Raw genomic sequence first — 72089 nt, 5'->3', positions numbered from 1 at the left:
AATTTGATGGACTTTGTAACCTTAAAGGCCCAAGAACCAAAGTACAAATGCCAATGAAGTCCCTGCTCAGCCCTGGTCCTTTCATTGTGGAAGAGACAAAAAAGTGAGAAAAATGAAAATGTCTGCATTATTCATAGGGGTCTGAATACTTGCTAAATACAGCGACTAAGTCGCTAAGGTTGCAACACTGAAAGTTAGTGAGGGAATATGTCTCCAGCTTCAGCAATTTTTGCAATTCATTCCAGTCATTGTCAGCAGAGAACTGGAAGGAAAGGTGGCCAAAGGAGGTGTTGGCTTTGGGGATGACCAGTGAGATATACCTGCTGGAGCACATGCTACGAGTGGGTGTTGTTATCGTGACCAGTGAGCTGAGATAAGGCGGAGCTTTACCTAGCATAGACTAAAAAGATGACCTGGAGCCAGTGGGTCTGGCGACGAATATGTAGCGAGGGCCAGCCGACTAGAGCATACAGGTCATAGTGGCTATATCAATACAATTGACCTTTTCTTTACACTGTTCTAATGAAAGTACATTTCCATAATATCATCTAGCTTCCATAAACGTGGAACAATGTGCTTCAGTTTACAAAAACAGATGACCTAGCACATCTATTTCCTTCTTAAAATGTCAACATTCTGGAAAGTAGAGTTGTGCAAAAGCTAATTTCACAACTAAATATACTCATCAGAGAATTAACTTCAGACCGCATGCATTTCAAGTATTAGCTCTTCTGTAGAGAGACATCCCCATACTATATAATAGCAAGGTTGCCATTTTGAGAACACTTTTTTTCCTTTAAAGTGATCCAGTGAAAGAACCTTTCCATAGTTAACAGCTATCTTTCAGTAAGGCACGGATCGGATTTGAACACGTGATCTTCGGTTTACAAGACCGACACCTTACCGCTTGGCCACCATGCCACTGTATGCTGCAAGACATTGATCAACATTCTGGAAAGTAGTAGTTGTGTAATGTGAATTTGGCACATAAGTGCTTGGCATGAAGCCAAGCATTCAGCAGGCAACATTTTCACAAAAACAAGAAAAGCATTCAAATAAAATAATTTACCTTTGAAGAACTTCGGATGTTTTCAATGCGGAGACTCTCAGTTAGATAGCAAATGTTCAGTTTTTCCAAAAAGATTATTTGTGTAGGAGAAATCGCTCCGTTTTGTTCATCACGTTTGGCTAAGAAAAAACCCCGAAAATTCAGTCATTACAACGGCGAACTTTTTTCCAAATTAACTCCATAATATCGACAGAAACATGGCAAACGTTGTTTAGAATCAATCCTCAAGGTGTTTTTCACATATCTATTCGATGATAAATCACTCTTGGCAGTTTGGTTTCTCCTCTGAACAAAATGGGAAAATGCACGCACCTGGAGATTACGCAATAGTTTCGATGGAGGACACCGAGCGGACACCTGGTAAATGTAGTCTCTTATGGTCAATTTTCCAATGATATGCCTACAAATATGTCACAATGCTGCAGACGCCTTGGGGAAACGACAGAAAGTGTAGGCTCATTCCTTGCGCATTCACAGCCATATAAGGAGACATTGGAACACGCATTCAAAATCTGGCTCACTTCCTGTATGAAATTCCATCTTTGTTTCGCCTGTAGCATTAGTTCTGTGGCACTCACAGACAATATATTTGCAGTTTTGGAAACGTCAGAGTGTTTTCTTTCCAAAGCTGTCAATTATATGCATAGTCGAGCATTTTTTCGTGACAAAATATCTTGTTTAAAACGGGAACGTTTTTCATCCAAAAATACTGCCCCCAGAGGTTCAAGAGGCGAGCTACCGCCTGACCCAGCCCCTGCCTCTCGGCGCCCCCTCGATGCTCTTAACTGAGTGTCCCGCGGGGTCCGAAGCATTTACTTTGAAAAAATTAGAGTGTTCAAAGCAGGCCCGGTCTCCTGAATACCGCAGCTAGGAATAATGGAATAGGCCTCCGGTTCTACTTTGTGGGTTTTTCTCCTGAACTGGGATCATGATTAAGAGGGACGGCCGGGGGCATTCGTATTGTGCCGCTAGAGGTGAAATTCTTGGACCGGCGCAAGACGGAGGAAAGCGAAAGCATTTGCCAAGAATGTTTTCATTAATCAAGAACGAAAGTCGGAGGTTTGAAGACGATCAGATACCGTCGTAGTTCCGACCATAAACGATGCCAACTAGCGATCCGGTGGCGTTATTCCCATGACCCGCCGGGCAGCGTCCGGGAAACCAAAGTCTTTGGGTTACGGGGGGAGTATGGTTGCAAAGCTGAAACTTAAAGGAATTGACGGAAGGGCTCCACCAGGAGTGGAGCCTGCGGCTTAATTTGACTCAACACGGGAAACCTCACCCGGCCCGGACACGGAAAGGATTGACAGATTGATAGTTCTTTCTCGATTCTGTGGGTGGTGGTGCATGGCCGTTCTTAGTTGGTGGAGCGACTTGTCTGGTAAATTCCGATAACGAATGAGACTCCGGCATGCTAACTAGTTATGCGGCCCCGAGTGGTTGGCGTCCAACTTCTTAGAGGGACAAGTGGCGTTCAGCCACACAAGATTGAGCAATAACAGGTCTGTGATGCCCTTAGATGTCCGGGGCTGCACGCGCGCAACACTGAGCGGATCAGCGTGTGTCTACCCTTCGCCGAGAGGTGTGGGTAACCCGATGAACCCCACTCGTGATTGGGATTGGGGATTGCAATTATTTCCCATGAACGAGGAATTCCCAGTAAGCGCGAGTCATAAGCTCGCGTTGATTAAGTCCCTGCCCTTTGTACACACCGCCCGTCACTACTACCGATTGGATGGTTTAGTGAGGTCCTTGGATCGGCCCCGCTGAGGTCGGTCACGGCCCTGGCGGAGCGCCGAGAAGACGATCAAACTTGACTATCAAGAGGAAGTAAAAGTCGTAACAAGGTTTCTGTAGGTGAACCTGCGGAAGGATCATTAACGGGTTGCCAGCCGCCGGCATGGGGCTGAGCTCCGAAAATCCAGCTCTGCTGCGGGTTGGGTAGGGTAGGGGGCTCACTCCTCCCGCCTCTCCCTTCTCCCGGTGCGGGTGTCATCGGTCCTCGCCCGCTTCTCCGCATTCTCCTTTGCCTGGGATGTGCCCGACTGGCTCCATCCCCTTTCCCCATTTGCCACGGTTGCATGACTCACCTATGGGCGGGTGGAGAGGCCGCTACCGAAGGGGACTGGGGGTGTTCGGTGAACCGGGACTTCCCAAAATGGTCTAACATATTATAAGCGTCTTGAGTGTCGCCTAGGAACCCAGTCAACTTCTCTGCACCCCGGAGTAAGTGGGGGTTTAATGTCTGCGCGGCTTCACCGGCGCTTCGGTGACGACGCAGCGTAGCTCCCGGAAGCCTCCCTATTCTTTAACCTTTGTCTTTGAACTATGGCCTGGCACTCTGGCGAAGTGTTGGTGGGGGAAAGAAGGGTAACCTCCCAATCTCTGCCTTGCCACTGGCCTCTGCGTGCAATGAAAAACAAGAGTACAACTCTTAGCGGTGGATCACTCGGCTCGTGCTGCGAGAACTAATGTGAATTGCAGGGCACATTGATCATTGACACTTCGAATGCATTTTGCGGCCCCAGGTTCCGCCTTTGACAAACTATATACTGAGGAGTTTCAAACTAAAGCCTCACATATGGCTGGTGGGATCCTTCAGTCAGGGTTGATTGGCATTGTAAATACCAGCCTTGATGGTAGAAGTGCAGACATTTGTGCAGAGTCCAGTAATGATGGTGATGATAGAGATGTCAAAATCCTTCAGAAGAGTGGAACTCCACCTTTGTTCACCTCTTCTCTGCACACCAATTCTGCAGCATCCAACATCATCATAAGCATCACTAAAGACCTTAATAGCTTCACCCAGATGACTAAAATGTCTGATGCTTCAGTGTCTGGGCAGTTAGAGAGATCCCCTGTCAGCTTCAACCTTTCCTGTCAGTGTTCACAATGGTGCCAATGTGAAAGGAAAGATAATTTGGCCAGGCACTGTTAACCTGTTCAACAATGTGTTCACCAAGGTCAAGGACTTTTTTGCCCAGCAACAACCGGTCCTCCTAGACAATGTGGTTGAGGCCCCCAAACATTCCAAATCCATATGCAGAACAGCTACTTCTACAAAAATGACTTACAGTGAACATGAAGGCAGCCAGACCAGCATGGTAAATTATTCCAAAGCCTTAATTAGTCAGACTCTGATGACAATCCAGAGGATAGTGTCTATGTCAGAGAGGTTGAGCACCTCAGAGAAAGGCCTCTTGACTCATTCCATCGTGGGCTCCATGTTGGAGGATGTTGACATGGTGAGAACTGATAGACACAAGATACATCGGCTATCCTCCTCAAAGTCCTCCCTGTCCATCACCTCTGCCATGACCAGAGGGTCCCAGAGTGATTTTACAAATTCTCTTCCAGGCACTCCAGTGTTGGAGCGAACCATTGAGGAGAGAGATAATGTGTATATGAGGATGTAGGAGCCCGTCCCGATTCATGACGCGAGTATCCAGGTGCATGTTGCTTAACCAACTAATCCAACCTTGCCTTACATTATTTATATATGCATATATGCATAAGTGTTTCGTTCTGCGTTGTGTACTTTAAATTAGGACGCTGCCACAACTGGAGGTCTGCTAGTTGAATAATGTTTTATTTGCCCCGCACACAAAGAGACAACACACATTATGTTAACCCTTGGCGAAGTCCTAGCTCTCAGGCACCTGCGCAAGCACATGGACACTCACTCAAACACTGTCCCCAAGTCCTCACAAGTTACAATAGATACCCTAGTTAGCGAGCTTTGTGAACCTTGATAACATAAATCTTTATATTATCCACATTCTAACAAACTTATGCATAACAGTACATTGTGTAACATTACCACGGTTTTATATTGAACAATTTCGGAGCCAAGGACAACATACCTTTCAAGCCGAAGGGCAGGCAAAAAAGAACAATAAGGGGGTACGGAAATACATTTAACCCGCGATTGTCAGAGATTCTGTCATGCATAGGTGTATAGGTGGCAGGGAAGTCAGGCGCAGGAGAGTCAAACGGAGTGTAAATGGAGTCTTTTAATAAAGTTCACGGAGTGTGCTCCGTAACACTAAAATGTACATAAACAAACAAACAAACATGGGTACGAGGACCCGACGCGCACCTATACAACATCAAACTATACTGACAATAAAACAATCTCTGACAAAGACATGAGGGGAAACAGAGGGTTAAATACACAACAGGTAATGAATGGGATTGAAAACAGGTGTTTGGGAAGACAAGACAAAACCAATGGAAAATGAAAAAAGGATCAATGATGGCAAGAAGACCGGTGACGTCGAACGCCGAGCACCGCCCGAACAAGGAGAGGCAACGACTTCGGTAGAAGTCGTGACAGCGATGGGCCAAACCAAAATATACAAAACTTTTACAGTCACATGTATGTACAATATTGATATGAAAAAGTGTTTGTACACTTTAGCTATGCAGCTGTAATTACATTGTAAAAAATACACTGAATTATTAGTATTATTATCAAATTATTAACATCCCCTCTTGACCTGGCCGATTTGAATTGGTCCTTGTGTGCAATTTGGTGCATAATCTAGGGGAACAACATCACACTGCTACACCTATACAAATCTATCGACCACATCCATTTAAAGCAATGATTGTCAATTGAAAATGTGGTTGTTGTGTTATCCTGTTGTGCGCCTTGAATGTCAGTCCTCTTAAACACATTATTACAATATTTCCAAGCTCTGAATTGACACAAGGAACACCTTTGCAAAGATATTCGGTTAAAAATAAGAGTATGAATGACAATAAACATATGACTTGTAATTGTATGCATAATAGTGTAGTAAACAGTATCGCTCAGCGTGGGAACTTTTGAGGTTTGGAAAGTATTCGTTATACAGTGCCTTGCGAAAGTATTCGGCCCCCTTGAACTTTGCGACCTTTTGCCACATTTCAGGCTTCAAACATAAAGATATAAAACTGTATTTTTTGTGAAGAATCAACAACAAGGGGGGCACAATCATGAAGTGGAACGACATTTATTGGATATTTCAAACTTTTTTAACAAATCAAAAACTGAAAAATTGGGCGTGCAAAATTATTCAGCCCCCTTAAGTTATTACTTTCTAGCGCCACCTTTTGCTGCGATTACAGCTGTAAAGTCGCTTGGGGTATGTCTCTATCAGTTTTGCACATCGAGAGACTGACATTTTTTCCCATTCCTCCTTGCAAAACAGCTCGAGCTCAGGGAGGTTGGATGGAGAGCATTTGTGAACAGCAGTTTTCAGTTCTTTCCACAGATTCTCGATTGGATTCAGGTCTGGACTTTGACTTGGCCATTCTAACACCTGGATATGTTTATTTTTGAACCATTCCATTGTAGATTTTACTTTATGTTTTGGATCATTATCTTGTTGGAAGACAAATCTCCGTCACCAGTCTCAGGTCTTTTGCAGACTCCATCAGGTTCTTCCAGAATGGTCCTGTATTTGGCTCCATCCATCTTCCCATCAATTTTAACCATCTTCCCTGTCCCTGCTGAAGAAAAGCAGGCCCAAACCATGATGCTGCCACCACCATGTTTGACAGTGGGGATGGTGTGTGTTCAGGGTGATGAGCTGTGTTGCTTTTACGGCAAACATAACGTTTTGAATTGTTGCCAAAAAGTTCAATTTTGGTTTCATCTGACCAGAGCACCTTCTTCCACATGTTTGGTGTGTCTCCCAGGTGGCTTGTGGCAAACTTTAAAACGACACTTTTTATGGATATCTTTAAGAAATGGCTTTCTTCTTGCCACTCTTCCATAAAGGCCAGATTTGTGCAATATACGACTGATTGTTGTCCTATGGACAGAGTCTCCCACCTCAGCTGTAGATCTCTGCAGTTCATCCAGAGTGATCATGGGCCTCTTGGCTGCATCTCTGATCAGTCTTCTCCTTGTATGAGCTGAAAGTTTAGAGGGACGGCCAGGTCTTGGTAGATTTGCAGTGGTCTGATACTCCTTCCATTTCAATTTTATCGCTTGCACAGTGCTCCTTGGGATGTTTAAAGCTTGGGAAATCTTTTTGTATCCAAATCCGGCTTTAAACTTCTTCACAACAGTATCTCGGACCTGCCTGGATCATTCAGAGATCCTCACTGAACTTCTGGAGAGAGTTTGCTGCACTGAAAGTAAAGGGGCTGAATAATTTTGCACGCCCAATTTTTCAGTTTTTGATTTGTTAAAAAAGTTTGAAATATCCAATAAATGTCGTTCCACTTCATGATTGTGTCCCACTTGTTGTTGATTCTTCACAAAAAAATACAGTTTTATATTTTTATGTTTGAAGCCTGAAATGTGGCAAAAGGTCGCAAAGTTCAAGGGGGCCGAATAGTTTCGCAAGGCACTGTAAGTCTCCATGACACGTATCACTTCATGTCTTGTTGGTGATAGTAAAACCGGCACCCGACTACGGCCCTCTATCCATGGAGGCCGTCCTGAGTGCTTTATGGACGGTTTAAGATATTCTGATGAATGCGGATTGTTGTGCAACTGGTGATTTGAAATAGGCACCTGGTAACCCAAAAATAAAAATATGGTTCTAAATGCATTTACCGGTCATTCTAATATATGGAAGTACCCTACTACGGCCCTTGTTACGAATCCCTTTTGGCCCAACAGGCTGGGGGGGGATGGTAATGAGACCCGTAACATAACTCATGCAAATTATAATTGTGACAAAGTAAAAGTGAGAACAAAATAACCAGGACAACTGAAATCTACTGTCAAACTCAAGGTTTATTTGAAAACACACGGTAATGGGGGGGGGGGGGGGGGGGGGGGGCAGGAAAAGGGGCTGAGCTGGACCCAAGGAAAGAAACAGTAAGTATTCAAAAAAAAACTAAGCTCGACTAGCCTACTTTAACAACAGCTAACTAACTATCCAAAAATACAGTGGGTGGTCCGCCCAGTTCTAACTAGTGTATTTAACAAAGTCTACCTACGGGTAGTGTATGCCCATGGGCGACTTGTCTTGGTTTCCCCTTTTCCCACCAGCAATCAACCACCATAACCAAAACAATACTCACAGGTGATGACAAAGTGCTCTGGAGGTGCTCAAACAAAAGAGAGGTTAATACACAACGAGAGAGTGAAACACAGAGACCTACAGACATAGCATTTACAGAGAGATTGAGCTCCAGAGCAAACAACTGACAGGGTTTTTAAACCAAGGGAAAGGAACTGTGATAAGGTAGGAAAACAGGAGAAGGTGTGTCTTCTGATTGATGATTGATTGGTGACTGATTGGGGAGTGATGATTTTCACTTGTGAGGGTAGCCCTCTATCCATGGGGGCCGTCCTGAGTGCTTTATGGACGGTATAAAATATTTTGATGGATGCTGATGAGGATATACCTAATTCTGCAAAAATATCCTCCGTGTACAACGTAGAACACCAAATAATGCATGCAGAGCAGAATTAGGCCGATACCCACTAATTATAAAAATCCAGAAAAGAGCCGTTAAATTCTATAACCACCTAAAAGGAAGCGATTCCCAAACCTTCCACAACAAAGCCATCCCCTACAGAGAGATGAACCTGGAGAAGAGTCCCCTAAGCAAGCTGGTCCTGGGGCTCTGTTCACAAACACAAACACACCCTACAGAGCCCCAGGACAGCAGCACAATTAGACCCAACCAAATCATGAGAAAACAAAAAGATAATTACTTGACACATTGGAAAGAATTAACAAAAAAACAGAGCAAAATAGAATGCTATTTGGCCCTACACAGAGAGTACACAGCGGCAGAATACCTGACCACTGTGACTGACCCAAAATTAAGGAAAGCTTTGACTATGTACAGACTCAGTGAGCATAGCCTTGCTATTGAGAAAGGCCGCCGTAGGCAGACATGGCTCTCAAGAGAAGACAGGTTATGTGCTCACTGCCCACAAAATGAGGTGGAAACCGAGCTGCACTTCCTAACCTCCTGCCCAATGTATGACCATATTAGAGAGACATATATTTCCCTCAGATTATACAGATCCACAAAGAATTCGAAAACAAATCCAATTTTGAAAAACTCCCATATCTACTGGGTGAAATTCCACAGTGTGCCATCACAGCAGCAAGATTTGTGACCTGTTGCCACGAGAAAAGGGCAACCAGTGAAGAACACACACCATTGTAAATACAACCCATATTTATGCTTATTTATTTTATCTTGTGTCCTTTACCATTTGTAAATTGTTAAAACACTGTATATATATAATATGACATTTGTAATGTCTTTATTGTTTTGAAACTTTATGTGTAATGTTTACTGTTAATTTGTATTGTTTATTTCACTTTATACATTCTCTTTATATATTATCTACCTCACTTGCTTTGGCAATGTTAACACATTTCCCATGCCAATAAAGCCCTTGAATTGAATTGAATTGAATAGACAGACAGACAGACAGACAGACAGACAGACAGACCATTTCATAAAGTTATCCATTTAGAGAGAGTGTGTGTAAATTCTAGTCCTAGAATGAAACCTGACACAAATGAATCACCCTGACAAGCCTCTGACCTTTAACAGAACAATGACGTAAGGAACGACTTTGGATGGGCAATCTAGGGCAGGTAGGATCAGAACTTTATTTGAAGAATGTGACGTCAGAATAATAGAAGAGAAAATGATTTATTTCAGCTTGATTTGTTTAATCACTTACCCAGTGGGTCAGAAGTTTACTATCAAACAGTCATGAAATCATAAATAAATTAATGTCTACACTAAATTATGTGAATTTGATGGACTTTATAACCTTAAAGGCCCAAGAACCAAACGACAAATGCCAATGAAGTCCCTGCTCAGCCCTGGTCCTTTCATTCTGTAAATTCTGGTTCCTAAGCCTTTTAACTATTTTCAAATGATAGAGTTGTTATGAACTTGAGTGAAGACCCAAAAGCGGTTTTAACAGAAAACAGAGTTCTTTAATGAAAAAACAGGAATGGCATAAATCCTCTTCCAACGTTGTCAGCGGAACAAAAAGAACGTTAGTATAGTGCAGGTTGCACCTGCCAGGCAGACTCCGACAGGACAGGACAAGGTGGAAGCAAACGAGACGACAGCTTGCTTCTGGCATCAAAAAACACAAACAAGAATCAGACACTGAAAGTAGCAGGAACAGAGAAAGAAATAGAGACCTAATCAGAGGGGGAAGAGAGAACAGGTGTGAAAGAGTGAATGAGCTAGTTAGAGGAGATGTAGAACAGCTGAAGAATGAGAGACAGAGAAGGTAACCTAAAAATACCAGCAGAGAGAGAGAGTGAAGAGAAAGGACAGGAACAGACATAACAAGACACGACAGTACCCCCCCCCCACTCACCGAGCGCCTCCTGGCGCACTCGAGGAGGAAACCTGGCGGCAACGGAGGAAATCATCGATCAGCGAACGGTCCAGCACGTCCCGAGAGGGAACCCAACTCCTCTCCTCAGGACCGTACCCCTCCCAATCCACTAGGTACTGATGACCACGGCCCCGAGGGCGCATGTCCAAAATCTTACGAACCCTGTAGATGGGTGCGCCCTCGACAAGGATGGGGGGAGGGACGAGCGGGGGCGCGAAGAACGGGCTTAACACAGGAGACATGGAAGACCGGGTGAACGCGACGAAGATAGCGCGGGAGAAGAAGTCGCACTGCGACAGGATTAATGACCTGAGAAATACGGAACGGACCAATGAACCGCGGGGCCAACTTGCGAGAAGCTGTCTTAAGGGGAAGGTTCTGAGTGGAGAGCCATACTCTCTGACCGCAACAATATCTAGGACTCTTGGTCCTACGCTATTAGCGGCCCTCACAGTCTGCGCCCTATTACGGCAAAGTGCCGACCTGACCCCCTTCCAGGTGCGCTCGCAACGCTGGACAAAAGCCTGAGCGGAGGGGACGCAGGACTCGGCGAGCTGAGATGAGAACAGCGGAGGCTGGTACCCGAGGCTACTCTGAAAAGGGGATAGACCGGTAGCTGACGAGGGAAGCGAGTTGTGGGCGTACTCTGCCCAGGGGAGCTGTTCTGACCAAGACGCAGGGTTACGAAAAGAAAGACTGCGTAAATGCGACCAACAGTCTGATTGGCCCGTTCGGCTTGACCGTTAGACTGGGGATGAAAGCCGGACGAGAGACTGACGGAAGCCCCAATCAAACGGCAAAACTCCCTCCAAAATTGAGACGTGAACTGCGGGCCTCTGTCGGAAACGACGTCAGACGGAAGGCCATGAATTCGGAAAACATTCTCGATAATGATCTGAGCCGTCTCCTTAGCAGAAGGGAGCTTATCGAGAGGAATGAAATGAGCCGCCTTAGAGAATCTATCGACAACCGTAAGAATAACTGTCTTCCCCGCTGATGAAGGCAGTCCGGTGATAAAATCTAAAGCGATGTGAGACCACGGTCGAGAGGGAATGGGAAGCGGTCTGAGACGGCCGGCAGGAGGAGAGTTCCCAGATTTAGTCTGCGCGCAGACCGAACAAGCGGCGACAAATCGACGCGCGTCACGTTCCCGAGTGGGCCACCAGAAACGCTGGCGAATGGAAGCGAGCGTACCCGAACGCCGGGGTGGCCGGCTAACTTGGCAGAGTGGGCCCACTGAAGAACGGCCGGGCGAGTAGGAACGGGAACGAACAGAAGGTTCCTAGGACAAGCTCGCGGCGACGGAGTGTGAGCGAGTGCTTGCTTTACCTGCCTCTCAATTCCCCAGACAGTCAACCCGACAACACGCCCCTCAGGGAGAATCCCATCGGGGTCGGTGGAGACCTCAGAAGAACTGAAGAGACGAGATAAAGCATCAGGCTTGGTGTTTTTGAGCCCGGACGATAAGAAATAACAAACTCGAAACGAGCGAAAAACAGAGCCCAACGAGCCTGACGCGCATTAAGTCGTTTGGCTGAACGGATGTACTCAAGGTTCCTATGGTCAGTCCAAACGACAAAAGGAACGGTCGCCCCCTCCAACCACTGTCGCCATTCGCCTAGGGCTAAGCGGATGGCGAGCAGTTCGCGATTACCAACATCATAGTTACGTTCTGACGGCGATAAGCGATGAGAGAAAACGCGCAAGGATGGACCTTGCCGTCAGAGAGAGAGCGCTGAGAAAGAATGGCTCCCACGCCCACCTCTGACGCGTCAACCTCAACAACAAACTGTCTAGAGATGTCAGGTGTAACAAGAATAGGAGCGGATGTAAAACGATTCTTAAGAAGATCAAAAGCTCCCTGGGCGGAAACGGACCACTTAAAGCACGTCTTAACAGAAGTAAGGGCTGTGAGAGGAGCTGCCACCTGACCGAAATTACGGATGAAACGACGGTAGAAATTAGCGAAGCCCAGAAAGCGCTGCAGCTCGACGCGTGACTTAGGAACGGGCCAATCAATGACAGCCTGGACCTTAGCGGGATCCATCTTAATGCCCTCAGCGGAAATAACGGAACCGAGAAAAGGGACAGAGGTGGCATGAAAAGTGCACTTCTCAGCCTTCACATAAAGACAGTTCTCCAAAAGGCGCTGGAGGACGCGTCGCACGTGCTGAACATGAATCGAGAGAGACGGTGAAAAAATCAGGATATCGTCCATGTAAACGAAAACAAAAATGTTCAGCATGTCTCTCAGGACGTCGTTAACTAGTGCCTGAAAGACAGCTGGAGCGTTAACGAGGCCGAAAGGAAGAACCCGGTATTCAAAGTGCCCTAACGGAGTGTTAAACGCCGTCTTCCACTCGTCCCCCTCCCTGATGCGCACGAGATGGTAGGCATTACGAAGGTCCAATTTGGTGAAAAACCTGGCTCCCTGCAGGATCTCGAAGGCTGAAGACATAAGAGGAAGCGGATAACGATTCTTAACTGTTATGTCATTCAGCCCTCGATAATCCACGCATGGGCGCAGGGACCCGTCCTTCTTCTGAACAAAAAAAAACCCCGCTCCGGCGGGGGAGGAGGAGGAGACTATGGTACCGGCGTCGAGCGAAACCGACAAATAATCCTCGAGAGCCTTACGTTCGGGAGCCGACAGAGAGTATAATCTACCCCGGGGGAGTAGTTCCCGGAAGGAGATCAATACTACAGTCATACGACCGGTGTGGAGGGAGAGAAGTGGCCTTGGAACGACTGAACACCGTGCGCAGATCGTGATACTCCTCCGGCACCCCTGTCAAATCGCCAGGCTCCTCCTGTGAAGAAGAGACAGAGGAAACAGGAGGGATAGCAGACATTAAACAGGTTACATGACAAGAAACATTCCAGGATAGGATAGTATTACTAGACCAATTAATAGAAGGGTTATGGCGCACTAGCCAGGGATGACCCAAAACAACAGGTGTAAAAGGTGAACGAAAATTAAAAAAGAAATGGTTTCGCTATGATTACCAGAGACAGTGAGGGTTAAAGGCAGCGTCTCACGCTGAATCTTGGGGAGAGAACTACCATCTAAAGCGAACAAGGCCCTGGGCTCCCTAACTGTCTGAGAGGAATGTCATGTTCCCGAGCCCAGGTCTCGTCCATAAAACAGCCCTCCGCCCCAGAGTCTATCAAGGCACTGCAGGAAGCAGATGAACCGGGCCAGCGGAGATGGACCGGAAAGGTAGTGCGTGATCCAGAAGGAGAGGCCTGAGTAGTTGCGCTCACCAGTAGCCCTCCTCTTACTGATGAGCTCTGGCTTTTACTGGACATGAGGTGACAAAATGACCAGCGGAGCCGCAGTAGAGACAGAGGCGATTGGTGATTCTCCGTTCCCTCTCCTTGGCCGAGATGCGAATACCCCCAGCTGCATAGGCTCAGCATCCGAGCCGGCGGAGGAGGGTGGCAGTGATGCGGCAGGTGGCAGTGATGTGGAGAGGGGAGCAACGGAGAACGTGAGCTCCTTTCCACGAGCTCGGCGACGAAGATCAAACCGTCGCTCTATGCGAATAGCGAGAGCTATTAAGGAGTCCAGACTGGAAGGAACCTCCCGGGAGAGGATCTCATCCTTAACCTCGACGAGGAGACCCTCCAGAAAACGAGCGAGCAAAGCCGGCTCGTTCCAGTCACTAGAGGCAGCGAGAGTGCGAAACTCAATAGAATAATCCGTTATGGATCGATTCCCCTGACATAGGGAAGACAGGGCCCTGGAAGCCTCCTCGCCAAAAACAGAACGGTCAAAAACCCGTATCATCTCCTCCTTAAAGTCCTGATACTGGTTAATACACTCAGCCCTCGCCTCCCAGACTGCCGTGCCCCACTCACGCGCCCGTCCGGCAAGGAGAGAAATGACGTAGGCGATGCGGGCTGCGCTCCTGGAGTAAGTGTTGGGCTGGAGAGAGAACACCACATCACACTGAGTGAGGAATGAGCGGCACTCAGTGGGCTCCCCAGAGTAACACGGCGGGTTGTTGATCCTGGGCTCCGGAGACTCGGAAACCCTGGAAGTGGGCGGTGGATCGAGGTGGAGCTGGTGAACCCGTCTTGTGAGGTCGGAGACTTGGACGGCCAGGGTCTCAACGGCATGTTGAGCAGCAGACAATTCCTCCTCGTGTCTGCCTAGCATCGCTCCCTGGATCTCGACGGCGGAGTGAAAAGGGTCCGGAGCCGCTGGGTCCATTCGTGGTCTGATTCTTCTGTTATGAACTTGAGTGAAGACCCAAAAGCGGTTTTAACAGAAAACAGAGTTCTTTAATGAAAAAACAGGAATGGCATAAATCCTCTTCCAACGTTGTCAGCGGAACAAAAAGAACGTTAGTATAGTGCAGGTTGCACCTGCCAGGCAGACTCCGACAGGACAGGACAAGGTGGAAGCAAACGAGACGACAGCTTGCTTCTGGCATCAAAAAACACAAACAAGAATCAGACACTGAAAGTAGCAGGAACAGAGAAAGAAATAGAGACCTAATCAGAGGGGGAAGAGAGAACAGGTGTGAAAGAGTGAATGAGCTAGTTAGAGGAGATGTAGAACAGCTGAAGAATGAGAGACAGAGAAGGTAACCTAAAAAGACCAGCAGAGAGAGAGAGTGAAGAGAAAGGACAGGAACAGACATAACAAGACATGACAAGAGTGGCTATTTAACACAACTTTAAAACCAGTTTTTTTTGTACCTACCGATTTGCAAGGGTTACACTGACCTAAGACAGGACATTTGCATTTAGTCTTCAGAATTCACCTGTACATGCCGCTTGCATAGATTGCCCATCCAAGGTGGGTGCCTAGGTCATTGTTCTGTTGAGGTCAGAGGATCATCAGGGTAAAGAATTTCACACCACTGAGTTGTAGTTTTACAAGCTATTTGCATGCCTGGAGAGTTTCTCCCAAGCTGAATTTGTATTAATCTTAACAAATGGCATAATGGGTAATTTCAACGCAATCGTGTTATTATTTACTTTTAGGGTTTAACAAGGCAGCTCACCTGTGACCTGTGACTTGACATTAGATGCGACGACTTCGATTACCCTGCAGACGATATTTTTGTTCTTCCCGCCAATACAATCCACTGACAACGACCGACGAGTTGTGTGTTCCGAGATGCTTTTTGTTATTTGCCTGTTTGTGGACCGGCCCGCCTGTGAAATTGCGTGAGTCTTGCAATTCTCTTTCAGCCTCAACTAGCTGTTTTTGCAGAACATTAAAAATACGATAGTTATTCACTCCTCATATTAACTCGGTGTCATTTACATTACCTTAAGTAATTTATTTTTCAACTGGATTTTACAAAGGTGCATGACATGCAAGCGCTAAAAAGTTGTCAGGAGTGGGTTTCAAACCATGCCTATAGGGGAGTCTGCGACCTGAATGACTTAATGGTTATTTTCAATGCAATCGTGTTTTTTTCTATTTCTTTTAGGGTTTAACAAGGTTTCTCACCTATTACCCGTGGCTTGACTTTAGATGTGGCCAGTTCGATTACCCTGCAGACTTTAAGAGTGTCTTCAGAATATGGCCATTTTGACCAAAAAAGTGTCTGGAGCTATCCGTCAGGGTAAGAGTGACAACAGGTTTCCACATGTCAAAATGGGGGAAATCTTAACAAATGGCTTAATGGTTATTCATGAGAATCGTGTTGTTGTATTGTTGAGTGTATCATGGGATCTCACCTGAAATCTGTGGCTTGACACAAACCTGTCACCTATGCTACTGTGGCCTATAGAGCTAGAAGGCTGGATAACCAGGTGTGTAAAGGTGTGAGGTGGGATAGAGAGGTGGGTTAGATGGCCTGCAGTCCTATCCCCAAAGGGGCAACTAATCCCTATGTACTTGTGGAGATCTGAAAGGATGTGATTGGTATAAGAAACACGACAAAACTTCCACCTCAGTAGGGGTCAAAAATACCAATTTTTGTTGTCGGCAGGATTCGAACCTGCGCAGGAGGATCGCTAATGGATTTCTAGTCCAGCGCCTTAACCACTCGGCCACGACAACGTCGACGGAAGTAAAAAGGCTTGTTAGGAGTGATTGGGCCAACAGGCATAGCGTACAGAAAGTGATAATTTAACAGCTGAAAGATAATGCAGTAACTCATTATAATGCAATAACATGAAACATGATAACTTTCATACACGCAATCAACCACGTCCGTACAAAACTAACACAGTCACACAGGTGAAAGTTGCCCATAACACAGTAATCATAATTTTTCCATCTTCCAAACACACTGTCAACCCAATAAGCCAGAGAAGTATCCACCCCTGAGTTAATTTCCAACTCGTGAACTAGGGTGTGTAAACCACACAAGGCCTTGGTCACTGATCCATCCCAACTGTATATCCCGGAGTCAAATTACCTTCACTCCCACCCTCTTCAGCCAGCAAACATCCAAGACTATGCTATTCTGTCAAGTCAGTCATTACATCTCTAATATAATTGGTGAAGCGCTGTGGATTTTTAATAGATATAATTGATCCAATCCACATTCTCATTGAGAGTGGACCACCAAAAAATACTTGAATACTAATCCTACCAGGATCTAATTTATAGCTTTGATCTCATCTGTCACCCTTGGAACCACAATGTTATTAATACAAACCCTATCATCAAAAGACCCAGTCGGAGTACTTCTTTTCTCCCGTTTAGTCAACAACATGTCATGGTGTTGAATGAGTGTAAAAGACATTCTCAAATGTACCAGTACACATACCTCTGTTCAATTAGCCAGTAATACTCATGTCATTCTCCCACACAATCAACAGATGTGAGCCCTGGGCCTCCTTATCTTACTGAAATCCCCAGATCTCAACCAGCCTGCCAAATCACTCATTGATCGCATCAGAAGTAACATTATCTGTCCTATTGCAGTACTGATTTTGCCCCACATATTTCTCAGGAGTACTATACTGAATCAAACAATAAACAGTCTCCCGTTGCCTCTGTGAAAGGAGGAAGCTCAGATTTCAGAGGAACATGTGGATATAAATAGTGCAAATCCATACAACTTATTATCTGGCTTTCCTGCTTCCATGAATAGCTTTACCATACAGGCAGTTCCCCTTAGGTGAATAATTCAATTTCTGAACTATCCACACCGGCTCTTGGCTCTGGACGACTCCACAGTCAGTGTCTGCTTTGTCAGGGACTCTGCTTGTATTCTGCTGACTATAGAGCAATCAGCTGCTCTAACTTTTTCTACCTGGAATGCACTAGGTTATCAACTGAAACCCTTACTTTCACTACACTCCATCTCCTTCCATGCTGGGTATGTAGATATGTAGCCTTCTCACATGATGTGAGCTATAACATGTTTCCATGAACTACACAGAGACTTGCATAGATGTCTTCCATAATAGCTACTCTTAGTCCTGAACTGCCAAGGAGTCAGAGACACCACTTGGTCTACATAGAATTCCACTGAGACATCCCTCCCTATCCTACTCACACTTCCTGTTTATCCAGATCAAGTGATCTCTTATGCTTGGTTAATACTAATTTCTCCTTGTTTAACTATGTCAATATTACCCTCTGGCCTTCTCGGGTTCATGGTGTAGTAATAAGATCTCCAACCATACAGCATAGGATGGACAGCTCACCTATAAAGCCCACCCTCTTCCAGAAAACACATCATTAGCAAGAGTCAGACACATTTTCACTTCTATGAACAAGAACAGTGAGGAAAGGACAGGTAAGGTGTTTTTCATTCGAGAGATGGCCCCCAGAATTCTGTTAGTTCCAGTTCTCCTCCCGACAGTGTCAATGTGTCCTACCCTCCCGCAGTGTGATATGAATCCGGGTAGTTCTTTCTGCTAGCTGTCACCAGAAGTCCTTGGTATGGTCCCCCCAACAGGCCTCAGGGACTGGATTGAGTGACTTCACCTGTAATTCACATGTAGTGCATAAAATCTTGGACATACAGGTTTGGTTAACAAACAGTTTCTCATTTGTTCTGATTATATCTTTCCCATATACCTACTTGTTAGCTAATGAAAAAATGTTTATCAGTTAATTATCCCGTAGGTCACAACCTATCCTAGAACACAATTTACCCATCCCCCTTTGTTACCTGGCTCTGCCCAGGTAACAACCTTGCCTACTCTTAAACAATGACTTAGGTAAGATTAGTAAATTATCCTTATGTCTGACATCTTCATGTCGGAGCCCCTTAAATTTTCCACATGTCCAATTCTCCCTTGGGTGTCCATTCCTGTCAATCCTGTACCAATTGCCTGTCAAGTTTCTTATCTACTTTTAAGAAGTATCTGTGCTACTTATATATTTTCTTAAATATATATATTTACCAATTTAAACCGTAACCCTTTTCTCTCATATCTCTCAAATACCACTAAGCTTCTAACTGTTTGACTTTATCTAAAATCATTGACTTTAGAAAAAACATGTCTATGAGTGGCAATCTCTGAAGTCCTTACATTTCCTTCATTGATCTATCTTAATCCTTACAATAATCCTAAATCACCACAGATGTCCTATATTCCTGTCAAATTTAATACTATTTAAAAGACTTCCTAATAGTCAAACAAAGTCAAAACAAATGCTAATCATATCAAAATCCTGCCTACACTAACAAGCTCTTTCCTTCAGGGACCCTCAGTATTCTATCTGATAATAACACGAATTTAATATATGTTGCAAAGTGTGGAATACCTTATCTACAGTAATTTATCACCCCTATGAACTGAAACATATTTTTTTATGTAATTCCCTGCCCTATTGGCTTAATATATCTCCTATCCAAACCTCAATGTGTCTTATCTTCCCCTATTTATTCTCAATGATAAATAGGATTTTTTTCTCTGTTATAATACCAATTCAATAATAGCCCATTCAAAAACGTCATAGCTAATGTTGTAAAACATAATCCTGAACCACTTTCTCATTTGTGGTTCAAACAATAATTATAATCCCAAACTAAAACTCCATTATAATTAATTTACCTTAAAACTAGTAACTCAATATGACCACATTCATTATACAAATGACTCTCCCCTGAGGCTGATCAGACCTCAAAAGATAGTCACGATAAGGTCAATAGGTCATACCATATTAGACATAAAGAACCCTTTATCCTTAAAATAAAAATAATCACCTGTGTGATTAAAACCCATAAAATAAAAACTCATAAGGTTCCATATGTGAGCGTCCTCTTTAAAATACCTTTGTACTAAAACAAATAGTTCTAACAATTGTTTTATGTGTGTATATTTGCAGACCTTTTTCAATTTGGTTGTTTATGGCCGCTCTCTCCCCCACTCTCCCCAAAATTATAATCCCAGGAGGCTTCTAAAAGTGAGACACAACACGCCTAACTAGCCTTCACTATGCTACTTCGATTCAGAAACTCAATATTTGAACTATAACTAAAACCTAATGATAATTCCCCTTTGACTCAAATCATTAATCATAAGTTTTAAACATCGTCTACGTATATGATTACTTAAATGAACATGCTATCCTTAGATACAATTAACCCAATAACATTATTATCCAATGTATTACTTTTTCCCTCTGCCGCAAATGTCGTACATTTCTCAGTGTAAGAAATCCGTAATTTAATTCCAGATATTTAATAAAAATGTCAACGTATTTTCCCTTGGCTCCTTCAACTCACATATTTTAGATAACTTCCATCCGTCCCAGTATAAAAAATCCTACTTAAACACACCAGAACAAATGCTTAATTAAGTTAAATCAACTCCTAGATTAACCAATCATCAGTAACCAAATAAACAAACCACTTTTATCAGCAAAAAAACAAACTATACAAAAACTCACTACTATAACGCTTCAGATGACAAAATTACTCAGAAACTCACGTTTACATCTCGATAAAACAAAACATCATCTGCGTGTTCCTCAAGAAAAAATGACTTGCCCCTGTTACAGATGTCTACGTATCAGGGGAAAAGCTCAAATAACCAAATTCAACCGAGCTCGTTTTCCGAAACATGTGCAATTATGTTTTAATATAGAGGTTGCTTTTCAACATTAATACCCTAACATTGTTCCACATAATGGAAACAGTGCTCAAATTCACTGGTGTTACATAAACAATCAGACCAGGAATCAATAACCATCAGAATCCATTATCACGATGTTTTCCGATTCAGACATTCAATCTCCCTTTCTCATAGCCTAATACAGTCCAAATAAACACCACAAATCAATGATGCCCACCTAGCGAATCAGCTGCTAGTTTTTAGCATCTTTCCTGACAACTCACATACTCCTTTTATAAATGTATTTGGACATTTTTAACACCTTCTGAAAAGTGACTCAAAACAATGATGCACGCATTTTCCTTCTAAAAGACACGAGCCATTTTCTCCGTTACCCCCAGTCACGACATCATTTCCGTGGCGACAAAAGTGCCTCGCGAGTGATGTCATCAACAAGTGCTCAACCTCGACTCAATTCGCAACGATTTTCAATGAATCGATAAACCAAACCTAATTTATCACATCTGTTGAATCCTGAATTATAGTTTACAACATCAATCAACATCAACACCTCCCAATTCGCTAATTTTATAAGAACATTTCGATGGGCACAAATCTATCGTAATTGTTTCTCCGTTATTATTATTCAGAATTCATTTGATTTAAGTTACTTTCTCGTCTTTGATTTAACATTTTAATTATGACTCTATTCCCAATATATTATTCCCAACAGATAATTTAGTGAACAGACATCGTCTTGCATCAAAATTCGCTTCGTTCTTATTTTAAGTTGAAAGAATTAGTCTTTCAATTTGAACCAAACAAACTATTTAAAACGTTCAGTTTATATCTTATACCAATACTAGTGTCTATAACTTTCTCTGCAAAACAATTCGTTTAAGTACAACCAAAAATACAGAAATACAGATTTTCTTTTTTTTTAGTTAACGCCACAGCTGGGAACTGAACCCTGAACTGTGGTTCGTAAGACTGCTACGCTCACCACTATATCACCAATGGTATGGAACTGATTGAGATTCTCCGCAAATAGACCCATTTTACAGTTATCTGTATTTGTTACTCCGGCATCTGGACAACAGAAAATAGCCCCAATTTAAACGCCCAAAGTTTTCCCTCAGTTAGGATTCTCATTAATCTCGCTTTCTTTGTATCTGATCCTTATTTTTCTTTACCCAATTGTCGCCTCTGACCTTCCCCTCAGTTAAATTACAATATTGGTGGTGACGTCTTTTGCCTGGAGTGTTACACTCCCGTTCGAAATGTCCAATTTCGTTACAATTAAAACTTTTTCTCTTTTTCTTTTGACTCGCCTTATCCACTTTTCTCAATACTGTCCTAATCAATTCCTCTGTATTCACGCCATCCGCTCCCAGGTCATAAACTGGGGGGGCGGGGGGGCTCAGCACGAAGCGGTAATTTTGCTTTCCCCTGAGTCACCACCACCTCATCATCGAGATTATCCCTGTAAGCTGGTCTATTAGAGAAGGGTATAGGTTTTGATAATTTTTTCCAGCTATGGGAGCAGAGGGCAGAATATTTTGGCTCTTTTCGTCTCTTTTTCCACTCTCTTCCTAGGCCCTAGCTACGTTTAAACCTAGTTTACACTGCTTCTTCACATCTTTGTCACAATCCTTGTATATTTGTCTTATCAGAAATTCTAACTTTTCGACATCTAGGCGTCCGTCAAAACCATACCTTTTTTCCCATTTAGGACAGAAATCTACATTCCTTCGATCTTTTTGTTTCATACAACAGTAATCTTCCGTCTCTTCAGAAAGCAGTTTAGAGGGATTACTATATGAAAAACCACGGTGGAGTGCACACGCCACCTGTTGGATTTTTGAAGTGTTACAACTGGCAATTGCCATATGGCATTTGCAAAACATTTTGCATGAATCAACGCCGATTTGGGTGGTATTGTCCATCGTGTACAGTGCCTTGCGAAAGTATTCGGCCCCCTTGAACTTTGCAACCTTTTGACACATTCAGGCCTTTAAACATAAAGATATAAAACTGTATTTTTTTGTGAAGAATCAACAACAAGTGGGACACAATCATGAAGTGGAAAGACATTTATTGGATATTTCAAACTTTTTTAACAAATCAAAAACTGAAAAATTGGGCATGCAAAATTATTCAGCCCCTTTACTTTCAGTGCAGCAAACTCTCTCCAGAAGTTCAGTGAGGATCTCTGAATGATCCAATGTTGACCTAAATGACTAATGATGATAAATACAATCCACCTGTGTGTAATCAAGTCTCCGTATAAATGCACCTGCACTGTGATAGTCTCAGAGGTCCGTTAAAAGTGCAGAGAGCATCATGAAGAACAAGGAACACACCAGGCAGGTCCGAGATACTGTTGTGAAGAAGTTTAAAGCCGGATTTGGATACAAAAAGATTTCCCAAGCTTTAAACATCCCAAGGAGCACTGTGCAAGCGATAATATTGAAATGGAAGGAGTATCAGACCACTGCAAATCTACCAAGACCTGGCCGTCCCTCTAAACTTTCAGCTCATACAAGGAGAAGACTGATCAGAGATGCAGCCAAGAGGCCCATGATCATTCTGGATGAACTGCAGAGATCTACAGCTGAGGTGGGTCCATAGGACAACAAATCAGTCGTATATTGCACAAATCTGGCCTTTATGGAAGAGTGGCAAGAAGAAAGCCATTTCTTAAAGATATCCATAAAAAGTGTTGTTTAAAGTTTGCCACAAGCCACCTGGGAGACACACCAAACATGTGGAAGAAGGTGCTCTGGTCAGATGAAACCAAAATTGAACTTTTTGGCAACAATGCAAAACGTTATGTTTGGCGTAAAAACAACACAGCTCATCACCCTGACCACACCATACCCACTGTCAAACATGGTGGTGGCAGCATCATGGTTTGGGCCTGCTTTTCTTCAGCAGGGACAGGGAAGATGGTTAAAATTGATGGGAAGATGGATGGAGCCAAATACAGGACCATTTTGGAAGAAAACCTGATGGAGTCTGCAAAAGACCTGAGACTGGGACGGAGATTTGTCTTCCAACAAGACAATGATCCAAAACATAAAGCAAAATCTACAATGAACTGGTTCAAAAATAAACATAACCAGGTGTTAGAATGGCCAAGTCAAAGTCCAGACCTGAATCTAATCGAGAATCTGTGGAAAGAACTGAAAACTGCTGTTCACAAATGCTCTCCATCCAACCTCACTGAGCTCGAGCTGTTTTGCAAGTAGGAATGGGAAAAAATTCAGTCTCTCGATGTGCAAAACTGATAGAGACATACCCAAAGCGACTTACAGCTGTAATCGCAGCAAAAGGTGGCGCTACAAAGTATTAACTTAAAGGGGCTGAATAATTTTGCACGCCCAATTTTCCAGTTTTTGATTTGTTAAAGAAGTTTGAAATATCCAATAAATGTCGTTCCACTTCATGATTGTGTCCCACTTGTTGTTGATTTGTGAAGACAAAAAAATACAGTTTTATATCTTTCTGTTTGAAGCCTGAAATGTGGCAAAAGGTCGCAAAGTTCAAGGGGGCCGAATACTTTCGCAAGGCACTGTAAATGGTTTGTACTATGCCAATGTTTTCCCATTCATTTTTGTCCATTTCAGGGGGGTAATTCCCTTACATGTGTTATTTTAGACAACAGTACAACCATCAAGTTTAATTGTCAGATCATATCTTGCGACCTAGAACTATCATCTCTGTTTTGTCCGAGTTTAAAATTAAAAAATGTGCCTCCATCCACATCCTTATGTCTGAAACACAGGTTTCCAGGGTCGGCAATTTTTTTGGCATCACTATGTTTCATCTATGTTTCATTTAAATCTGTGTGTTGTCTGCATAGCAGTGAAAGTTGACATTGTGTTTCCGAATGACATCACCAAGAGGTAAAATATATAATGAAAACAATAGTGATCTTAAAACGGAACCTTGAGGAACACCAAAACCTACCAATGATTTGTCAGAGAACAAACCATCCACTGATGGTGTCAAAAGTGGCCTCGATGGCACCATCGTGCGCCATCGTGTATAAATGTATTTTGTCCCCCTACACAAAACGCTATCACGACACGCAGGTTAAAATATCAAAACAAACTCTGAACCAATGACATTAATTTTGGGACAGGTCGAAAAGCATTAAACTTTTATGACAATTTAGCTAGCTAGCTTGCTGTTGCTAGCTAATTTGTCCTGGCATATAAACATTAGGTTTTTATTTTGCCTGAAATGCACAAGGTCCTCTACTCCGACAATTAATCCACACATAAAAACTGTAAACCGAATCATTTCTATTCATCTCTCCTCCTTCCAGGCATTTTCATCTTTTAACTTTAACTTTCATAGTATTAACACAATAACGAACAAACCTTGGTTTGACTCCATTAAAATGTAATTTACCAACTTCACGAGTGCAGTCTCTGTACTTTGAGGGGGTCTAACACTTTTGTATACATTATTTGTCTTCAGGAAGGCAGTGAGTTCTGCACAACAGCTTTTTCAAACAATTTTGAGAGGAACGGGAGATTCGATACAGGCTGATATAGGGTCCGGTAGACAGCTGGAAGGTTAAGAGGCCATTGTTATTTTTGTGAATGTGATGAGAGGTGAAAAAACTTGTGTCTCAATTGATCCTAGGTCCTGGCAGTTCTGTGCAGACTCAGGACAACTTTGTTTGAGAAATACGAATATTCAAAGAGGAGTCCATCATTTTATTTCTAATGATAATTATCTCTTTGTCGAAGAAGTATCTTTGCGACAGTATAAAAACAACATTTTTGATTGTTTTTATTCTCCTTAATTAGGTTGGAAAAGCAGCAGCGATGTTGTACGTTGCTGTCTTCCGAACTTGACAGAAGACTTCCAATTTGTTGGAATGCCACTTCCGATCCAATTTTCTGGAAGCTTGCTTCAGGGCTCATGTATTTTCTGTATACCAGGGAGCAAATTTCCGTTGACAATTTTTTGGGGTTTTCAGAGGTGCAACTGCATCCAGGGTATTATGGATTCCCATCGTGCCATCATGATGCACAAAACAACCATTTGATGCAATGTCAGTATGATAACATATTCTTGTAATTTCTCTCACAGCCCTTGGGAAGGTGGAGGTAGTCTGAAAGGGACTTTAGGATGGGTTGTCTGAGATAGTGCGGCTTTTGATAATCCTTGCTTGGGGACTGAGCAGATTATTGGTTGCTATTGCAGACGTTAAAGATGGTGGTCCGATAGTCCAGGAGGAAAAACCTTTAGATCCACAGTATTTATTCCACTGGACAAAACTAGATCCAGAGTATGATTGTGGCAATAAGTAGGTCCAGAAAGAGGTTGGACAAAACCTACTGAGTATCAACAAAAATGGCTTCGAAAATCACTTTTCCATGTGTAAAGTCACCAAAAAGTAGGATATTACCTGCCATGACTACGAGGTCCAATAGGAATTCAGTAAGAGACGCTGTATATGGCCTAGGAGGCTGATTATGGCCCAGGAGGCCTGTAAACAGTAGCTATAAAAAGTGATTGAGCAGGCTGTATAGATTGTATGACTAGAAGCTCAAAAGACAAAAACACAGTCTTTTTGTTTGTAAATTGATATTTGCGTTCCTAAATGTTAGCAACACCTCCACCTTTGTGGGATGTGAGGGAGATATGGTCACTAGTAAACCAGGAAGAGAGGCCTCATTTAACCCAGTATAGTCATCAGTCTTGAGCCATGTTCCCGTCAGGTTATGATTAGTGATTAGTTCATTGACTATGACTGCCTTGGAAGTGAAGAATCTAACATTAAGTGGTCCTCTTTTGATATGTGAAATATTTTCAAATTCTCTTTCAATAATGACAGGAATGGAGTTCTTTATTCCAGTGAGATTGTTAAAGCGAACACCGCCATGTTCAGTTTTGCCCGACCTAGAACAAGGAACAGAAACTGTCTCAATGGGGAAAGCTGAGCTGTTCTATCCATTTTATGGGCTCTTAACCAACCATGCTACAGTATTTCGTTTTTTCGCATTGTTTGTAACTTATTTTGTACATAATGTTGCTGCTACCGACTCTTATGACCAGAAAGATTTTCTGTGGACATGAGAACAGCGATTACTCACCTTGAACTGGACAAATTATTTTCCTGTAATTTGTCGGACAAGAGGGATTAACTCCAAACACCTGAACAGGCCCTCATGCCCGTCATACGCAGGAGACAGAGACTGAGGTTTCGCGGAAGGAGATCAGGGTTCCTGGTGATGATTCGGCGACGAGTGGCTAATCTGCCTTTGCCATCGGTACTATTGGCCAACGTACAATCGCTGGAAAAAGGGGATGAACTACAAGTATGTATATCCTACCAACGAGACATTAAAAACTGTAATATCCTGAGTTTCAGCGAGTTTTATCTGAATGACGACATGAAAAAGTTACAGCTGGTGGGTTATACACTGTATTGGCAGGATAGAACAGCAGCCTCTGGTAAGACAACGGGTGGCGGTCTATGTATATTTGTAAACAACAGCTGGTGCATGATATCTAAGGAAGTCTCAAGGTTTTGCTTGCCTGAGGTAGAGTATCTCATGATAAGCTTTAGACCACACGATCAACCTAGAGAGTTTTCATCTGTATTCTTCGTAGCTGTTTCGTTACCACCACAAACCGATGCAGGCACTAAGACCACACTCAATGAGCTTTATATGGCCATAAACAAACAGGAAAATGATCATCCAGAGGCTGCGCTCCTAGTGGCTGGGGACTTTAATGCAAGGAAACTTAAATCAGTTTTACCTCATTTCTACCAGCATGTTAAACGTGCATCTAGAGGGAAAAAAACTACACCACCTTTACTCCACATACAGAGATGTGTACAAAGCTCTCCCTCGCCCTCCATTTGGCAAATCTGACCACACTTCTATCCTCCTGATTCCTGCTTATAAGCAAAAATTAAAGCAGGAAGCACCAATGACTCTGTCAATAAAAAGTGGTCAGATGAAGCAGATGCTAAGCTACAGGACTGTTTTTCTAGCACAGACTGAAATATGTTCTGGGATTCTTCCTATGGCATTGAGGAGTACATCACATCAGTCACTGGCTTCATCAATACGTGTATCGAGGACGTCATCCCCACAGTGACTGTACGTCACCAGAAGCCATGAATTGCAGGCAACATCCGCACTGAGCTAAAGGGTACAGCTGCCGCTTTCAAGTAGAGGGAATCTAACCCAGAAGGGCAGTGCTCGGCGTTCGACGTCACCGGTCTTCTAGCCATCATTGATCCATTTTTAATTTTCCATTGGTTTTGTCTTGTCTTCCCACACACCTGTTTTCAATCCCATTCATTACCTGTTGTGTATTTAACCCTCTGTTTCCCCTCATGTCTTTGTCAGAGATTGTTTTATTGTCAGTGTAGTTTGATTGTTGTATAGGTGCGCGTCGGGTCCTCGTACCCATGTTTGTTTGTTTGTGTACATTTTAGTGTGATGGAGCATACTACGTGGACTTTATTAAAAGACTCCATTTTACACTCCTTTTGACTCTCCTGCGCCTGACTTCCCTGCCACCTATACACCTATGCCTGACATAGAGGCAAATAGCACTGAAACTTGCTTGAGAGCATCAGCTGTTTTGGATGACTGTGTGATCACGCTCTCCATTGCTGATGTGAGTAAGATCTTTCAACAGGTTAACATTCACAAGGACGCAGGGCCAGACGGATTACCAGGACGTGTACTTCGAACACGCACTGAACAACTGGCATGTGTCTTCACTGACATTTTCAACCTCTCCCTGTCTGAGTCTGTAATACCAACATGTTTCAGGCAGACCAACATGTGCCCAAGAACACCAAGGTAACCTGCCTAAATGACTACCGACCCATAGCACTCACGTCTGTAGCCATGAAGTGCTTTGAAAGGCTGGTCATGGCTCACATCAACACCATTATCCCAGAAACCCTAGACCAGGCCTGGGAAATTCTAGTTCTCGGGGGCGTGATTGGTGTCACACTTTTTCCCCATCTATAGCAGATTTTAAACTAATTGCATTTTTAACTGAAGATCATGATAAGTCGATTATTGGAGTCAGGTGTGTTAGATTGGGCTGGGACAAAAGTATGACACCAATCAGGCCCCCGAGGACAGGAGTTGTCCAGGCCTGCCCTAGACCCACTTCAATTTACATACCGCCCCAACAGATCCACAGATTATGCAATCTCTATTGATCTCCACACTGCCCTTTCAAAAATGGACAAAGGGAACACCTGAGAAAATGTGAGAATGCTATTCATTGACTACAGCTCAGCGTTCAACACCATAGTTTCCTCAAAGATCATCACAAAGCTAAGGACTCTGGGACTAAACACTTCCCTCTGCGATTGGATCCAGGACTTCCTGATGGGCCGCCCCCAGGTGGTAAGGGTAGGTAACACCACATCCGCCATGCTGGGTCCCCTCAGAGGTGTGTTTTCAGTCCCCTCCTGTACTCCCTGACTGCACGGCCAGGCACGACACCAACACCATCATTAAGTTTGCCGATGACAAAACAGTGGTAGGCCTGATCACCGACAATGATGAGACAGCCTATAGGGAGGAGGTCATAGACCTGGCGATGTGGTGCCAGGACAACAACCTTTCCCTCAACGTGATCAAAACAAATGGTGATTGTGGACTACAGGAAAAGGAGGACCAAGCACGCCCACATTCTCATCGACGGAGCTGAAGAGCTAGTCGCAGGTTGAGAGCTTCAAGTTCCTTGGCGTCCACATCAAAACAAACTAACATGGTCCAAGCACACCAAGACAGTCGTGAAGAGGGCACAACAAAACCTATTCCACCTCAGGAGACTGAAAAGATTTGGCATGGGTCCTCAGATCCTCAAACGTTTCTAGAGCTGCACCATCGAGAGCATCCTGACAGGTTGCATCACTGCCTGGTATGGCAACTGCTCAGCCTCCGTCCGCAAGGCACTACAGACGGTAGTGCACACTGCCCAGTAGATCACTGGGGCCAAGCTTCCTGCCATCCAGGACCTCTATTCCAGGCGGTGCCAGGAAGGCCCTAAAAAGTGTGACCCGATTCAGGAAACTAAGCTGTATGTCGCAAGTCATGACATCACAGGAGAGCGTTTTGAACGTAAAAAATATTTTTTTTATCAAATTGCGTTTTTTGAAGGCTGCTGTCTATATGAGCTCCTCAGTATGTGTTGGTAATAAAATCAAATCTAATTGTATTATTCACATGCGGCGAATACAACAGGTGTAGACCTTAGAATGAAATGCTTACTTACGAGCTATTAACCAACAATGCAATTTAAAAATATGCAGATAAGAATAAGAAATAATACTATTAATCATGTCGAACACGGCTTTGAAAAAAATGTATTGTGTACTGGAGCTGCATAAGTGTTGCTCTACACTTTCTAGAGGATCAAGTTTTGAAATCAGTGGAATTAGAGTATGATAGCTAATCCTGTCTCCGGATTACATTTATGGCAACCATGGTATGGCGTTCATGACAGGGAGACTCATCCATCATGCAAGGGTAAGATTGTCTAGTGTTAGCTAGCTACATTTTCAGATATTACATGTTTCTAATTTTGACAGAAAGTGATTTCATTTCAAGCAAGTGTACTGTTAGCTAGCTAGATAACGTGAGCTGGCTGGCTCCCTAGCTGACATTATTATTTGTTTCCCAGAGCCATTTGCTTTTCGAGTTAGAGCCTAATGTTAGGCATTGTTGGCACTTTGATCATTGTTGTTTTACTAGCGAACGTTAGCTGGCTGGCTCGTTATCTAACGTTATGTGATGTGTGTGATCTTCAATGTTCTTTACCTAGCTAAGTTCATTGTTTAGCTAGCTACCTATATGTCTTAAGCTAAAGTGTACTGTTAGCTAGCTAGCTAACATTAGCTGGCTGGCTACCTAGCGAACATTACTATTCGTTTCCCAGAGCTGTTTGCTTTTCTAATTAGAGCCTAATGTTAGGTATTGTTGGCACATTGTTCATTGTTGTTTAACTAGCTAACGTTAGCTGGCTGGCTCGTTAGCTAACGTTACGTGACGTGTGTACAACACCCCTTGAATATGGTTGGTGTCAGTAAACATCTGAAAAAAGACGTAATTGTTGCCAGCAGAGCTGATTAGGCTGTTTTCTTGTTATCCAAAGGTAAACAAATCATTGGTCAGAGCATCAAGTGTGCACTCCAAGAGCGAAATGAGATGGGTGGGGCTAAAGCTTAAGAGGGTGTGCGATGCTGAATAGTTGTAGACAAAGAAGAGCTCTTCACTCGATACCAAAACATTCAAATGCGATTTTCTCAAAAGTGAGTTACAGGTTGTCAAGTTTCAAAGCAAAATTACTTTCCATACTGTTCCTCAAATGCAGTGTATGATATACCATTTTGTAGCTCTGAGTCTCTACTTTTATCCAATGTAAAAAAAACACAATTTCACATTTTACTACATGAGACCGAATCCAAGTGGTGAGTCACAATTGTAAAAGACTCCAGCCACCCTAGTCATAGACTATTCTCTCTGCTACCGTACGGCAGCTTAAAAAGAAGCCTCGATACTGTAATATTTCTAAACTTTTAAAACCATGACTAGAGAGAGACAGCAAAAAGCTGCTGTTTATGTAAGTAAGTTAATGTTTAAGTTGTTATTCAGCACTGTCAACAATTTGTTCAACACTTTTATAAGCCATAAAATGCGCATTCTACCTACTTCCACTCACGTTACAACCAGCACTGCAGCTGCAGTGAATGAGTATAGAAAAGTGCTTAGATAAGCTTGCATTATTATTATTAGTGGCTTGTGTCTTTTTTAATATCAAGGAATATTTCCCTGTCTCTGTTTATAGGAGGAACAATATGATTTGGTGCATGAGGCAGAATTAATGCAGTGCAGCTTGAGTTTTGCCATCAGCTGGAAGACTGTGTCCCCTTTTCTCAACAAAGGTAGGGAGAGCAGAGGGACGGTGAGTTGGATGAGTGGCAGCCTCACCACTGCTCCCTCCCTCCCCTCAGACTGACAATCAGATGCAGACCATCAGTCCAGTAACATTTAAAAAGCTAATTATTATGTTCACTCAGCTGTGAGTTGTGAATACAACAAATTATCTATTATCAGTGTGATCATATACCTCCAATTTTGAAATATTATTTGGCAGGGCAATTTAAGCATAGGCAATATGCCATGAAAATATATTGCGCCTATAGCCTACTGCACAAACCTCATTGGTACTTAACTGTTTTTAAGGTTTTTTAAGAAATGCTTTTTTTTATCTGAATGGAAGATCTCGGCTTGCTTTAGGACTCAGAAAGTGATGTTGAGAAAAGGTTGGTGACCACTAGGCTAAGGTGTTATATCTTCCACTGGGAGGCAGTGTCAAGCTACAGTATATGCTACTGTGCTGTAACCGCATTGCCCCTCATCCCAAACACCCCTCCCCAACGTGTTTATAAAGTGATGCATTCTCTCTATATGCCAGAAAATCTTTCCAGTCTCCGCGCAACAATGATGCCAGTGTGCTCTCGTTGACTCTACACACGAATCTGCATCTTTCTGCGGACTGTCAGTGGATTGACATATACGACAGAACAATTCAATGTCAAAACGACGGGAGTGTAAATTGGAAATAATCCTCTGGACCAGATTTGCTACCATGGGCATTTTTGTGATTCTCTCCACAACTGTATAATTATTTCATAGAGATACAACTGATAAGGATGAAAATATATTGATTTGATTAATTGTAATAGTTTGAAGAACAGAGAAAAAACATGGCTTTACAAACTTCTAATGACACTTCTTTGTCAACATTCCTGGACTGTCTGCCACGCCTGCAGAGCAACTCATCCGTGCATGCATCTGGAAATATGAGCAAGGAAGTGACCAATACCACCTGTAGCAATGCGTCTGTCATCACAAAAGCCCCATCCGTGCGTCAAAAAGGTAATACTGGAAGATTCCTAAAGATTCTCTATAACAATCTCAGTTCTTTTGAGGTTTTGAAACCTTTTCCTATCATTAAATTAATTGACATGAGATTAATTCCTACATTAAATGATATGATGGGTTGCGATTGGCATCGTTTGTCACAGCAGCATAGGATTTAATTAAGTGAGAAATGCAGGTTGTTCACACCACATTGAACAATAGGGTAACTTGGAGGAAATGTATATTCACCTTAAGGGAAATTTATATTTTCTGACGGAAAAAAAGTTATGTTTGGTAAGATTTAGATATATTGCAAAATGCCCCCTGAAGATTAGTGTGTTAATTGACTCTTAAAAGCTAAAGTCTAGGTATCTTATTTTAATTAAATAAATCAAATTTTGGAAAACAAAATGACATTGCATATGTAAACTACATCATGTTGCTTCCCTAGAGATTACCACTTCCTCCCGATTTGGGGCATGCCTTGCACAAACTCAGGTGCTCTGCCTTGCTAGCACAGGTGACACCCTCCTGAAGTGTTTTAACAGTCAGCACCACACAAATCTAGTTATTCACTTACGCAAGTGGGGTAACTAGCACAAAAAACTGTTTATATACAGTACCAGTCAAAAGCTTGGACACGCCTACTCATTCAAGGGATTTCCAAAATGTTTACTACTTTCTACATTGTAGAATGATAGTGAATACATCAAAACTATGAAATAACACATATGTAATAACCAAAAAAGGGTTAAACAAGTAAAAATATATTTTATATGTAAGATTATTCAAAGTGGCCATCCTTTGCCTTGATGACAGCTTTGCACACTCTTTGGCATTCTCTCAACCAGATCCTTCTGGAATGCTTTTCCATCCATGCTGGTTAACTGTGCCTTGAATTCTAAAAAAAAATTGTAGACAGTGTCACCAGCAAAGCACCATCACACCTCCTCCACCTTGCTTCAGGGTGGGAACCAAACATGTGGAGATCATCCATTCACCTACTCCTTTAGTAGTTGTTTCTTTGCAGCAATTCGACCATGAAGGCCTGATTCACACAGTCTCCTCTGAACAGTTGATGTTGAGATGTGTCTTACTTGAACTCTGTGAAACATTTGTTTGGGCTGCAATTTCTGATTTCTGTGCTCTGCAGCTGAGGTAACTCTGGGTCTTCCTTCCCTGTGGCTGTCCTCATGAGAGCCAGTTGCATCATCGTGCTTGCTGGTTTTTGCAGCTTCACTTGAAGAAATGTTCTACATTGACTGACATTGATTTTAAAGTAATGATGGACTGTCATTTCTCTTCTCTCTATTTTTACCATAATATGTACTTGGTATTTTACCAAATAGGTCCATCTTCTGTATACCACCCCTACCTTGTCACAACACAACTGATTGGCTCAAACGCATTTTAAGAAAGAAAGAAATTCCACAAATTAACTTTTAACAAGGCACACTTGTTTGATTGAAATGCATTCCAGGTGACTACCTCATGAATTTGGTAGAGAGAACACCAAAAGCTTTCATTAATGCAAAGGGTGGCTACGTTGAAGAATCTCAAACTGTTTTCTATTGATACCCCAACCACATCAATCTCAACACATTCAAATTATATTATTCAATTAAATACACATTTATTCACACATGTACGGAAACAAGTGCGTGCGCACACACATACAGCCCTGACAAACCTAATGTAGACTTCATCTGCAGACTCCATGGCTAAAAGGATTTCAGCTGACTTGGCTGTCTCTGAGACAGTGTCACGAGTTCCACCAAAGTCGGCTCCTCTCCTTGTTCGGACGGCATTCGGCGGTCGACGTCACCGGCCTTCAAGCCATCGCCGCTCCATTTTTCATTTTTTAATTTATTTTGTCTTGTTCCCCGCACACATGGTTTAATTCCCTAATCACATTGTATATATATATATATATATATTCCTCTGTTCCCCCCCCATGACCTTGTGTGGAATTCAGTAAACTGAAATAAAAACATGTAACTGGTAGGCTAAACTTCTCTGATGTTTAGGCCCTGTGGCTATCACCCTGTGATGGTGTGAAGTGAACCCATGCACATGTGGAGATACTGTGTGTGGCTGTGTGAGAGCGAAGTCTTGCATCTCGCTCATCTCAATATCAGCAGTGCTGCTCATCACAAAGTAATTTAGCTGAATCTACTCTCTTCGAGTAAGAAGTGACTTGAGGAACCCTTGATATTATCAAGGAACCCCTGGAGTTCCTCAAGGAACAATTGCTATTCAATGTTTCACATTTGCACCCTCAGTTGGTTGAGGGTTTCTTGGAGGAACCTAATGGTTCAATGTAGCAACAGGTCCCTGGAAGAACCATGGAGTGGAGGCTTGGCTTATGAGGGGCGTTGCTTTAATATATATATTTTTTGTGCCACCCGTTAGAGTAAACATCATTCCTGTACATCTTTTCTGTTATACTGTCATCAAGGTTGAATACTGACAGTTTTGTAGCGTCAATGAAGCTAAGAGGTTTCTGAGTTCCTCAGGAGCCTATGAAAATCCCAAAGTTGGTTTAGTTACCACTTTATTACTGGATGTAATCAGCAATGTTAATATTATATTTTAATAATTGCATAAATATTCAAGGAATATTTTGTTGTTGCAGTGTACACATTTGAACAGAAATTACATTTACGCTAACAGGGAACCGAAAATAACTATCTTAAAGCCACATCCTCTATATTAAAACGGTTCAACATTGAACTCCTCCATCACAAAAGGTTCCGGTTTGAACCTTTACACAGGGTTTCCTGAAATACCCTTCTCAGAGGGGTTCCTCAAGAAACTTTTTTCAACTGGAAAGGTTCTGCCAGTGTGGCAACACATAATATTCTTCCAGGCAACTTTACTTCTAAGAGTGTACTTTTAACAAACCTGTTTAAAAAACTAAAACTATAATGAAACTATTATTTTTGACTCCAAAACTAACAAAAATAAAATAAAGACCATCATGAGTTATGTTCAGTTTATTTAAAAAAATGCGACACCGTCATGTATAATATCAGTCTGACAGTATTTTTGACAGTATTTCAATCTGAAGACAGTATGGTTTGAAGTGACTGAAATGCATCAGAAAGGTATTGGGAAGTTCAAAAGATCATGATGTATGATCCTGTGTAGAAAAGAACATTACTAACCACATTTCCATCCACAGTTTTAATGCAAGTATAAACTAAAATCATGACAGCTGTGATAGAAATATGAAGTTTCAGTACAATTTTATAAATGCAGACAGATAATTTGTTAATTTGAAATGGTGGGATTTTTTGTGTCTGTAAAATTAACAATGCACTATTTGGCTGTGGAAACTCCTTTATGTGTAAATATTGATATAATAACCATCATATCGAAGTAAACTTTGAGTCACGTGATGATATTGTGTGTGGTATTCCCACAACTACTTGGGAAAGCATACAGTTTATTAAGCTATTACAACTGCAACCAGAGGTTACGGTGGCAACCAGAGGTTACTGATGTAACCCTGGTTCTATGAACCAAGCACACATTTTCACTTGGGAACCAATTTTCAAATCAGGCGACTCCACATGGTGTTGCGACCCCTAATTTGATTAACCCTGATTTTAAAACCTCTTGGAGATCGGGCTACTTTTTTCAACATTCTGTTAAAAATCGCGCAACATTTCAACGTCCTGCTACTCATGCCAGGAATATAGTATATGCATATGATTAGTATGTGTGCATAGAAAACACTCTGAAGTTTCTAGAACTGGTTCAATGGTGTCTGTGACTATAGCAGAACGAGTTCCGTGGTCAAAATCGCAAGAAACCTGATCACAAAATCGACGAAGAAAAAATCCATCCGCCAGTCTCTGTATTGTCTATGGCTTGCCATAAATGATGGAACTGTGCTTGCAATTCCTACAGCTTTCACACGATGTCGCCAGTGTTGTGATTTCTAATTTCTTTGTTTTCGTCCCCTTTGTGTGTTTCAGGGGGCTGCATGCTATCAGATAATAGCTTCTCATGCTTTTGCCGAAAAGCATTTTACAAATCTGACATGTTGGCTATATTCACAACGAGCGTGGCTTTAATTGAGTACCTTGCATGTGAGTTTTAATGAAAGTTTGAGTTGTATCGAGTACAATTAGTTGGCGCTCTGGAATTTCCGCTGATTTGGTTCCTGTACAGCATCCGTAAAAGGGTAATTAAGGTAGACTCGGCGCAATGACATTGCCACAAGCAGCACCGCAGTTATTGGGAGTGTTTGAGGGGTAATGCTAAAGCAACTGACTGTAGATGAAAGTTGAGGATTGAAGTCGGAGGAGGTGCATCTGTGACAGCCGAAAGTCGGACACTAATGTGGTTTTCCAACAGCAGGGCTCAGATTAACATGGCCGTGTTGCCATTGTTTATAAAATGTTTTCTTTACAATGTCGAAATTAACATGTATCTCTTCCTCATATCACACACTCACAAACTAAAATCATAATATAATATTATACAATCACTTAGTGAGAGCCTCAAATATCACATATATTTGTATATCCATGGTTGTACATAAACACCTTGGCAAATTGGTTCCTGTTTGAGTTATGTCTTTGGTCACGTTCGCGTTAGTCAAACAAAACACCCTAATGATTTGTTGACAATAGATACTCCCACAATGCATGCAAAGGCATGCAGTATGAAGTTGGTAAAGGGCAACTGCAGAAGCTCAAAGTCCACTGCAGTCAAAACGTAACTTTGATTACAGGATTCTTGTAAAGTTCATGCAGTTGACATGTACAGTGCCTTGCGAAAGTATTTGGCCCGCTTGAACTTTGCGACCTTTTGCCACATTTCAGGCTTCAAACATAAAGATATAAAACTGTATTTTTTTGTGAAGAATCAACAACAAGTGGGACTTGTTCATGAAGTGGAACGACATTTATTGGATATTTCAAACTTTTTTAACAAATCAAAAACTGAAAAATTGGGCGTGCAAAATTATTCAGCCCCCTTAAGTTATTACTTTCTAGTGCCACCTTTTGCTGCGATTACAGCTGTAAGTCGCTTGGGGTATGTCTCTATCAGTTTTGCACATCGAGAGACTGAATTTTTTTCCCATTCCTCCTTGCAAAACAGCTCGAGCTCAGTGAGGTTGGATGGAGAGCATTTGTGAACAGCAGTTTTCAGTTCTTTCCACAGATTCTCGATTGGATTCAGGTCTGGACTTTGACTTGGCAAATTTTAACACCTGGATATGTTTATTTTTGAACAATTCCATTGTAGATTTTGCTTTATGTTTTGGATCATTGTCTTGTTGGAAGACAAATCTCCGTCCCAGTCTCAGGTCTTTTGCAGACTCCATCAGGTTTTCCTCCAGAATGGTCCTGTATTTGGCTCCATCCATCTTCCCATCAATTTTAACCATCTTCCCTGTCCCTGCTGAAGAAAAGCAGGCCCAAACCATGATGCTGCCACCACCATGTTTGACAGTGGGGATGGTGTGTTCAGGGTGATGAGCAAACATAACGTATTGAATTGTTGCCAAAAAGTTCAATTTTGGTTTCATCTGACCAGAGCACCTTCTTCCACATGTTTGGTGTGTCTCCCAGGTGGCTTGTGGCAAACTTTAAACAACACTTTTTATGGATATCTTTAAGAAATGGCTTTCTTCTTGCCACTCTTCCATAAAGGCCAGATTTGTGCAATATACGACTGATTGTTGTCCTATGGACAGAGTCTCCCACCTCAGCTGTAGATCTCTGCAGTTCATCCAGAGTGATCATGGGCCTCTTGGCTGCATCTCTGATCAGTCTTCTCCTTGTATGAGCTGAAAGTTTAGAAGGACGGCCAGGTCTTGGTAGATTTGCAGTGGTCTGATACTCCTTCCATTTCAATATTATCGCTTGCACAGTGCTCCTTGGGATGTTTAAAGCTTGGGAAATCTTTTTGTATCCAAATCCGGCTTTAAACTTCTTCACAACAGTATCTCGGACCTGCCTGGTGTGTTCCTTGTTCTTCATGATGCTCTCTGCGCTTTTAACGGACCTCTGAGACTATCACAGTGCAGGTGCATTAATACGGAGACTTGATTACACACAGGTGGATTGTATTTATCATCATTAGTCATTTAGGTCAACATGGGATCATTCAGAGATCCTCACTGAACTTCTGGAGAGAGTTTGCTGCACTGAAAGTAAAGGGGCTGAATAATTTTGCACGCCCAATTTTTCAGTTTTTGATTTGTTAAAAAAGTTTGAAATATCCAATAAATGTCGTTCCACTTCATGATTGTGTCCCACTTGTTGTTGATTCTTCACAAAAAAATACAGTTTTATATTTTTATGTTTGAAGCCTGAAATGTGGCAAAAGGTCGCAAAGTTCAAGGGGCCCGAATACTTTCGCAATGCACTGTAGGTGCAAGGGGACATTGCCCTGCGTAAGGTGCCATCTTTCGGATGGGATGTTAAACAGGTGTCCTGACTCTCTGTGGCCATTAAAAATCCCATGGCTCTTATCGTAAGAGTACAGGTGTTAACCCCAGTGTCATGGCTAAATTCCCAACCTTGTCCAATTCCATCACGGCCATGTCAGGACCCGGTTACGAACCTGGGTCTCCGGAGTGAGAAACAGTCACTTAACCAACTGAGCCACAAATAGTCAGCAGAACCCAGAAGATGAGGCAGACACAGCAGTACTTAAGACGGTGTATTTAATAAAGTAAAAAAAGGAGAAGTCCTTCAATACAAAAAATGGCAAATCCAAAAGGTGGTAGGAATAGCACAAAAAGGCCTCAAGAGATACTCAAGAACAAAAACAGAATTCCACAAGAGCATCCACCGGAATCGACAAGAATACACAGAACACTAGGGCTGGGTGCTAACATACAAACACAGAGCACAGAACTGAGGGAAACTAAGGGTTTAAATACAATCAGGGGAAAACGAGGCACAGGTGCAAATAATAATGGGGAACAAGGGAAAAAACATAAGGTCAAAAAGCACAATGGGGGCATCTAGTGACCAAAACCCGGAACAACCCTGGCCAAATCCTGACAGGCCATCTAATCATCCCCCTCATTCCTACAACTCATATATCACTCCTCACCTCTCCACCTGATAGCTGATATGTGGTGAGCGTTCTGGCACAAAAATGAATGCCGTACATCACAGAGGTGGGTGCTGCACATTGGTGGTGGATGAGGTGAGCTTACCCCTTACTGTGTAAGCTCTTTGAGTACCTCAGTTGGTAGAAAAGCGCTATATACTGTAAATCCAATCCATTTTTATTACTAATCAAGTCTGACAGTTTTCATCCCCAGGATTCAACACACTATGAAAAGCGGTGACCAATGATGGTCCCCAACTTGACAAAAGTGATCCACTCGAACGCGGCCGTTGAGATGAGCACAATACAAGACTTTGCTTTCACACAGTCACACAGAGTATCTGCACATGTGCATGGGTACGACTCACACGCTGCTACAACGTCGTAACAATGTGACCAGAACAGCTGAGAGAACTAAATAATCTAAAAATGAAATATAGATATTTTTATAAAACTAGTCAAATGCATCTGAAAACTAACTGAAACTAAACTAAATTTAAAATAAAAACTGTTGAACTAATATAAATAAAACAAATATATATATATATATATACACACAAAACTTGCTTCCATCACAATCATCGGTTTTAGCTGTCAGTGTCACTATCATTACAGTTGTCATTTTTGATATCTAAAGGCTGTCAGAAGCGATATGTTCATCTTACAGCATTTTGGTGATAGAAAGAAGCCACTCGATTGCTATTGGGAACAATGAATCAGATGCATGTCTTTACTCTAAACAGGTAACTGGGTCAGTTAGGCTCAGTTTTGAATTTTCAATCACAATGAATGAGCTTAACATGGATAAGGGAGGGCTGCGCCTCTGAGACACTTCATATGACTCCGGCCACTGATCTAATGCACAGATAAGGAGATGACATGGATTTCCATTGATTTAATTGAAAGGGAGTCATTTTCGGAGCTGACACTGTCCATCTGCATGGTTTAGAAAATAATGTGTCATGAAGCTGATATGATTCTGTCAACATTTATTCCCCCTCGGGCACCATATATGGGGGGGGGGTGAGAGAGAGGGGGAGAGAGGAGAGAGAGTAGCGTTGTACTGCACCATAATAATGCCTAGAAGACCTTGTATCAGGGGCTTTATGTATCAAGCAAGTGATACAGATGCTGCTTGCTCTCTACTGGAGGTGGCTTAGAAATGCTGGGACCAAGTGAGTTTCAGGTATCCAGTGAGCATAGATGATCATGGTTTTCGCCTGATAGATTTAATGTGATTGTGGAATTTGGTGGACAGATAACCACTTATCTGATAACTGACGAAATCCTCCTCTCAGCACATCTCCTTCATACAACAGCTCCCGGTTTCAAATTAAATCCGATCTCAAATAAAAAATAGATTTCATTTTTCACATGCTTCGTAAACAAGAGGTGTAGACTAACATTTAAAGGTTTACTTAGGGTCCCTTCCCAACCATGCGGAGAGCAAAAAAAGAGAAATAGAAAAATAATAACACAAGGAATAAATGCAAACTGAGTAACAATAACTTGGCTATATACACAAGGTACCAGTACTGAGTCAATGTGCAAGGGTACTAGGTAACTGAGGTAGATACTGTATGTTCATACTATCAAGGTACAAGGCGAGACCCAAATGCAGACTCAGGATGCAGATGGTTGGAGTCTTACAGTGTTTACTAATCCAAAGGGGTAGGCAAGAGAATGGTCGTGGACAGGCTAATACCTAAACTTGGATTACAGAAGTAGGTTGAAGTGTTTTCTCAAAGTTTATAGGCAACTTTATGAATTTTAAAAAATTACGTTGCGTTGGGAAACGTGCATTTCCATGGATTTCACGGTGTTCATAAATGGACATTTTGGGTATATATGGACCAATTTAATCGAAAAAAAGACCCAATTGTGATGTTTATGGGACATATAGGAGTGCCAACAAAGAATCTCGTCAAAGGTAATGAATGTTTTATATTTTATTTCTGCGTTTTGGGTAGCGCCGGCTACGCTATTTTCTTTGTTTACGTCCCCTTTGTGTGTATCTGGGGGCAGATAATAGCTTGTCATGCTTTCGCCAAAAAGCATTTTACAAATCTGACATGTTGGCTATATTCATAACGAGTGTGGCTTGAATTGAGTACCCTGCATGTGAATTTTAATGAAAGTTTGAGTTTTAACGAGTACAATTAGTTGGCGCTCTGGAATTTCCGCTCATTTGGTTCCTGTACAGGAACCAACTCCTGAAGAAGTTTAAACAAGAAATGTGTGGAGTGGTTGAAAAACATGTTTTAATGATTCAAACCTATGTGTATGTACATTTCCGACATCAACTGTAAGTACCTTACTTTGATTGTGTTAAATTAAAATGGCCCAAAAAAGAATAGTTTCTCAGCAAAAATGCAACGTCCTGGACTGTCTGGGAGTGGTCTGAGAGAGGGGCCTAATTGGAAGAGCCTAATAGGAGGGAAGTATAACATGAAAACTAACTTTTACAAACCTCTCTTTGTTATTGGTAAATTATCTTATACCACTTGCTGATGTCACCACGCAGTCCAAAAAAAAACAGGAAAACAAGCAGACATTTTCTTTTCAAAAAGCTTTTACACTAAAAGTGCATTATGATAATTTTCTCAATTTCACAGTATTATTCCAACCTCATAGTGTGGAAATATAAATAAAACACAGAAAATGTATATTTTTACTGCACTGGAAGTCAGGATTTGTTCCGTACATTAAATAACCATGATCTGTTTACTTTACAAATATACAATGCATTCTGAAAGTATACAGACCACCTGACTTTTTCCACATTTTATTACGTTTCAGCCTCATTCTAAAATGGATGGGAAAAAAAAGACACATAATTACAAAGCAAATGCAGGTTTATAGAAAAAAAAGTATTCAAATAAAGCAGCTTTGGTATAGATGGCAGCCTCTTGTCTTCTTGGCTTTGACGCTACAAGCTTGGCACACCTGTATGTGGGGAGTTTCTCCCATTCTTCTCTGTCAAGCTCTGTTGGTTGAATGGGGAGCGTCGCTGCACAGCTATTTTCAGGTCTGTCCAGAGAATTTAGATCGGGCTCTGAATACTTTCCGAATGCACTGTTATCGATAAGGTTTTGTTTCTATTGTTTGGATATACAGTACAGCCTAGTGTACATCATATAATAATATCTACCATTTAGCAGATGCTTTTATTCAACCTACTGCAGTGTACAGCAATGCATTTCAGTACATGTGTCCCCATCAGGAATCGAACACGTGCTTATGTCATTGCTAGCTCCACGCTCTTATCTACTGCGTTAAACAGAACAAGTGTAGATTACTTTGCATTATTTGACCTTTTAAATGTATCGAGATTCAGCTCAGTTCATTATAGAGTAGCCAGGTTTTCTTCGTGTGTTTAGCAAGCCTCATGGGTAATTTTATGCATTTTTGGCATGGTGCACAACAAGCAGACATTTTAAAAGTGCCAGCAATAAGACAGCAAAAAATGTTTGGGTTAGTCTTGGCCCCTCTAGGGTTTGCATCGCTCGAACACCAATTCACTTGAATACTGCTGGTTATTCTAACTTATCTTGTTAAAAGGTAGACTATAAAGATAGTTGTTTTTTTCTTCGGTGTGTTAAGCTACAGCACATTTTTTAATACTTCATCAATTAACTTAATTGTAAAATGTTGTTGTTGGCGGGCTGTCAGGCTGGCTGGCTGTAGATCAGTATATATTTATATAAAGTATATGCAGTACCAGTCAAAAGTTGACAAACCTATTCAATCAAAGTTTTATTTTCATTCTTACTATTTTCTACATTACAGAATAATAGTGAAGACATCAAAACTATGAAATAATGCATATGGAATCATGTAGTAACCAACATTTTTTTACAAAAATAAAAATATTTTTTTTATTTTAGATTCTTCAAAGTAGCCATCCTTTGCCTTGATGACAATTGAATATATATGGACAGAACCTGTAACCACTACTAGTGTAGGCTACCTGCTACTTTTCCCCAAGAATTTCTTATGAACAGAATTGCAAAGCGGGGCAGTATTGGTATTTCCAAGCACGAGTGGGGCATTTAGATTTGTTGTGAGCATTATGGTCGAGGAGCTTTGATTTTAGCACAGAAGTCTATTGATTGGTGAGAGAGTGTAGTGCCCATGCTGAAAGCTTTACTGGCGTGGCACCAGAGCAATGGGGAGCAGCTCGGGAGCATAAGAGCAGGTAGAGACTGATTAACTGTGGCAGCACTAACGCAGCAATTCTGTAATGGTGCAACAATTCTTCATTTCCACACACACCGGTTCTATTAACCCTGTGGCTCCCCCCATCACAGCCATAGACATTACCGCAGACCAGTCTGATAGGTTACTTGTTTATTTATTTATTCATCCCACACCTAAGGTGCAAGGAAACTAACGTCTGATTTACCTAGCTCTCTAGCCACCAATGGAGTCTCCAGATTTAACCAATGCATTTTAATTTTAAATCTTAACGGTAATGTTATGTAAGTCGGAAGTTTGTGGCTTTGTAAACAAACAGTGCATAATAATGTGATCTATGATTTCAAAGCAGTCCAGCCAAACTTTTTGTAAAGAATAAATTGATGAGTAACAAACTGTCTCCTTTGATAAAATGAATTGTGCCCTGAAAAACAGCATCCAAAGGTTTAGGAGTAGAGGCAGCTGCACTTTACTAAATTGTATTACAATAATCAAGAACAGGTATAAAGTGCATGCGGAAAGTATTTACACCCCTTCAAATTATCCACATTTTGTTACGTTACAGCCTTATTTTGAAATGGATTCAATTGTCCCCCCCGGTTCTCAACAATCTACACACAAAATCGCATAACAAAAAAGAGAAATAAGCACCTTTGGCAGCGATTACAGCCTCAAGTCTTCTTAGGTATGGCGCTACAAGCTTGGCACGCCTGTATGTGTGGAGTTTTTCCTATTCTTCTCTATAGTTCCTCTCAAGCATTGTCAGGTTGGATGGGGAGCGTCGCTGCACAGCTATTTTCAGGTCTGTCCAGAGATGTTAGATCGGGTTCAAGACCCGGCTCTGGCTGTGCCATTCAAGGACATTCATAGACTTGTCCCAAAGCCACTCCTGTGTTGTCTTGTCTGTGTGCTTAGGGACATTATCCTGTTGGAAGGTGAACCTTTGCCCCACTCTGAGGTCCTGAGCACTCTGGATACTGCTTTTTATCAAGGATCTCTCTGTACTTTGCTGCGTTCATCTTTCCCTCGATCCTGACTAGTCTCCCAGTCCCTGACACTGAAAAACATCCCCACAGCATGATTCTGCCACCCCCATGCTTCTCCGGAAGTGGCTTCCATCTGGCCACTCGACCCTATATATGTATATCTTTTTTAAAATTTAACCTTTATATATACTAGGCAAGTCAGTTAAGAACAAATTCGATTTACAATGACAAGCTACCACAGCCAAACACGGACGACGCACGGCCAATTCTGCGTCCAGCGCTCCCAATCACGGCCAGATGTGATGCAGCCTGGATTCGACCCAGGGACTGTAGTGACGTCTCTTGCACTAAGATGCAGGGCCTGCTGCCCCACACATAAAGGCCTGATTGGTGGAGTGCTGCAGAGATGGTTGTCCTTCTGGAAAGTTCTCCCATCGCCATAGAGGAATTTTGGAGCTCTGTGAGAGTGACCATCGGGTTCTTGTCCCTTCTCCAACCCTTAAATAAATAAATAAATAATTTAAAAAATAATTTAACAAGGACCTTATCTCCCGATTGCTCAGTTTGGCCCGGGCGGCCAGCTCTAGGAAGAGTCTTGGTGGTTTCAAACTTCTTCCACTTAAGAATAATGGAGGCCACTGTTTTCTTGGGGACCTTCAATGCTGCAGAAATGTTTTGGTACTTTTCCCCAGAGCTGTGCCTCGACGCAATCCTGTCTCAGAGCTCTACGAACAATTCCTTCGACCTCTTGGCTTGGTTATTCGTCTGACATCCACTGTCAACTGTGGGACCATATATAGACAAGGTTTTGCTTTTTCAAATCATGTCCAAACAATTGAATTTACCACAGGTGTAATCCAATCAAGTTATAGAAACATCCCAAGGATTATCAATGGAAACAAGATGCACCTAAGCTTTAAAAAAAAAAGATTTTCACTTTGTCATTATGGGTTATTGTGTGTAGATTGATGAGAATTTTTTAAATAACGGAACAAAATATGGAAAAAGTGAAAGGGGCTGAATACTTTCTGAATGCACTGTATAAAGGTTGATTGCACAGTCACATGCTGTCAGCTTCAAGCACAGGGTCCGTGACAGTGTAATGACTAGCATCGACTTCACTGGCATCCTTGGAGCTCTCTGTCCTTGCAGTCATAGATGCTCAGTTGCAGACCAGCAGATTGTCTAGATGTATAGAATGTAGAATATTTTCCAACTATGGTGTGTTGTGATTATGCTCCGTATAAAATTATATAATACTGATATGTTTTAATTATGTGATCATTGTCTGCTCTCTCTCTCTCTCTCTCTCTCTCTCAGAGATGGACTCGGTGCGGATCCTGCTTTACTCTCTCATCTTCCTGCTCAGCGTCTTTGGCAACCTTCTGATCATTGTGGTCCTGACGGTCAACAAGCGCATGCGCACGGTCACCAACTCCTTCCTGCTTTCGCTGGCGGTCAGTGACCTGATGATGGCTATCTTCTGCATGCCCTTCACACTCATCCCCAACATGCTGGAGGACTTCATCTTTGGAGCCGCCATGTGTAAAACGGTCACCTACTTCATGGGTAAGATTGTGGCTGTGTTCCAGACGGTCTGCAAAGCAGTTGCACTGCACAAATTCACCAATGATTGAATAGCATGTAATCTACATTGCAGTCGAGCATCAGATTGCAATATTATATTGGTGTAGTTGCTGACATGGGCAACACGTATCCAGACCTTATGAGATTTGGTGCAATAACAGCTTTGTAGACAGGCTGGATATTACTGGCCTGGAACTGTCACATAGATCTGAAAGCAATGCATTACATATTTTCAGTATTCTTACTAGATATTAGAGCATAATTAGGTTCTGGAGTCAATCATCTTTAAACAGTGGTTTGAGAAGTCTTTTCCTAGTGACATCCTGTTTTGGAGTCCTAACAACAGCCAAAGGGGAATTAACTGTAGCTCATTTATGCTGAGGTCAGGGCGGACACAATCCATCATGCCAGAGCCAGTTGGACTGTCATATGTCCGCAGGAGTGTGACTTACTGATGAGCTGGCCTTTCATCAGGCTGAGCCCAATTGACCACAATGCCTCCCTGAGTCAGAGAGAGAAAAAAGAGAAGAGAGTGAGAGTGAGAGAGAGGGGGGAGAGGGGCAGACAGAGAATGAGAGAGAGAACACGAGAGAGAGAACGTGAGAGAGAGAACGAGAGAAAGAGAGAGAGAGGAAGTTTCAAATTTCACATTTTATTTGTCATGTAAGGGATAAACATGGTATACACTGGTATACACCAAGAAAATGCTTATTTGCAGATTCCTTCCTGACAATGCAACAACAATAAGAAATAAAAAATACATAATAATATGAACATGAAGTAAATGGCTCCGTAAAATATATTTTTTAAATGTATAGTACAGGATGACACATTTTACAGTCCAACATGTGTTTTGGGGAAGGGGGGATTGGGGGGCAAGTATTTAATTGTGAATCATTTAGCAATCATAATAAGAGTCTGGTAGCAGCAGTTGTGATGTTTGTGTAGCATGAATGTGTGTTGTCGTAGAAATTCATTCTGAGAGAGACTGCCATTTCTTCAAACAATCAAGTTCAAGTTCAAATCCTCGAGCGGACAGGGCACAAATCTGTCGTTTTACCCCTGAACATGCAGTTAACCCACTGTTCCTAGGCCATCATTGAAAATAAGAATTTGTTCATAACTGACTTGCCTAGATAAATAACGGTACAATAAAATTCAAATTTTTTTAACTTGTTTTTCAACACTCCACAAATTTCTTGTTAATAAACTATTGTTTTGGCAAGTTGGTTAGGACATGTGCATGACACAAGTAATTTTCCCAACAATTGTTTACAGGCAGATTTTTACACTTATAAATCACTGTATCACAATTCCAGTGGGTCAGAAGTTTACATACACTAAGTTGACTGTGCCTTAAAACAGCTTGGAAAAATCCAGAAAATGACGTCATGAATTTAGAAGCTAATTTATGTCATTTGAGTAAATTGGAAGTGTACCTGTGGATGTATTTCAAGGCCTACCTTCAAACGCAGTGCCTCTTTGCTTGACATCATGGGAAAATCATAAGAAATTTGCCAAGACCTCAGAAAAAAATTGTAGACCTCCACAAGTCTGGTTCATCCTTGTGAGCCATTTCCAAATGCCTGAACGTACCACGTTCATCTGTACAAACAAATGTACGCAAGTATAAACACCATGGGACCACGCAGCCGTCACACCACTCAGGAAGGAGACTCGTTCTGTCTCCTAGAGATGAACGTACTTTGGTGCAAAGAGTGCAAATCAATCCCAGAACAACAGCAAAGGACCTTGTGAAGATGCTGGAGGAAACGGTACAAAAGTATCTATATCCAAGGTAAAACGAGTCTTATATCAGCATAAACTGAAAGGCCTCTCAGCAAGGAAGAGGCCACTGCTCCAAAACCTCCATTAAAAAGGCCAGACTACTGATTGAAACTGCACATGGGGACAAAGATCATACTTTTTGGAGAAATTACCTCTGGTCTGATGAAACAAAATAGAATTGTTTGGCCATGATGACCATTGTTATGTTTGAGGAGAAAGGGGAGGCTTGCAAGCCGAAGAACACCATCCCATCCATGAAGCACGTGGGTGGCAGCATCATGTTGGGGGGGTGATTTACTGCATGAGGGACTGGTGCTCATATATGTCAATCATGAGGGAGTAAAATGAAGTGGCTGTATTAAAGGAACATCTCAAGATATCAGTCAGGAAGTTAAAGCTTGGTCGCAAATGGGTCTTCCAAATGGGCAAATGGACAAGCATTCTTCCAAACTTGTGGCAAAATGGCTTAAGGACAACAACGTCAAGGTATTGGAGTGGCCATCACAAAGCCCTGACCTCATTCCCATAGAAAATGTGTGAGCAGAACTGAAAAAGTGTGCGCGAGCAAGGAGGCCTACAAACCTGACTCAGTTACACCAGCTCTGTCAGGAGGAATGGGCCAAAGTTGTCCCCAACCTATTGTGAGAAGCTTGTGGAAGGCTACCCAAAAGGTTTGACCCAAGTTAAATAATTTAAAGGCAATGTTGCCAGATACTAATTGAGTGTATGTAAACTTCTTACCCACTGTGAATGTGATGAAAGAAATAAAAACTGGCAAAATTGCCCATTAATGCCTGCACATAAAGAGTCGTACCATCAGTCCCCAATGACTGGCTAAAGGTAGATGATGTACATTATATAGATTTCCTGTATATATTGATGAAGTGTGTTGTTAACCTCTTGATGTGTAAGTTCTAAATATGAATAACGGCCCTTACAATGTGAGTTCTTCTTGCACGCGATACCATAATTCTATGTTGCATTTTGCCATTATTCTCTGCACCCCTCACTGCATCAAGACCACATTGTCCGCTTAATATTAGGCTTTACATAACCATTCAATCCCTTATCCCTTCTGCATATGGTAGTAGCAGTGAGTATCTATATTATTATTGATAAATCTCTTATTATTATAATCTATATTATGTTACTATCTGAAAGAGGCTTTGGTGTTAGCCTGTCTGAGTGCGGTGACTTTGGCATGAGTGAGGCAAGGTTGTAGATATAATGAGTTATCTATGGAGCGAGACAGGATTATCTAGATTTATATTTTGGCGTCATCTATGGGCTGAATGTTATGTGGGTGGACCAGTTATCGATCTCCTTCCAAAACATGGTTACATTTGTATTAACTTAAAGTATTACTAACTACAAACCGCCCTGAAATGGTTTTACCCGAATCTGGCAACCCCATTTAGCTTTCGCACTACAGCTAGGCTAGGCAGTAGGTTTGTATTTGAGGTGATAATCTGTGAGGTGAAAACGTTCATTTCTTTATGATTGGTTAGAAACTATAAACGACTTGTTTCGTTTTTTGTCAGCGCAACTTGTTTTTTAAACTGGCTTATGGAATGAGTTTGGCTGTGGATGTGTTCCGTGTGATGCAACCAACATCATGGCGGTGGCCCGTTCCTGTAGGTTCATGCTCTACAACATCCGCATTATGTTACCCTGCCTCACACAGGAAGAGGCGCAGGTCCTAATCCAGGCACTTGTCATCTCCCGTCTGGATTACTGCAACTGCTGTTGGCTGGGCTCCCTGCCTATGCCATTAAACCCCTACAACTCATCCAGAACGCCGCAGCCCGTCTGGTGTTCAGATTTCCCAAGTTCTCTCACGTCACCCCGCTCCTCCGCTCTCTCCACTGGCTTCCAGTTGAATGCATCCGCTACAAGACCATGGTGCTTGCCTACGGTGTGACCAGTTCCAGGCTCTGATCAGGCCCTTCAAGGGCACTGGTTCATCCACCTCTGGCCTGCTATCCCTACCACTGAGGAAGTACAGTTCCCGCTCAGCCCAGTCAAAACTGTTCGCTGGTTTTGGCCCCCAATGGTGGAACAAACTCCCTCACGACGCCAGGACAGCGGAGTCAATCACCACCTTCCGGAGACACCTGAAACCCCACCTCTTCTGGAATACCTAGGATAGGATAAGTAATCCTTCTCACCCCCCTTAATGATTTAGATGCACTATTGTAAAGTGGCTGTTCCACTGGATGTCAGAAGGTGAATTCACCAATTTGTAAGTCGCTCTGGATAAGAGCGTCTGCTAAATGACTTAAATGTAAATGTAAATGTAATGCATGGATGCTAAAGTTTGCACTTACAATAAAAGGTCAAATTGAGGAATAAAGTTGTAAAAACCTTTATTTTCCATCAGTAAGTAACATTGTTTAGATGCTTTTCAGACAACAACACCATTTAGATGTGTTTGTTATATGTAGACATTCAGTTACTTCTATTCCAATCACATATTTGCGATGGTACGCTGCAGGGACCAATCTAAAAATATCACAAATATGTGACCATACGCTTGAAAAGGTTAAGGGTCCAAGGAGCCATTTTTATCTCAATATCAAATAATTTCTGGGTAAGAATGAAGAAGTATCTTAATGTAATTGTTTCCAATTAAAATGAACAAAAATAGCTTCTTAGCAAGGAGCAATTTGTCAAGAAAGAATTTAGCTCGGACTGTCTGGTAGTGGTCTGAATTGTGAGTGGAAAACTGAATGCAGTTTTCTGTCACCTGCCGCCCCTCCGGAAACCTTTTAATCAAAGCTAAGGCTACATATGACATTCTGTGCATGTCTGTTATTTTACATACACTACATAGCTGCTGCTCACACTACGCCTCTCTCGATTCCCCATTTTCTGTAGCCTACAGTACGTCTGCCTCATATTCCTGAACATTTTAAATGAACAAAAACATGCAGCGATTTGAATGAACTTTCACAAAAATATATATCGAAGGCTATACAACCTCTGTCTGTTGTAATGGATATTGCAGTTGAACAGCAGGACACAGTCCCTTAACATCGCATTGGAGCAAAAACAATCACTGATGATGTAGGCTAATCTTATAGTTTCTGCCATATTGTAGCCTGTCTGGACTGTCTGTCTGTCTCCAGCTTAGCCAATGTTCGGAATGATGATGAAAATATAACATTAAATCGCTTGTGATTGATATGCTACCTAGTTTAGAGGAGCATCAAATTAACACATCCACGCTAGTCATCAAAAACAATGAGAATACACAAGGGCCTCTCTTGTTTAGAATGGTGACCAGCCACTCGGTAGCTATAAATTTATGAACTACAAACCAATTCAAGGCCACCCCGTGAGGGGATCTTGCAAGAATTCTACTTGGACTGCTGAAATCCGTTGTTGTGGAGAGTTGAAGACTGTTGGTTCCAGACATGATGTACGTAAGAGAATCCATTTCGATCTCTTTACCCTGATTTTGTGTAATCTGTATCTGTTGCGTTATTATTACTATCTACATTGAACAAAAATATAAACGCAACATATAAAGTGTTGGTTCCATGTTTAATGAGCTGAAATAAAAGATTCCTGAAATGTTCCATATGCACAAAAGTGTATTTCTCTAAAATGTTGTGCACAAATGTAATTTCATCAAACTCAGCAATAAAATAAGTGTCCTCTCACTGTCAACTGTATTTATTTTCAGCAAACTTAACATGTGTAACATAACAAGATTCAACAACCGAGACAAACTGTTCCACAAGTTCCACAGACATGTGACTAACAGAAATGGAATAATGTCAAAATCAGTCAAAATCAAAAGTAACAGTCAGTATCTGGTGTGGCCACCAGCTGCATTAAGTACTGCAGTGCATCTCCTCCTCATGGACTGCACCAGATTTGCCTCTTCTTGCTGTGAGATGTTACCCCACTCTTCCACCAAGGCACCTGCAAGTTGCCAGACATTTCTGAGGGGAGTGGCCCTAGCCCTCACCCTCCGATCCAACAGTTCCCAGATGTGCTCATTGGGATTGAGATCCGGGCTGACAGAACACTGACATTCCTGTCTTGCAGGAAATCATGCACAGAACTAGCAATATGGCTGGTGGATTTGTACAGGCCAGAGTCCAGAGTACAGGCCTCGGTATTAACGCTAATTTCTTCAATGATAAACGCGAATCCGACTATCACCCCTGGTGAGACAGAACCGCGACTCGTCAGTGAAAAGCACTTTTTGCCAGCGAGGGTGGGTTTGTGCCTATAGTCGACGTTGTTGCCGATGATGTCTGCTGAGGACCTGCCTTACAGCAAGCCTACAAGCTTTCAGTCCAGCCTCGCTCAGCTTATTGCGAACAGTTTCAGCACTGATGGAGCGATTGTGTGTTACTGGTGTAATTCGGGCAGTTGTTGCCATCCTGTACCTGTCCCGCAGGTGTGATGTTCAGATGTACCGATTCTGTGCAGGTGTTGTTACACCTGGTCTGCCACTGCGTAGATGATCAGCTGTTCATCCTGTCTCCCTGTAGCGCTGTCGTAGGCGTCTCACAGTACAGGCATGGCAATTTATTGCCTTGGCCACATTTGCAGTCCTCATGCCTCCTTGCAGCATGTCTAAGGCACATTCACGCAGATGAGCTGGGACCCTGGGGATCTTTCTTTTGGGGTTTTTCAGAGTCCGTAGAAAGGCCTCTTTCGTGTCTCACAGTACAGTAGTTTTCATAACTGTGACCTTAATTTCCTACCATCTGTAAGCTGTTAGTGTCTTCACGACCATTCCACAGGTGCATGTTCATTAATTGTTCATGGTTCATTGAACAAGCATGGACAACAGTGTTTAAACCCTTTACAATGAAGGACAGGATCCTGAAAAAGGGACGTTTCTTTTTTGCTGAGTTTATGTTAGTGAGGATTTCTCCTTTGCCAAGATAATCCATCCACCTGACAAGGTGTGGCATGTCAAGAAATTACATGATCATTACATAGGTGCACCTAGTGCTGGATACAATAAAAGGCCACTGTAAAATATGCGGTATTGTCACACAACACAATGCTACAGATGTCTAAAGTTTTGAGGGAGCGTGCAATTCGCATGCTGACGGCAGGAATGTCCACCAGAGCTATTGGCAGGGAATTGAATGTTAATTTCTCTACCGTAAGCCGCCTCCAATGTCGTTTTAGAGAATTTGTGACTCGTTTCAGGAAACTAGTGTCACGACTCCCACCGAAGGTGGCTCCTCTTCTTGTTCGGGCGGAGCTCGGCGGTCATCGTCACCGGTCTAACTAGCTGCCACCGATCCCCCTTTTCTTTTTCTGTTAGTTGTCTTATTGGTTGCACCTGTTCCTCTGTTTGTTTTGTGGTTGTGCCTTTTTCTTTGATTTTTTCCGGACTGTGTGGTCCTGTGTTTGGGCTGGTCTTTTGTATGGGCCTGGCTATTGGTGTGGCCGTTTTGTACCAGAATAAATATTAAGATTATCCTAAAACCTCTGACCTCTGCCTGACTCCGCCCCCACTACTCCTAGAAGACGTGACTCCATGGAGTCGGCAGGAGCAACGACCACCCCCTTCCATCTTTGAAGGAGCGCCTCCTCCATCATACGGCCATCCTCCATCGTATCGGGTCAGCGATGGACCAAATGATGGAGAGAATGGACCGATGGGAGAGGAGTGGTCTCCCTACCTCGCCTCCAGCTCTTCCTTCGACAACTCATCCCACTCCTCCAGTGACGTCCGGCCCCAGCGCACTCCATCTCGCGCCCCCGAGGGAGTACAATGGAGTGGCTGAAGGGTGCCCGGGATTTTTGCTCCAGCTCGAGCTACACCTGGCTACATTTCGACCGACACCTTCGGGTTAGGAGAGTCCTCGTCTGAGCGTCCTCGTCTCCTGCCTGACGGGCAGAGCCCTGGAGTGGGCCAACGCTGTTTGGAATAGCCCACACTCTGCCAGGGACCACTACCCAGAGTTCACCCGCCGTTTCCGGGCTGTGTTCGACCACCCTCCAGAGGGCCGAGCGGCGGGTGAATGGCTCTTCCACCTTAGGCAGGAGAAGAGGAGCGCGCAGGACTTTGCGCTGGAGTTCCAGACCTTGGCCACTGAGACCGGTGTAGTCTCCGGGAGGACGTCCGCAGGGAGCTAAGTTGTCGGGACGCCACTCTCTCCCTCGTTGAACTAATAGACATGTCGATCCGACTGGACAATCTGTCAGTTCCACATTCTGGCCCTCCAGCTTTCACAACTATGGAGTTAGGGGGGGCCGCATCGAGTGGGACCGAAGGAGGCTCCTCCTGCACCAGCTGTGGTCGGAGAGGACACACTTCCGATCGGTGCTGGAGGAGCTCGTCTGGGAGTTGAGAGGACAGGCGGAACACTTCTCGGTCACCCCAGGTTTGTGTTTGTGTTTTCTCCTCTCCAGCATAAGGCGCTAGTCGATTCAGGCCCAGCTAGGAACTTTATGGTTAAGTTTGGGATTCCGTTGGTGCCGATAGATCCACCCTTCCCCGTGCACTCCTTAGATAGTCGACCTTTAGGGTCAGGGCTGGTCAGGGAGGCCACGGTTCCATTGGACATGGTAACGCAGGGGGATCATAGGGAGCGGATTAGTCTCTTCCTTATCGATTCACCTGCGTTTCCAGTGGTGCTGGGGGTTCCCTGGCTGGATTGTCACAATCCCAGGATTTCATGGAAATGGGGCTCTCCAGGGGTGGTCAGAGGAGTGTTCAGGTAGGTGTATAGGAGTTTCCATCAGTGCCACGTCGGTGGAAAGTTCAGACCAGGTTTCGACTGTGCACATCCCCTCAGAATATGCCGATTTGGCTATCGCCTTCTGTAAGAAGAGTGCAACCAAATTACCACCTCATCGACGGGGGATTGCGCGATAAACCTCCAGGTAAACTCTACACTTCCCAGGAGTCACGTGTACCCATTGTCACAGGAGGAGATGTTGGCTATGGAGACATATGTCACTGAATCTCTGGGGCAGGGGTATATTCGGCCCTCCCGTCACCCGTCTTTCTTATTTTTTGTGAAAAAAAGGAGGGAGGTCTGCATCCGTGAATTGATTATCGAGGTCTCAATTCCATCACAGTGGGGTTTAGTTACCCGCTACCGCTCATCGCTATGGCGGTAGATTCCTTTCACTGAGCGCATTTTTTCACAAAACTGGACCTCAGGAGCACGTATAATCTGATGCGTATTCGGGGAGGAGATGAGTGGAAAACCGCATTTAAGTACCACATCTGGCCATTATGAGTACCTCATCATGCCGTATGGGTTAAAGAATGCACGCGCCGCGCATGTCTCTGGTGCACAAGGTACTTGGGCGACTGCTGGAGCATGACCTGTACGTTAAGTCTGAGAAATGTATGTTCTCCAAACAAGCCGTTTCATTCCTGGGTTATCGCATTTCCACCTCGGGGGTGGTGATGGAGTGTGACCGTGTTAAGGCCGTGCCGTCTCCGACCACGGGAAAGGAGGTGCAGCGGTTTTTAGGGTTTGCCAATTACTACCGGAGGTTTATCCGGGGTTTTGGCCAGGTGGCGGCTCCCATTACCTCACTGCTGAAAGGGGGGCCGGTGTGTTTACGGTGGTCGGCAGAGGCGGACAGAGCTTTCAATCGGTTGAAGGCGCTGTTTATCGATGCTCCCGTGTTGGCATATCCGGACCCCTTTTGGCATTCATAGTGGAGTTTGCTGGGGTTGGGGCTGTTAGAACAGCTGTGATAGATCACAGTGCTCGGGCACGCCACCAAAGCTCCACCTGCGCTTTCTTTTCGAAGAGGCACGGTCCGGCGGAGTGAAACTATGATGTGGGGGACCGGGAGTTGTTAGCTGTGGTAAAGGCCCTGAAGGTGTGGAGACACTTTCTTAAGGGGGCCCATCGGTCCTACTCCCATCATTCCAGCTTCATGGCTGGTGGCACTGGTGGTATGGGAGGTGGACGTGGACATCGAGCGGGCGTTACGGTTGGAACCTGCGCCTCCACAGTGTCCCACGGGTTGTAAGTACGTGCCGCTTGTTGTCCGTGATCAATTGATTTGGTGGGCTCATACACTACCCTCCTCGGGTTCCTGGTATTGCTAGGACAGTGCGGGGTCTTAGGGGGAAGTACTGGTGGCACACCTTAGCTAAGGACGTTAGGCTCTGCCTCCTCCTGTTCAGTGTGCGTTCAGAGTAAGGCTACTAGGCACCTGCCTAGAGGGAAGTTACAGCCCCTCCCCGTTCCACAACGGCCGTGGTCTCATCTGTCGGTGGACTTTCTTACAGATCCTCCCCCGTCTCAGGGCAACATTACTATTCTGGTCGTTGTGGATTGGTTTTCCTGCCGTCTCCTCCCGTTTCCTGGTCTCCCTACGGCCCTACAGACTGCTGAGGCCCTATTTATCCACGTCTTCCGGCACTATGGGGTGCCTGAGGACATCATTTCTGATCGGGGTCCCCAGTTCACGTACCGAGTGTGGAGGGCGTTTATGTACATATTCTTTATCCCTTTACACTTGTGTGTATAAGGTAGTAGTTTTGGAATTGTTTGTTAGATTACTCGTTGGTTATTACTGCATTATCGGAACTCGAAGCACAAGCATTTCGCTACACTCGCATTAACATCTGCTAACCATGTGTATGTGACAAATAAAATTTGATTTGATTTATGGAGCGTCTGGGGGTCTTAGGTCAGCCTGACCTCTGGTTATCACCCCGAGAGTAATGGGCAGGTGGAGAGAGTGAACCAGGAGGTGGGTAGGTTTCTGCGGTCGTATTGCCAGGACCGGCCAGGAGAATGGGGGAGGTACGTCCCATGGGCGAAGGTGGCTCAGAATTCACTCCGCCACTCCTCTACGAACATGCCACCGTTCCAATGCGTGTTGGGCTACCAGCCGGTCCTGTCACCGTGGCATCAGAGTTAGACTGATGCTCCTGTGGTGGAGGAGTGGGTGCAGCGCTCTAAGGACACCTGGAGGGCCATCCAGGAATCACTTAAGCAAGCTGGTGGACGGCAGAAGAGGACCGCTGACCGCCACCGCAGTGAGGCCCCCGTATTCGCACCGGGAGACAGGGTCTGACTCTCGACCCGAAACCTGCCCCTCCGCCTGCCCTGCTGTCAGCTGGAGCCGCAGTGTGTGGGGTCGTTTAAAACGAGGTGTGTTATCGGATTAACCCCTCGTTTCATGTTTCTCTCCTCAGGCTAGTGGTAGCTGGTCCCCTGCAGGAAGGTGAGGTTCCGGAGGTCCCTCCGCCCCCTCTGGACATCGAGGGGTCCCCGGCGTACACAGTACGTGCTGTTCTGGACTCTAGACACCGGGTGAGGGGCCTGCAGTACCTCGTGGCCTGGGAGGGGTACTGTCCGGAGGAGAGGTTCTGGGTACCGGTGGGGGACATCTTGGATCCATCACTGCTGAGGGATTTCCATCACCTCCATCCGGATCGCCCTGTGCCTCGTCCTCCGGGTTGCCATCGAGGCCGGTGTTGGCGCGCTGCGGGAGCCGCGCGTCAGGGGGTGTTACTGTCACGACTCCCACCGAAGGTGGCTCCTCTTCCTGTTCGGGCGGCACTCGGCAGTCGTCGTCACCGGTCTACTAGCTGCCACCGATCCCCTTTCATTTTCTGTTATTTTTGTCTTACTGGTTGCACCTGTTTTGTGGTTGTGCCTTTTTCTTGATTTTCTTTCCGGACTGTGTGGTCCTGTGTTTGGGCTGGTCGTTTGTATGCGCCTGGCTTTTGGCGGGACCATTTTGTACCGGAATAAATATTACGATTATCCTAAAACCTCTGCTCCCTGCGCCTGACTCCTCACCCACTAGTCCTAGAAGACAACTAGGCGTATTTCGCGCATCACTACTTCACAGGAGAGCCATTTGAACGTAAACTTTTTTTTATCAAAATGCATTTTTTTGCAGAAATCCCTTCTGGAACATTGGAACTTTAATGTGCCTTAATAACAAACTTGTATGCCATCTGTAAATGCAAATTAAAGTATTACATTTCAAGCCTAGCTGGTTTAGCCACAGAAAAAGACAGCAACTTTCTCACTAGCCATGATTGACTGAGATAAATCAAATCAAATCAAATTATTCACATACACATGGTTAGCAGATGTTAATGTGAGTGTGGAGAAATGCTTGTGCTTCTAGTTCCGACAATGCAGTAATAACCAACGAGTAATCTAACCTAACAATTCCACAACTACTACCTTATACACACAAGTGTAAAGGGATAAAGAATATGTACATAAAGATATATGAATGAGTGATGGTACAGAACGGCATAGGCAAGATACAGTAGATGGTATAGAGTACAGTATATACATATGAGATGAGTAATGTAGGGTATATAAACATAAAGTGTCTTAGTTTAAAGTGGCTAGTGATACATGTATTACATAAAGATGGCAAGATGCAGTAGATGATATAGAGTACAGTATATACATATGCATATGAGATGAGTAATGTAGAGTATTTAAACATTATAATGTATCACTAGCCAATTTAAACAATGCCACCTAATATATTAGGTGGCATTGTTTAAATTGGCTAGTGATACATTTTTACATCAATTCCCATCAATTTCCATTATTAAAGTGGCTGGAGTTGAGTCAGTATGTTGGCAGCAGCCACCCAATATTAGTGGTGGCTGATTAACGGTCTGATGGCCTTGAGATAGAAGCTGTTTTTCAGTCTCTCGGTCCCTGCTTTGATGCACCTGTACTGACCTCGCCTTCTGGATGATAGCGGGTGAACAGGCAGTGGCTCGGGTGGTTGTTGTCCTTGATGATATTTATGGCCTTCCTGTGACATCGGGTGGTGTAGGTGTCCTGGAGGGCAGGTAGTTTGCCCCCGGTGATGGGTTGTGCAGACCTCACTACCCTCTGGAGAGCTTTACGGTTGTGGGTGGAGCTGTTGCCGTACCAGGCGGTGATACAGCCCGACAGGATGCTCTCGATCATGCATCTGTAGAAGTTTGTGAGTGCTTTTGGTGACAAGCCGAATTTCTTCAGCCTCCTGAGGTTGAAGAGGCGCTACTGCGTCTTCTTCACCACGCTGTCTGTGTGGGTGGACCAATTCAGTTTGTCCGTGATGTGTACGCTGAGGAACTTGAAACTTACTACCCTCTCCACTACTGTCCCGTAAATGTGGATAAGGGAGTTCTCCCTCTGCTGTTTCCGGAAGTCCACAATAATCTCCTTTGTTTTGTTGACGTTGAGTGTGAGGTTATTTTCCTGACACCACACTACGAGGGCCCTCACCTCCTCCCTGTAGGCCGTATCGTCGTTGTTGGTAATCAAGCCTACCACTGTCGTCCGCAAACTTGATGATTGAATTGGAGGCGTGCATAGCCACGCAGTCGTGGGTGAACAGGGAGTACTGGAGAGGGGCTCAGAGCGCACCCTTGTGGGGCCCCAGAGTTGAGGATCAGTGGGGTGGAGATGTTGTTACCTACTCTCACCACCTGGGCACGGCCCGAAGTCCAGTACCCAGTTACACAGGGCGGGGTCGAGACCCAGGGTCTCGAGCTTGATGACGAGTTTGGAGGGTACTATCGTGTTAAATGCTGAGCTGTAGTCGATGAACACCATTCTCACATAGGTATTCCTCTTGTCCAGATGGGTTAGGGCAGTGTGCAGTGTGATTGTGTCGTCTGTGAACCTATTGGGGCGGTAAGCAAATTGGAGTGGGTCTAGGGTGTCAGGTAGGGTGGAGTTGATATGGTCCTTGACTAGTCTCTCAAAGCACTCCATGATGACGTAAATGAGTGCTACGGGGCGGTAGTCATTTAGCTCAGTTACCTTAACTTTCTTGGGAACAGGAACAATGGTGGCCCTCTGAAGCAGGTGGGAACAGCAGACTGGGATAAGGATTGATTGAATATGTCCGTAAACACACCAGCCAGCTGGTCTGCGCATGCTCTGAGGACGCGGCTGGGGATGCCGTCTGGGCCTGCAGCCTTGTGAGGATTAACACGTTTAAATGTTTTACTCACGTCGTTGGCACTGTATTATCCTCAAAGCGGGCAAAGAAGGTGTTTAGTTTGTCTGGAAGCAAGACGTACAGTATGTGTCCGTGACGTGTCTGGTTTTCTATTTGTAGTCCGTGATTGCCTGTAGACCCTGTCACATACGTCTCGTGTCTGAGCCATTGAATTGCGACTCCACTTTGACCCTACACTGACATTCAGCTTGTTTGATTGCCTTGTGGAGAGAATAACTACACTGTTTGTATTCGGCCGTATTCCCGGTCATCTTTCCATTGTTAATGCGGTGGTTTGCGCTTTCAGTTTTGCGCGAATGCCGCCATCTATCCACGGTTTCTCGTTAGGGTAGGTTTTAATGGTCACAGTGGGAACAACCTCTCACTTGCTCATCCTTATAAACTCACACAGTGAATCAGCGGAGACATCCATTTTATTCTCTGCTGGCCGGAACATGTCCCAGTCCACGTGATCAAAACAGTCTTGAAGCGTGGATTCTGATTGGTCAGACCAGCGTGGAATGGTTCTTGTCACGGGTACATCCTGTTTGAATTTCTGCCTATAGGAGTGGAGAAGCAAAATGGAGTCGAGGTCGGATTTGCCAAATGTAGGGCAGAGGAGGGCCTTGTATGCATGGCAGAAGTTAGAGAAGCAGTGATCCAGCTTTTTGCCAGCCCGGGTACTACAATCGATATGCTGATAGAATTTAGGTAGCCTTGTTCTCAAATTTGCTTTGTTAAAATCCCCAGCTACAATAAATGCATCCTCCGGATATATGGTTTCCAGTTTGCATGGAGTCCAGTGGAGTTCCTCGAGGGCCGTCGTGGTGTCGACTCGGGGGGGATATACATCGCAGTGACAATGACCGATGTGAATTCTCGTGGGAGATAATAGGGACGACATTTGATTTTGAGGAATTCTAGATCCGGTGAACAGAAGGACTTGTCTTCCTGTATATTGTTATTTTTGAATGAGCAGTCGTTCATGTGCAAAGTATTTATTCTCATCAGCATAGTTTCCACATGTATGTACCAGCCCACTCTCTTTCTCTCCCGCTCTCTTTATCTTGCCCCTCCCTTTCATTGTGTAACAAGCCGTCATACTGGGTTAGTCCACCATGGACTTTTCATTGAATTATTGAAGTATCAACCTATAATCTATCCTGTGTGTGTGTTTATGTAATTCTGTGTGAGTATTTAGTTAATTTAGAGATCTAACATTGAGCAGGACAGAACGACAATGGTGTGATTCCATCAGTGTGGGGCTATTTGTCTGAAATGTAATGCTCTTTGTGTCTTTACTTAATTATAAGCTAAAGAGGCTTTACCATTTCTCTTTACTTTTTTTGGTGGCCTACGAGCATCTCTCTGATGTGGCAAGCCTGCTCAAATACATAGAAGATGTTTATCACTATCAGACCTGGTAATATAGTATTTGTTTTCTTTAATTAAAATATTTTTCCTGCTTAATTGAACTTCCCTTGCTCAATGGAGACAATGTAATTGTCTCAAAATTTTAAACCCTGTCCATCAGGCACTCCAGACAGAAAACAAGTACCATTTGAACCCAGGTCTGATCACTGTTGATAGTCATTTTAATCTCTCTTATTGACCCCTACCCCTTCTCTGCATTCCTATAGGGCTCTCCGTCAGCATCTCCACCTTCAGCCTGGTCGCCATAGCAATCGAGAGGTACAGCGCCATCTGCAACCCACTGAAGTCGCGAGTGTGGCAGACTCGTTCCCATGCCTACCGGGTCATCGCCGCCATCTGGGTGTTGTCGTTGGTCATGATGGTGCCCTACCCAGTGTTCAGCCACCTCAAGTCCTTCCCCAAACCCGACCGAACTACAGGACACATGTGTCGCCTGGAATGGCCAAGCGGTGGGGTGGAACAGACGTGGTGAGTGAGTTTCTGACTGGAGACCTCTAGTGCAGTGGTCAGAACTGGTTTCTGACCGGTCCCTGAGTTTCCTGAAGCTAATTAAGTCAGTTCTCGAGTGGTATTTTCAAAGTAAGCCGTTAACAAAGGAACATAGATTGCCAGTCCATTGTACAAAAAAGTATCTTGAGTTTGTTCGGTCTGTTTTTATGTTTGATTGCTTTTATTGAATAGATTTGTTTCAAAATAAATTGTTTCTTCCCCACATTTCTGATCGGGGAAGCAATGAAGTTTTCATGCAGTTTTCATTATAATTCCACTTATATTAAATTTGCCCAAAAGTAATGCCTTCCCCCTGCAAGACTGAACAGAATCGTCATAGCCAGACATTTCGGAGCACCACAGCAACATCTAAGGCAATGCAATTATATTATTAGGCGGAGTAGTTCGCATTGACTCAGGGCTAGCGAAGCAGTTTTAGAAGGTAATTACACTCTAAAGACCAGCAGTTTATTAAACACTGGTCGACGATTAGTAATATCGTTAGAATATATCTGCATCTGCAGTTCAAGTTTAGGCTTTTTCTGTAGAAACTGTTGCTGTTAAGTTTGGGCACAGAGGACTATCATCAATTTGCCCATAAACAAACAGAGAGACTGTGGAGTAGAGCAATTAAAGGAAGATTGACATTCTCCAGGGGTTCTCCCCAGCCTTATACAGCTCTCTCCTCTCTCTCCTCCAGACCATACTTCTTATCTTTTACACTAAATAAGCTCTCTCTCTGCAGACCTTACTACTTGAATTGTAGTTGTTCACTGATTGCAGCCTGTTAAAACCTTTCCAGACTTTACTTGTTTTTCTTTTACATACAACCCTAAGACTCCTTTGGGGATCTACAGTGCATTCTGAAAGTATTCAGACATCTTGAATTTTTCCACATCTTGTTGCATTACAGCCTTATTCTAAAATGGATTAAATCATGTTTTCCCCCTCAGCATTCTACACACAATACCCCATAATAACAAAGCAAAAAACTTGTATTTTTTGTATAAATAAATCAAAACGTAAATATCACATTTACGTAAGTATTCAGACCCTTTACTCAGTACTTTGTTGAAGCACCTTTGGCAGCTATTACAGCCTCGAGTGTTCTTGGGTATGGTGCTACAAACTTGGCACACCTATATGAAGAGTTTCTCCCATTCTTCTCTTCAGATCCTCTCAAGATCTGTGATGTTGCTGCCCAGCTAAGCCACTCCTGCATTGCCTTGGTTGTGTGCTCAAAGTCATTGTCCAGTTGGAAGGTGAACCTTCGCCCCAGTCTGAGGTTCTAAGCACTCTGGAGCAGGCTTTCATCAAGGATCTCTCTTTACTTTGCTCCGTTCATCTTTCCCTTGATCCTGACTAGTCTCCCAGTCCCTGCCGGTGAAAAACATGACTGAAGGGATGGTGCCAGGTTCCCTTCAGACTTGACGCTTGGCATTCAGGCCATTGAGTTCAATCTTGGTTTCATCAGACCAGAGATTCTTGAGTCCTTTAGGTGCCTCGTAGCAAAGGGTCTGAATATTTTTGTTATATAGATTTGCAAACATTTCTGAGGATTTATTGTTATTCCTGAGTATTTTTTGTTATTTAATCCATTTTAAAATAAGGCTGTAACCTAACAAAATGTGGAAAAAGGGAAGGAGTCTGAATACTTTCCGAATGCACTATTTCTCTTAACAATGGCAGGCACAATCATTTTAATAGGATTTATATTTTAATTTGTATTGATATTCAAAAAATGATCAAAGCAGCAGTGACAGTAGATGTAATCAACAAGCACACACAATATAATACCTATAATTTTTGAATTATTACAATATACTTCAGAAAAGATGCTATTGAAATATAACTTGTGACCTTAGTACTTTTGGTGACCTCTTTGAGGCCAAGCATCTTGGTGTAATGGCTAAGGTGTTGGACTGACAGTTACAGGGACTATTTGAGTCCATTACGGGCTACTGCCCAAATTGGCTATTGAATCAGCGTGTCTAATTATGCTTACTAATGATGCCAGGCATGAAGAATTGTCAAATAATGTGAAACAGAAGTATTAGTGTGGCACCTGCTCCTCGCCCCTTTCCATGTTCTTCTCTGACAATAGAGAATAAGGATCAAAGACTAAACAAAAGATGAACCGAAACCTCATCTATTTACTGTCTCTCTGTATGTCCTTCCTTCCTGTCACCTTTTGTCCCCCAATCCCTGATGTGTGACCCCACTATCAAACAGAGTACTGATGAAAAGCTTTGAGTATCAGAGGCTGCATTAATGAATGAATGAATGAGAGCCTAACCTGCTGCAAAGGCTGATGGGAGATTAAAAATGAACCATCCATGGAGGATGTTCAGAGGAAAACACCCACGCGCCCATTAGAATTTCACACAACGCAAAATAAAGGCTTCCTCTCTACTAATTCTCAAAGTGTGTGGAATGAACAATAGTGGATTTGTACTTTTTTTGTACACGGCCAAGTTGATAGTATCCGCATTGATGTGAAGATAATTGGAAAAATGTTAATTACCACCATAGAAATATTATTTTATTTTATGACCACAATGATCAAAGTAACTTTTTTCTCTTCCTGTCTGGCTTCCTGTCCCTCTTTACCCTCTGTCTTTCTCTCCCTCTTTCTTTCCCTCCCTTTTTCTTTCACTCCATGTTTCCTTCTCTTTCCCTCTTTCTTTCTCTCCTTTTTTCTCAGGTACATGCTGTTGCTTTTAATCTTGTTCTTCATCCCTGGGGTTGTGATGATCGTTGCCTATGGACTTATCTCCAGAGAGCTGTACCGGGCGATGAAGTTTGAGCTGGACCAAAACAGAGAGAACAGTTGTGAGACTCCTACACCACATGTATCTCCTGCCATGGATATGATTGAACAACTAATTTGTTTCTCACAAATAGAAAGTTATGTAAATGAAGTTGAGTTTTGGGTTAGGGATTGGGGTTGGGGTTTTGAAATAGGGTGATGCTGGGCAGAAGCAATGAGGGCAAGGACTAGGATTCGGGTTTTCAAAACAGGCAATGGTAAGGCTGGGGCCAGAATAAGGGTTTTGCATTCATACAGTAACTATTTTCTCATAAGGCCTGTTTATTTGTGAATGCATGTTCCCCACATTGCAGGCTTATGTCACCAACTCTTTTCTCATCCTATTATGAGTAATGTGCTCTGTCTTCAACCTACACACTTACTCACCTACACACTTACACCCAATTCAGACCCACTTACACACTTCCATGTACATTCCACAGCACTGAAGAATGGCGTAAACACCACTGTGACCACCAGCAACAACGACACAAACGATGATGGCTGCTACATCCAGAAGAAGCCACCGTCCATGGAGCTGTCCACCCTCACCACCCCTACTCCGGCCCCTCCTAAACCCAGAGTGTCCGCCGAGCACCCTCGAAGCAATATCTCGGAGGCTAAACTCTTGGCCAAGAAGCGCGTGATCCGCATGCTCATTATCACTGCCATTCTCTTCTTCCTCTGCTGGATGCCCCTGTACATGGCCAACACGTGGAAGGCTCCTCTCGGGGGCACCCATCTCGTTCATCCACCTATTGAGCTACACATCGGTGTGCGTCAACCCCGTTATCTATTGTTTTATGAATACACACTTCCGCAAGGCGTTGCTCACCACCTTCGCCCACAGCCGTCCGCCCTGCTGTCGGCGCCGCCTGGAGAGGCGGAACGGCGGGGATGATGAGATGATAGTGACGGGGACTATGGGTCCTTTGTCCATGTCCAAGATCAGTTATACCACAGTGAGCACCGCGGGGACCTACTCTGATTCTTTGTGAAGGGGGCTAGGGGTACAGTGTCCATATTAGGACAGCCTCATTCTCAGCAGGACTTCTTCCTAATATGGACCCTGTATAGGGGAACACAGGGGGCTGTAGCAGTGGGTACACAAGTAGTTGTGACCAAGGATGGCAACCGACAGAATGCTTGTGCATTTTCTTTGCTTGTTCGCTCCTGATTTCTTCACGTTTTATTGTGTTACATACTGGGATTAAAAATGGATTTAATTGACATTTTTTTGTCAACAATCTACTCAAAGCACTCTGTAATGTCAAAGTGGAAGAACATGTCTAATGAAAAATAAAACACTAATATATATTGATTTGATAAGTATTCACCCTCCTGAGTCAATACATGATAGAAACACCTTTGGGGATCATGACTAGACATCAATTTAAAGTCTTGCCATACATCTTCAAGCAGATTTAAGTCAACTGTAACTTGGCCACTCAGGGGCATCCACTGTCTTCATGGTAAGCAACTCCAGTGTAGATTTGGCCTTGTGTTGTAGGTTATTGTTCCACGGAAAGTTGAATTCCTCTCCCAGTGTCTGGTATAAAGCAGACTTAAGCAGGTTTTCCTCTAGGATTTTGCCTGTGCTCAGCTCCATCCCATTTATTTTTGTCTTGGCCAATATCAATCATACCTATACCATGATGAAGCCAACACCATACTTGAAAATAAGGTGGCAGTTAGTCAATCATGTGTTTTATTGGATTTACCCCTAACATAAGGCTTTGCATTTAGGTCAAAAAGTGTATTCCTGTGCCGTGTTTTTTTCTCCAGTATTACTTTAGTGCCTTGTTGCATACGTATGTATGTTTGCATTCTTCTTTTCACGCTGTCATTTAGGTCGTTATTGTGGAGTCACTACAATGTTTTTGATCCATCCTCTGTTTTCTCCCATCACAGCCATTTAAATCTGTAGTTGTTTTAAAATCATCAATGGTTTTATCATGGTGACATCCTTGAGCAGTTGTCTTCCTGTTCTGCAGCTCATTTCATTAGGGCAACTGTATCTTTGATGTGTCTGGGTGGTTTAAAACATAATCAACAGCATAATTGTTAACTTTTTTATTTGATGTATTTAACCTTTACATAACCAGGCAAGTCAGTTAAGAATAAATTCTAATTTACAAGGCAAAAGGCCTCCTGCGGGGACGGAGGCTATGTCAGATAGGGAGAGTGAGGCCTAAGAAGGTTTTATAAATAAGCATCAAGCAGTGGGTCTTGCGACGGTTATACAGATATGACCAGTTTACAGAGGAGTATAGAGTGCAGTGATGTGTAAAGGAGCATTGGTGGCCTTTCTGATGGCCGAATGTTAAAGAACATCTAGCCGCTCGAGAGCACCCTTAACTGCCGATCTATAAATTTCATCTCCGTAATCTGGCAATGGTAAAATGGTCATCTGAATCAGGGTTAGTTTGGCAGTTGGGATGAAGAGGAGCGATTACGATAGAGGAAACCAAGTCTAGATTTAACTTTAGCCTGCAGCTTTGATATGCACTGAGAGAGGGACAGTGTACTGTCGAGCCATGCTCCAAAGTACTTGTATGAGGTGACTACCTCAAGCTCTAAACCCTCAGAGGTAGTAATCACACCTGTCGGGAGAGGGGCCTTCTTCTTACCAAACCATATGACCTTTGTTGGGAAAAGATAGGATAAGGCCGCATACACTGAGTGTACAAAGCATTGTGTGTGCCGTTCAGAACAAGGATAAGGGCAGAGAAAGCATGTTTGACACTAAGAAAGCTTTGTTTTAGAGTGTTTTACACAAAATCAGAGGAGGGGCCAGCTGAGTATAAGACTGTATCATCTGCATATACAGTACATGGATGAAAGAGCTTCCTATTACCTGACCTATGTTGTTGATGTAAATTGAGAAGAGTGTGGGGCCTAAGATCGAGCCTTGGAGTACTCCCTTGGTGACAGGCAGCGGCTGAGACCGCAGGGTTCTGAAATTATACACTGCACTCTTTGAGAAAACTTGATTAAGCTTAAATGTCAGACGTGTTATTGTAACCCATCTATCAATCACTGCCCTTCTTTATGAGGATTTCAAAAAGCTCCCTGGTCTTTGTAGTTGAATTCGTGCTAAATTCAATACTTGACTGAGGGGCCTTACAGATGTTGTTTGTATGGGGGACAGAGGAAGGGATAGTCATAAAAAGATAATGCCAACCCCTGTTATTTCACACAGTTAGTCCATATATTTTACTACTGAACTGATTTAGGTTTGCCTAAACAAAGGTGGTGAATACTTATGCAACAAATATATTTTAGTTATTTAGGTTTTCCTTTGTACACACAGTTCCTTTGTACACATTTGTAGAATTCTCTTTTCACTTTAACAATATGTAGTATTATGTGTAGATCAACAACAAAAAAATTACAAGTAATGCCAGAAAAAAAAATCCAAGGGGTGTAAATACTTATGATACCCACTGTATGTGTGGTTTATTTATAGGGCTCATTACCTGAACATATAAGGTATTTCAAATACAAAATGGAATGTTGATCTTTTATGTAGTGCTTAAATGTGTGTGTGCTGTATATGTAATGTAAATGTTTCCGTATTTTTTATTGTTTTTATAAATCAATGCCAAACTGTATCACACAATGAGGAAAAGAGAGCATACGGCCGCATACACTGAGTGTACAAAACATTGTGTATGTGTGCCATTCAGTGGGTGAATGGGCAAGACAAAAGATTTAAGTGCCTTGTGTGAAGAACTGCAAAGCTTTTGGGTTTTTCACGCTCAACAGTTTCCCGTGTGTATCAAGAATCGTCCACCACCCAAAGGACTTCCAGCCAACTTGACACAACTGTGGGAAGCATTGGAGTCAACATGGGTCAGCCTCCCTTTGGAATGCTTTCAACACCTTGTAGTGTCCATGCCCCAAAGAGTTGAGGGTGTTCTGAGGGCAAAAGGGGGTGCAACTCAATAGGAAGGTGTTCCTAATGTTTTATACACTCAGTGAAGAAGTTGTCTGATTACTCATCCTGAATATAATTTTGCTGGTCTATAAATCGCTCCGTACATCAGTCTGAACCTACTACTTGGAAGTCGTTTGTGCTGACTTGAAGATATGTATAGGGCCAAACAGAACGGTTTGACTTTGTTCGCATTTAAGAAGGCAAAATTCCGAAACTTTTGTGGGTGTGGCATTTGGCAGGAGATGTGGATGGGGAACCAAGCAAACATAGAAGATCTGTCACCCAAAGACTTTTGATACAGTAGCTTAGTGGTTGGTGTCTTATAGCTCAATACCGGAAATGTACAGTATATGTTTAAAACTAGTTGGAAATACTATAATTACACAATAGCACATTTAATTTTAACACAAATTAAATTATTACATATTTTCGTATTTTACCCCCTTTTACTCCCAATTACGATCTTGCCTCATCGCTGCAACTCCCTAAAGGGCTCGGGAGAGGCGAAGGTTGAGTCATACATCCTCCAAAACATGACTCGCCAAAGAGGATAAACTCCATGTCTCTCTTCTTTAAATAGGTGTTAAAATAAGAAAAATACAGGCACCATGGACAACAATCTTGGTCTCGCCTCGTTTTCCAATAATTGTCTTGTACGTTTCAAGGTACCACGTGGCACCAACTAAATTACCCAGGGGACTTTATTCATTTACAATACATGATTAAACTGCCTTGTCTTTCTCTATCATTTGTTCTTAGTCTGGTGATGCATGCTTTTTTATTTAGTTAAGGATCTATTGCTGTTTTTCTTTGCTCTATTCCTTCTTGTTATTCGCATTGACAGAGTAATGCATGCAATGTAGTCCAAATGAGAACTTGATTTAAGACAGTATTAAATGATAGTGGCTTTACTGATAGTTCATTCAGAGGTAGCTTGGTTTTGCACAGCAGTGCCAGTGTGTCTTGGATGGAGGGAGAATGGGAGATAGAAAACCTGATTGAAAAGTAATCTTGCACACAAAACCCGACTGACAATTTATACATCAAGTGACAACTATATTCTTCATCCAGGACATGCTGCTTTGCAAACCAAAGGGACAAGACAGACCAACACAAATGTCGGACGTGCGCAATTGATCACTTCCTGGCAGACAACAAACGGTGAAATTAAAGGAAAACGATGGCTGATGTTCTGTGGTTAGAGACGATAGGATGGCCTCTCACTTTACACGACGCCCACCCACTTAAACACACTTCTGAAAGTATTATCGGAAATCGAATTAACTGCAATTGATTTAATACAGGATAAATGGGAATCTAAATGTGATTTGATGTATAATTTCTGCCAAATAATAGTAAGCCAATAGCATATTTTCGAAAGATGCTGACATATCATGTGCATTATATGATTCATTCTATGGTTCTGTTTACTGTATAAAAGTTTCTGTGCTTAATCTTGGGAAGTCATGGTTACATTATTTCAAATGTGTGTTATAGAGACACATTTTTCAAAAACAATTTTCACACAATCTTCCCATATTTCGGAGGATTTTGAATTATTGAGATAGGAGTAAGAGCGGATTACTGTTTGTATTTGGGGTCTTTTGAATCATCCATCATCTTGCTCTCTGATGAGTAGAGAAACGCATGATGAATGTTTGAGCCCAAGCTCTAGTGGATGACACACCATCAACCCATTTTTGGAATGGTAAGTGTGACGTAGAAGTCTGTCACTGGCAGCATTTGGTTCTTTAACGCACACACATATTCATCACTCCTCCCTGCGCCATTATAAGATAAGTTAACAATGTGGGTCGACACACAAATTAAACTTCTGTCTTGGTGCATGCATTTCACACTTGTCAATGTTCATATTTGAGAGATACAATAATTGTTATACTTATCAATGTTGTGGATGAGCGCATTGTTTGTTTGTTCTGTTCCTCTCTCCTCCATCTCTGTAGCTTCCGGGTATGCTGGAAAAGGACCCGAGCTAAGGGAATTGGGTTGGCTTTATAGTGCCTGTCCCAAATGGCTCATTAATGCATATTGAAAGATATTGTCAGTAGTGATGTAATGTTGTAAATGTTATGTTGTGATATTGTTTAAAACCGTGTTGCAATGTATATCCTTTAGTATGTTTAGTTCATGGAAAATGTAGGTTTGTATTGTTAATTGATTAATTAATTAGGGTTAATTGTTCTGAGGGGAGGGGCTAGCCCTACAAAAGGAGCCTCTCTTTCAGTCATGGAGAGGCAGTTTGGATTGAGCTATGGATGGGGCAGCATTGTTTTTAAGCTGTCCCATAAGGTAGACGTTGATGGCAGTACTGTTGTTTTTTGTTCCGGAATCACTTGTAAATAAACACCTTTGCACAGAAGAACTTTTGCGGTTCCGCCATCTTTTTATTTTGATAGAGGTTAGGTTATCCAGTTTAGCCTTCTGGCCTACTCTACGTGACATATGGTGGCAGTGGTGGGATGGCGTACCGCAAATCAGTGAATTCCAACAAGAGAGGTAAAGGAATGCGTACAGGATTGCGTTCTCAGCAACAGCATCAACTGTCAGAAAAGGTACCTGATGTTGAACCGGGGTGGAATACCATGGAATCGTCTGGTGAAGAAGAGGTCAAGTATGAGAAACTAGGAGCCCGACCGCGGGGCCAAAGACAACCAGAACTGGGTGAGCTGCTGACTGAAGGAGCAGTTGGGGGACCAGAACCACACCCAACCATGGTAACCCTTTTTCAGCAACTTTTCACCTGCCTTGAGAGGAGGGACGAAGACCTCAAGCAGGAGTTACGTGGCCTACGCCAATCTAACCTCACAGCTCCCCACCAGGCAGAACTCGTCAGTGAGAGCCCAAGATTGGGTCTTCCAACACCAGGATGACAAAGGCTCGATGCAGCAGGGACTTCAACTCCACAGCAGGCACCCCAAGCAGTAATGAGGCCAGCACCAGGAGACCAGTCCAGCAGTGTTAACGTCCATCTTCCAGCATTCCTGAGGAAGGAGCCAAAGATGCCCTCATACCAGCAGGGGGAGGACATTGAAAACTACCTGCTGAGGTTTGAGCGCATGGCTAAGACGTGGCAGTGGCCTGAGGTAGAGTGGGCCTGCAGGCTTGTCCCATTGCTCACGGGCAAGGCCTTAGAGGCTTACACAGCAATGGATGAGGGGCTGTCCAATGTCTACAAGGGCTTGAAGGAAGCGCTGCTGGTGAAGTTTGACATCTCACCGGAAACCTACCGTCAACGCAAGACGTACCACCGCCTCAAGGGTCTCTACCGATGATGGGTTCGACCGGGGGAGAAGACACAGGACGAAATCGGGGAGGTCATCATCCTCGAACAACTTCTACAGGTTCTACCACACGACATTCGAACCTGGGTCCGAGAGCACGAGCCCAAGGACGGGCTTATGGCGGCCAAGCTTGCACTGCAGTATCTTAATGCACGTAAAGGGGGCCCACCACAACCTGCAGCACCCGCTCCAAGGAGTCTGAGACACAAGG

At 43.2% G+C, this 72089-nt stretch overlaps 1 non-coding gene and 1 pseudogene across 1 annotated transcript; one reads left to right on the top strand and one right to left on the bottom strand.

Moving 5' to 3' along the window:
- Positions 1-16348: 16348 nt before the first annotated feature.
- trnas-aga (transfer RNA serine (anticodon AGA)) lies at positions 16349-16431 on the bottom strand. The gene has a single exon. It is a non-coding gene; the product is annotated as a tRNA-Ser (tRNA).
- Positions 16432-32169: 15738 nt separating this feature from the next.
- LOC135543101 (cholecystokinin receptor-like) lies at positions 32170-65634 on the top strand (annotated as a pseudogene).
- The last annotated feature ends 6455 nt before the right edge of the window (positions 65635-72089 follow it).

This window comes from Oncorhynchus masou, chromosome 7 (genome assembly GCF_036934945.1).
Source record: "Oncorhynchus masou masou isolate Uvic2021 chromosome 7, UVic_Omas_1.1, whole genome shotgun sequence".
NCBI classification, from domain to species: domain Eukaryota; kingdom Metazoa; phylum Chordata; class Actinopteri; order Salmoniformes; family Salmonidae; genus Oncorhynchus; species Oncorhynchus masou.
The sequence above is the reverse complement of the archived record's forward strand: the minus strand, read 5'-3'. Positions and strand labels throughout refer to the sequence as shown.